We start from the raw sequence: 72089 nt of genomic DNA on the forward strand, positions 1-72089 counted from the left end.
TGATGTAAAATACCAAAATAACCCCACTCCGACAACATGGACCCACTGCCTACAGTATATTTGTACAATTAACTGCCACGAACAGTAAAACTGTTGTACTTTTTTTTACTTTAACTGACGTGAACAGTAATTAAATTGTACCTTTTTATTTTTTAATTAAAAATACAAATTTACAACCGGTTACCTAACCTAGAATAACCGGTTGCCAACTTAAATAAATAATTAAAAATTATAACTATTCTAACGTGGGACCTACCTGCCGTACACGGATTCCATTCCGTGTTTTGCACATTTGGGCACAAAATCGGCTGCCTATATTCTTAATGCTTTTGTCAATTTTTTTACACTATTAGTTTTAAGTGGTTTTATAATTATTGGAAAAATAAATAATTGTTAATTAATTTTACTCAAATTTTTATACATATATATTTTAGTTTTAATATTAAAAATATATTTGATGAGAATATATCTTATTTATATTTGTAGTACTTTTTTAGAATGTAAAAAGGAAAAATATATATTAAAGAAATATTTATTTATTCATGATAATTAACTAATTAATTAAGCACTTACAAATAGATGCTTTATAATTGATTTTTTTTTTAAAAAAAAAATACATAAAAATGAAAACACACAATACGTCATATGCTAGCTTGATCTAAATTATTTCTTCATCATTTTAAAGCTCTTTTTAAACAAATTATACTATTTATATTGTTCTTTAACTTTTATATATAAGGATAATATTATATACTTTTGAGTAAATTAGTAATATATTTTTAAATAATAATTAAACATATTGAAAATTAAAATGAAAAAGAGGTGAGATTTTGAAGATGTATTTTAAAGAAGTTGATGTGTGTGTATGATGTAATATAAAAATTTAAAGTACAATGGAAAATAAAAATAAAATAAAAAGTGAATTATTTGTGATGTATTTTTGAAGGATAGAAAAAAGAAGTTATTAAGAAAGCTCTATTTTATTAATTATTATTAATTATAATTGTGTGCAGGGATAGCCAGGCTTGTGTCCAGGCTTTCGGACGGAAAGATTGTATACCGAAACAATCCCCTCCGACACCTAAACAGCGTGAAGGTCCAAATCCATAAAAATGGTAGATACTTTAGAGAGTGTACGAGAGCACTCTCCAATGACTATACATATATAGTGACTATATATGGATAGTCATTATTTATAGAGTAAATATTATTTTGAATTCTTGTGTTTTGTAAAAATTATTAATTGAACTTATTTCTATTTTGTTAAATAATAAAATAGACTTTATATATTTTCAAAAATTATAAAAATAAGACCTTCAGCTCAATTTTCAACAATTTTATTTTTTAATATAACTAATTTTAAGATAATTTCTAATACAAACATGTATAGAAAATGTAACCAGTTTTGATATCTCTAGATCGAATTATTATTAAGTTTTATTTTGATGAAAAAAATCAATTTAGGTCTTACTTTTACAATTTTAAAAAATACAGGGTTTATTTTATCATTTAAGAAAATAGAGTGTCTAATTAATAACTTTTACAAAATACAAGATCCAAAATAGTATTTACTTATATCTATTCTATATAAAGTGTGCCTATATAACTGAAATTCTTGGTTTATGAGAAATTCATGGGTGACTTTTTATTTTTATTTAATAAAATAATAAAATATTATTTATATATAATAAAATAATAATAAAACAAATCCTGTTAATATTTGAACTGATATTTAGCATATTTCAACTCTATATATAATCACAACTATAACTCTAGAAATTAAAAATATATATATAAAAAATAATCGTCCATGAATTTACACTCACAGAATTACAATTTACAACATGATCACCAATTGTTTTTATTCAGATAAAACAGTAACGAGTAACACCACACTAAATATAGACTTTAAAGCCAAAAAAGACCCAACCATTTATGGAATGGGATAAATGACAACCTTTCCAGTGGCTCTAGAAGTCTCAAGATAAGCAAAAGCCTCCATAGTATTGGCAAAAGAGAATAAGCTTTTGGGATCAATCACTGCCTTAACCTTACCATTCTCCAAGTAAGGTTCCAATTTCTCCAAAGTAATACCACTTGAACTCAAACCATAAAATATTGCTCCAACTGCTGGCTTAGATATTGACACAACCTTCCCACCTTCTTTCACTACTTTTAAACCTTGTTCAACTTATCCTGTTTTTTATTCAATAGATTTTTAGCTTTGAAACTTAAACAAAACTTCAGAAAAACTTAATAAACTTACCAACTGTATCATACACTACATCAAATTTCTCTTGAATTTCCTCAACATTCTCCTTTGTGTAATCAATAATCCAATCAACTCCCAACCTTTTCAACAACTCAAGCTTAGCTGTGCTTGCGGTTGCAGCCACTTTCGACGCCCCGAAAACATGCTTTGCTAGCTGCCTCAGATCAAAAAAGGGTAGTTTTTTAAGAACTAGAGAAGAGTCATTAAAAGCAAAGAAAAGAGATATATGATATTGTGTGTGTACTTGAATGATTTGTGTTCCAACTCCACCAGAGCCTCCTAGACGACAAGCAAATTCTTATTGCCGTCTAGATGGATGAGTGAATCTGCAAAAAATGGAGGATTTGACACAAATTCGCTGTGAGAAATTCAAAAAAATCGTCCCCCAATTTCAGGTTCTGATCCAATTAGGTCTTCTTTTTATTCGTAAATCATCCCCCAATTTTTAAGATTAATTTTTCATTTTCTAACATTTTGGGATTTTTGTCTCCTTATTGAATCTTTTCAAATCTGCATTGTTTCTATCAAAATTAATGAGCTCACATCGTTGTTGTGTTATACAGAGACTAAACTATGATATTTGTTATGTTTAACCTTCACATCAAAAAACATGTTGTTATATTCTATATTTGGATTATGTTAAAAATTTGATCATATGAAGAATACGTTTAATTAGCTTAATGTGTTTTACTATGCAGTATTCATATACAATCCTTTTTCTTTTCTATCTTCGAAAGGATAGTTAATAAATATAATATATAGCTTTTTTTTACTCTCTCTAATATGAAATAACTAAAAAAAAAAACTGAATTATCCATGCGCGTTGGGTCCACATGAGTCAAAAAAATCATAAAATTATCCTTTACAAAAATATACACTGATATTTTTTAAAATTTATTTTTATGATCTTAAAAAATATTATAAAAATAATATCAAAACAAAAAAAATTACTTACCCTAATTTCGTTTTATCTTAAGAAAAAACAAAATTAAATTTTCTAATTATTTTTTTTTCACAGGAAAAAATATTTTCGTGTACTGGTGTCCAATTAATGGATTATACTGTAGAGGTGTAGTTTTAAAGAAATAAAATAACTTTACTTGTCTTTCATAAGTAAATTTTTTTAATTAAATTAACTATGCACACCATGTCTAATCATCTTAAATGAAAATAAATAACTATTTGCAGGAACACCGTCGCTTTGTCGACACTACCATATTCGATTTATACACAAAAAAATGGACAATCCAGTTATATGCAGACTCAGTTAGAATGAAAAGTGCAAAATAAAAAATTATACTATTGTCTCTGTCGAAACAAATGTTATCTTCAATTATCAACAATTTAGAGATTAATTTTTATTTTTTTTTTATCTTACACACATTGTGTTTCTTTTTAATTTTTAATTTTCTTTTTATTCATGGGTCACTTTTCATTTATATATAATAAAATAAATAAAATAAATCTCATTAAATTCAAAAAAAATACGATTGGGTTTTTGCTGTTGTACATCTACGATTAGGTTTTCTTTAATTATTTGTTGTATTCCTTTTTCTATTACAATTTGGACATTCTCATGGGATCACACATAATATTCCAATCCGCACTTTTCTTTTTTCTTCTTCACAACTTAATAACAAAATACATAAGTAATAATAATAAAAAAAAAAAGAAGAAGAAGCGTGACTTTTATCAAAGTTCACAAAACCAAGCATCAATGGCGAAAAAAATCCAACAAAGTTTACAGCTAATAAATGATTCTAAGTGCTCGGCATATGCATTAGTTTCCAGGAGAAAAGTTTTTTAAAGTTACGTAATAATTTACATATATGTTGCAAACACAATATACAAAAAATAAAGAAAAATATGGAAGAAAGAAGAGACCATTATTCACATCTAGAAAGGCAGTGGAGATAATAATAGAAACTTTTCATTTTTTTTTCTTTTTTTTATCAATTTTTTTTTCTTTTTGAGTAAAGATAAATATGAAATTTTAATCATATTGAGTTTTATTTTAATAAAATATAGTATTTTAAAATAATTTAATAGTATTTTGTTATAGAATGTTATCACTTTTTGTTAAACATGATTTTCACTTTTCGTCGACACTACCATATTCAATTTATCAACGAAAAAATGGACAATCCAGATATATGCGGACCCGGCTAGAATGAAAAGTGCAAAATACAAAAATAACACTATTGTCTCTATCGAAGCAAATGAAGATTGAAATCCACCAATGACTATCATTAGTTTTCTTATCTACAATTTTTAGACAAATACTATCTTCAATTATCAATAATTTAGAGATTGATTTTTAATTTTCTTTTTATCTTACACCCATTTAAGTAATGTTTCTTTAAGTATTGGAACATCAATTTTTAATTTATTTTTGGATTAACTTAAGAACATATTTAAATCATCAAGCTTTATTAAACACTAATATATTGCATTCGGTATTCACTTTTAATTGACAACATTATAAAATATAATATTTAGATACACATAATAATAATCTCACCTAATAATTAATAATATTTTTTCTTTAATTTTTAATTGTATTACTTTCAAATAACATAGAAAAAAACTAGCATAAATTTAGTATACGTGCTTCGCACGTAGTTTTTTGCTAATATTTATATATATATAAGTTTTTTGCTAGTATATATATATGCAACCATAATAAAAAATTATATATATTGCCTATTAATTAATGATAAGAACGTACGTATTATTTGATTTTCCTTGTTTCTATATTTTTCACATTTTTATTTTACTATTTCAGCCATGCATGTATGATGTTTCAAATTGGAAATTCTATCATTAATGATCACAACTAAAACAAAAAAACAAAAAGTAAATAATTAATATATTGAAATTTTGTGTTGCTTAGAAGTTTTATTTTATTATGTCATATTATCGATAATTACTTGCTTTTGATTAATTAAAAGAATAAAAATGTTCATTTTCTAACTTCTTGAATTATATGATTTATGTAGAGATTTGTTGTCTAACTGTTTTTTTTTTTTTTTTGTAAAAATAAAATTCCTTCAAACTATATATATAGCAACTTTTCAAATTTATCTTTTGATCGCATTTTATTCATTTTTCTAATTCTATATATTGATGCAGTACTAATGAAACACTAGCACAATTCAAGAATTTTGATAAAAAAAAAATACATACATGAATAACTATCTAATAAAAAAAATAACTATCCAATAAAATTATATATATATATACATTTATTTTTAAAGCACATAATTATATGTTGATGTGATTTTATTAAAAGAAAAACTTGTATGTATGATTGTTTCACATTATTCGTGTATCAGTAATTAGTAGTGTTTATATTATACTTACTAGTTACTAAACTTTAATTCTATGATATATAAGATTTTAGTAATTAGATAAATACTATGTTTGGTATCATTTATAAAAAAAAAAACAACAAATTTAATTCTGGCCATCTTAAATAAGTTGAATAGACTCTTTGTACTACAATGTTTGTTATATGAATCGATTTTATAACTACTATCCAAGAGAATGGATTGTAACATGTAGAGAGACTAATCTTCAAGTCATTTACAAGTGAAACTATAAGAAAATTAATAATCACAATATAAAATCAAGCTGGAAAATCAAGAAGGAGAAAATTTAAGTCTTTAACTTCCCCTTGTTCTTTTATAAGGAACTTTCATCATCTTCATTTCAATATTTGTTCTAACTGCTAGTCTAGGGTTTTCAATTATTCACAAGAAAATTTAACCTACTAAAACACCAAACTATCATTTGACACGAGAAGCTTTGTCAAATGAACATATATATGAAATTTCTAATGTAAAATTAAAATATTTAGCAATAAATAACTTCTTATACAATTAAAAATTTATTATAATTTACTTGTAATGGTTAAGTGTTAAATTTGATTAAATAAAAAGCACATTACACCGTTAATATATATTTTTTTTTTGGTGATTAAGATCGATATATATTGCACAAAACTCTTAATTACAGCATTGTATCCCCAATTATTTACAAGTTCTGATAACTCACCAGTACCCCTGTCCACCAATACTCCCTATACTAATATCAATCTAAAAGAAAAGATTTACAAACTTCTTAAAAATCTTTGTCTAACCTAGAAGTTTTACATGGTAAGACCTCTGTTAATCTAGCTTTACAATCCATTTGAATCCTTTTAACAATCACTACAAAAAATCTTACTTTTAGTCACAACAAAACTTGTGAATAAAAGTGAAGAAAATTGTGACTAATTATAAATTATTATTCTTATGTTGTGGCTAAAAGGTCCGTGACTAAATGTATTAGTCACAAAAATTACAATTTGTTGTGATTAAATGTATTTTTAGTCACAATACTTGTTATAATTAAAACTAAATTAGTGGCAACTTGTAACTAAATACTATGTTTTAGTCACAATTACATTTTGTTGTGACTAAAAGTCACATTTAATCACAAAAAAATTATGTTGTGACTAAAAAGTTGTCACCAGTGAATATGTTTAACCTGTCAAATTTTATTCTCCCACAAGGCATATCATTCCTAACTCGCCATATATAATACACAGTGGCAGCTAGGATAGAGAGAAACATACTCTTGCGAATGTTTGTGAAAATTTTAGCTCGATATCGTCCATCTTAAAAGCTTTGCAAAGTCTTCACCTTCAAGTTGAGCCACTCTTTGACAGTTTTTAAACATTTCTTGCTGTATGAACAAGCAAAGAAGAGATGTTCAATGGTTTCATTACCTTCCCCACACAATAAACATTGTTGATTTATATTGTAGTTACATTTTGCGATTCAGACCTTTGTGTTTAGTCTCTCCCACATAACTAACCACATAATGAATCTATGCCTTGGAGTAATAACTAGTCTTTCCCATACAAAATTACACCAAGGAACTTTTTCTTCTTGAGCAACCATCATCTTCAGACCTAATTTTATACTATAGTTCTGTGATAAGAAGGCTTCTTGGCTGTTTTGAGTTTTGAACCTGTTTTTCACATCAACTATTCTCTTCTAGTACCAATAGAATTTTCATAATCCCACCAATTTTGTTCCAACAAGTACACACTATTTATCCAATATTTGACAAATATATTATCTTTCTTTTTTGCAATGGCCATACATATTTGCCCATATAGCAGCCAAATTCTACTCTTTTAAATTCCTAAATCTCAAGTCACTTGCTGCTTTGGATAAACAAACATTTTCCCAAGCAATTAGGAGCATGAGATCTCGAGACTCCTTTCCACAAAAAATCCCTGCAAATTGCTTCAACATCTTTAAGTAATTTCTTCACAAAATCATAATTTGAGACCAGTATGAATGTATGAAATTTAACACTGAGTTAATCAATATTACTCTCTCCATATAGGATATGTTCCTAGAGCTCCATACCCGAATTCTGCTTCATTTTTTCTAAGATACTTTTACATTCAGTAGATAAAAATTCTTAGAACAGACTGGGATTCTGAGGTACCTAAAAGGGAGATGGCTGCGAGCAAACTTAGACACTTCAAGAACTCGATTCACTTTAGTATCCAACAGTAAACAATCATTTTTGCAGCATTGGAAACAACCCCAAGGTCGATGAAAAATTTTCAAGCCTTTCAATAAGAGAAAAATTGAGATGACATCCCCATTGCAAAAAAATAGCAAATCATCAGCGAAACACAAATAGTTCAGCTTCAAAAACGAGCATCTATCATGATATTTAAAGCTTAGCCAAGTTCCCACCCTCATCACAATTTGAGATAATTATTCCATATCTAGGACAAACAACAAGAGAGACATAGGATCCCCTTGTCTAAGCCCTCTCTTGTCTTCAAAGAAACCATGCATAGATCCATTAATGAGCAAGGAAAACTTAGGAGTTCTTATACAGTCCTAATCAAGTCTTTGAACCTTTGAGAAAAACAAAGAGCTTTAAGCATCTCTTCAATGAAATTCTAGTACTCTAAAGTGTAATAAGTTTTTCGCAAATCTATTTTGATCATGCAGCTAGACTTGTAATCTTTCCATCATACTTACTTAAAAATTAATTTAGTTCAATAATTATTTATTAAAATTAGTTCAAAACTTCTAAAACTTAAACAAACAAAACCCTATTAATCGCAAATCTAGTTTTGGGGCTGTTTTACGAGTGTGACAGACAGTAGTCCTGTGATCCGTAAGGGGAAATACCGGGTAAGCTGTGCAATCCCACATCACCTGGGGGAGGTCAAGTGGGATGATTCTGAGACTGTGTAGGTATGGGACTACACAGTTGAAGAGAGCTTAAATGGATTGATTGGTACTACCTATATCAACAAGGTGCATCTTGTTTTTCGGTAGTCCATCTCGAAAGAACTCCACAGTTAAGCATGTTTGGCCTGAAGCAATTTCAAGGATGAGTGACATCTTGGGAAGTTTTCCCAGGATGCGTGTGAGTGAGGACAAAGCATGCTGAAAACACTCGTGTTGGTCTGTAGGGTCAGTCATCAATCCAGGAAGCATCCAGAGTGGCGTACTCGTGTATAAGGGCCATTATTCCGTGGTGTAAGGGCCCAATGAAGGCTTGAAGCGGGGACGTTACAACGAGATACTAAAGGACAAGTTATTGTTGCAATGTCAAAACCTAATCCTGGCTGTTTTAAACCAGAAGTGATGAAAGCACTAGCTCTTAATTAGTCTGTAATGGCTTAAAGATTTGAACATATCTATTCACTACATTGAAACGGATTCTCTTTTGGTGGTCAAAAGATTACAAGCTACACAGTTATTGTTTCTGATTTGCATAGTTTGTTAGCAAATATTTCTATTCTCATGTCTAATTTTTCAGAAGTACGTACAGATCTCTCATGTGTTTAGATATGCAAATACAGTAGAACCTCTATCCAAGAATGCACTTGGGACCAAGCCAATTATATCCTAATTAGGAGGTTATAACTAAATAGAGTTACACTAGAAAAAAAAATAAAAAACTAAAAAAATATCAATGTAACAATAATAACAATAAATAATCATTAATACTATATCATAATAGAAATATTAGAGTAAATATAATTTCATACATGTATTATAATTTAAAATAAAATTATTAATTTACATAAATAAATTTACAAAATACATGTATATGTTTTATTAAAATGTAATTATTCTTCTATAGAGGTATTTTGTTAATACGGGACTTAGAAAATGTATAACTAATTACAATTTAGAGGTTATTCTTATTTATAACTGGCCGAAATCGGGACTTGATTTTTTTATAACAAATTAGAGGTTATTCTTTAATAAAGTATTCTTAAATAGAGGTTCTACTGTATTATTATTCTAAAATATACTCTTTCGATAGACAAAGAATGTAAGAATTACCACCTCCTCTAATGTAATGACTGTTGTATTATAAATCTTTTAATATAATAGCATTTTAACTTAAAAAAAAACATAATAATCATGACATACTAAAGAATTGGTTTATTTTCTCATTATATACATTATTAATTATCTTTTGATTGATTATAGGTCTATTTAACTTTTATGGCGATAATGAACATCGTAAATAGTTTGATAAATTTAAGTTGGTAATTTTAAATTAATTAGTTTTACATATTATAAAAACAAAACTTTCAGTATTATTATAATTAACTGCATGCAAATAAAATATATACATGCATGCATTGCACGTACATGCAACTAAATATTTAATTTTATTTCTGGACTATATATTATTCATAATATATTTAGAAAATATAACGACTATTACAATTATAATATATATATACGTTGTCATATTAGAAAATCAAGTGATAATTACTTCTCTATATATCTAGAAAATAGAAATCATCCATGTGACAAGATTACAAGTAATGACCCTAATTAAATTTGTAAAATTAATTGGTGTTAGAGATATACAATATATATGGAGACTTATTAAACAAGAAATTGTTGTTAGGGTTTCTTTTCTTTTTATCGTAAATGATTTGATTTGCTATTATTGTTAATTTTGCTCCACGAACTCTTCATGTAATCGATTAACCTATTAATAAATATTTCCATTTTCTCCTTCTCTTTAAAAATAAAAAAAAATAATAAAAAGTCTTTAATCATATAATTGAACCATATATACTATTCTTTATTTAATATAATATAATTAAAAGAAATTGAGAGGAAATTGCTTGTGGGTGGCGTGTATATATATATGCAACTTAATTAATTATAGTCAACTAATAATATTTAACTATATTAATTTATTAATTAAGTTTCATGACTTTTCTCTTTATCCTAGCCAACTCCTATAATTTACAAATGACACATAAATTAATTATATATATATGGTTCTACTCTCTATAATTTCCTATAAAAACTGGTTATTAGAACATTTTGATTAGTAAGAGTTAGATCATATAATAATGAAGGTGTGTAGTTTGGGTTTGAGGTTCTTCTGCATTATTGCTCTACTAATTTTCTATCCTTCTATTGGAGATGCTCGACCATATCATTCATTCCAAAGGTCAGATTCGTAATTTTATATTCATAATTAACAAATTAATTAAGTTTAATTAATAATAATCAATTAACTAATTAAATATGCTATGTCTTAATTAAACTTGAAAATTAGAGCATATTAATTGGTTATTAACTGCATATTGTATGTATGTTATATGTAAGGAAATATTATTTTCCAATCTTTTATTATTTTGAATTTATTACTATATAACTTCTCTATACAAAGAAGATGTCTCAAATTAAATAATTATGTGCAGGGATTTGAATAGATATTGTCCGAGTAGGAGTAGGAGTAGTAGAGGACGTAAAGATTGTACGCCTCCGCCAGCCACTCGCCCCATTATTTCCCCTAAAGGTCCAATTCCATAACATCACCGTGTCTATACATAGGCAGAGATCGATGATATTTTGTACTTAACCAAACAGTCGATCATTGTATTAAATTTATAATAAAAAGATATAACGAATATACATAAGTACAAGTGTGTAACATGGACATATTTATGACTTTGATAAAAAAATATATTTTGATTTCATAAATATGTTTAAGTGACAAATTTTTCTGATCTTATTTTGTTACATCTTCTTATACATTTAATATAATTAATTGTACCATATAATTAATTATTTTATTGCAATAGTATATGTTAAAATTGTGATTTGTGATTTGTGTGTAATGCAATATTAATTAATTGTTTAACACATATGATATGATGGCGCGCGGTTTTTAATGGGAACCGTCGAGAGTGGACTCTATCAGAGCGGACACACGAAACCACTCAGATAGTCCAATTTTCTGTTAGACAAATATGATGTAATATTAATTGTAATATATGTTAATATTGTGATTATCATAACTCTGTGTATTGAGATATAATTAAAGAATTGATCTCAACTCTATTGTACTCTTTCTTACTCAATCAATAAAAGAGTAAAGAGATTCGATGGTGTTCCAAAATTGGAGTACTAAAGCCATAAATCACATTGATCTATAGGACTTGAACGATATATATCTTTGTGTTGATTTTATTGTCTTATTGTTTAATTAATCGTTTCTAGTTTTGAGTACTCTATTGATCCTTGTTTCATCTTTGATTGTTGTGTGTCATTTGTTAATTTTATCATTGTTAATTGTTTGTTGATTAAAGTTTTAGTTATTTGATTCTGCACTTAAGTTGTAATTTTTCTACACCCACATTGTGCGTTTAGAAGAAACTGTAATTACTATAAGTAGTGTAATTATTAAGGTAGTAATTACACATTATAATAATAATTACACTATATAATTAAGTAAAAAAGTGTGTTTTTTGATATAAGGTGATAATTATTTATGAATTCTTAATATTTTATTTAGAAACCTAATTAATAATTACACAAAAAATAATACATTTTAGTAATTACATAGAACTTAATATTTAAAAATATAAAGTTTTGAGTAATTACACAGTTTACTTACACCCAATTCTCGTAGGGACATGAGAATTAGAAAGTGTAATTGAGATCTCTCAACTACCTCTATTACGCTATTATATAATATAATTACGTGGTCAAATAAACAAAATTGTGTAATATTACATTCAATTCGTATTTTCTCTTGACTTTCCAAACACGCCTAATAAAATATAATCACTACTCCAGTAATTACACAGTTGGTTGTTTGAAACACCTTAGAAAACAAATCTTATCCTTTAACCACATTCAAATTTACCTAAAACTATCTCGTAACCTAGAATCCAAATTTGACCAAACACTGATTTCATTCAAATCACACTCTAGTAAATATAAAGAAATTACATTTTATATTCACTTTTTATTTTTTATTTTAATTTTAATTTTTTTTTATTACTCTTAAATTTATATCCAGTTTTATAGGTCATATTCTTATTATATATGTTAGTGATTTTAATTTTAATAAGTTATATGAAGTTATATTTAATACTTTAATTATAAAAAATATTATTAATGATAATTATCAAATTATTCCAATAAATATCTACAATATATTAAAAAAAACTTAATCTGTTAAAATTTTATGAATTCGAATTTCGGCCCAAGCCTTATACAGAATTCGAAGTGGGCCTTATCACCAATTGTAAATCATTCTCCAATAATGTCATACTTCTTTGTAATTTGCAAAAATACCATACTATACTTACACTTGGAAAAATATCAGGCACATGCAATCATCTCTTTTTCACTAAACTAAACACATAAATATAAATAGATTAGATCTGGTGTTATAGTTTTTTAAGTCAGCTTTTAATACTATAAATTATTTAAAATTTTACAAAAATTGGTGTGATGTTTAAAATAACTATAATGTAGACCGATAAATAAAAATATTTATATTATAATTTATTGAGGAAATTGCACCCCATACCCACTTTTCATTATCTCCTTTTATTTTTACCTTTCTTTATATATTATTTAATTTATACCTACTATTATAAGTAAAATTCCCATTTTACCCTTACCTGTTCATTTGATTATATATATGAAGAGAGATAGAATACATTTGAACAAATACTTAGAAGACATTTCATTTTAGATATACTTTTATATATAAAATTTAAACAGTGAAATAAAAGAGACCCCATTACATAAAAAAGTAATGATTTATTAAAAAAAGAAACTCATAAAAAATACAAAAATAATGTGATGGTGAACTCTCAGTGGGGGAGAAATTGAGGATTTAATAAGAGATTAAATCTTAAGGGTATTTTAGGCATATTACACTTAAAATTAGGTATGTTTCAATTAAATTTTAATGTGGAGTTATTTTTGATTAGTTATTAAAGAAAAGAGGTAATCCTCAATTTCTCTCTAATTTATTCATGTGTTAAAAGACGCACTCATTGGTAGGAGACTATGAGCAAAAAGAACACACATATCGTCAGATTACCCATGTAAAAATAATTATTTTAAACTCTATTTTCAATAATATAAATTATACATATATTATATCTGTGTGAGATTAATTATTTTAAAAATTATTTTTGATATTTTAAATTATTTGGAATTTTACAAAATTTTGTGAGAAATTTTAAGTACACTGTACATCATTATAAAAAAATAATAAATATTATTTTGGACTATGTATTTTGCGAAAGTTACCATCTGTTTTGTTAAATGATAAATTGGACCTTGTATTTTTTAAAATGACACAAAATAGTGTCCTGAATTGATTTTTAATCCAAATAAAAATTCATAATAACTCGATTTAGAGTTGTTATGACAAAACTGAGTACATTTTTTTACATCTGTTCATGCTAGAAATTATCTTAAAACTAGTTATATTAAAAAAAAAATTATTGAAAATTGAGCTTAGGGTACTATTTTGTATAATTTTCAAAAATACAAGGTCTAATTTATCATTTTAGAAAACAGATAGTCTAATCAATAACTTTTGCAAAACTCAAGATCCAAAATAGTATTAATCCTTATAAAAACAAACACGTCTATTGGTGAAACCAATTGGCTTACCCTACTACAAAGTTTCTGCAATATATTATACGATAATAATTTTAAAAAGATTCTACACTATGGAGTAGACACCACTTTGGTTTATATCAGTATAAGCAATTCTATTTTCAGCGCTTAGAGAAATTATAACTCAAATTAATAATTTATTATATCAAAAATTACTTACATGCCTGTTTGTATTTTATATTCATGCAATTAACTATTTTAATCATAAGTTATTTAAAAAATATGAAAACAAATAAAATACTATTTTAACTATTATAATGGTTTATAATTATACAATTAATTATATCTTCAGCGCTTATATCACTTTGGTTTATATCAGTATAAATAAACAATTCTATTTTCAGCGCTTAGAGAAATTATAACTAAAATTAATAAATATTTAAAAAAATTAAAAATTAGATTTTTTTCTTATACTTTTTTTAATTTAAATAAAAATAAAAAATTAATTTTGTTTTACTTTTTTTTTCTTTTTCTTCCTCTTCTTCTTTCTTCTTTCTTCTTCTTTTTCCTGCAGAATTGGAGCACGATTCTTTAGCCTATTGATTCGAATTCGAGGGTGGGAGGGTTTCTTTCACACACTTGCAAACTAGGGTTTCTCTCCCTTCCCCTAAATATCCAATCCCCAACAATGGCAGAAAGAGGAGGTGAGCGAGGTGGCTTCGGACGCGGTTTTGGTGGAGACCGTGGCCGCGGTGGACGAGGTGGAGACCGCGGCCGTCGTCGCTGACGTGCTGGTCGACGTGAGGAAGAGGAGAAATGGGTACCAGTCATCAAGCTAGGTCGTCTCGTCAAGGAAGGTAAGATCGCTTCCCTAGAACAGATCTACCTCCATTCTCTTCCAATCAAGTGAACGAAGGTAATGGTGGTGCTAAAGGTCGAGGGATGTAAAGACCGCTTAGTTTAATTTGGAAATTAGCAGTTAATCACGTTTAATTATGAAATTATTTATAGCTATTTAAATAATTTTTTAAACTGTTATTATTGAATTCAGAGATGTATTTTTATGTCATTTAGTAGTTTTCATAATTTTGCATTTCCGGTGCCCGGTATCATGGAACTCGGTGTTTGGCTCAGTAAAATCACAACTTAGTATGTTAGTGGTTTGGGACGGTTTATTAGACATTGGGAATGTCGGGAATGGTCGGGAATTTAGAATTTCCTAAAAATACCCCTTTAGTGTTATTTATGTGATTTTAGTGTGAAGGGACAAAATGGTCATTTTGCCCCATTGTTAGTTTGTCCTTTAGTGGACTTAGAAAATAAATTTATTAAGTGTTTTATTATGTTTTGTTGGCTGAAATAAAGGATATGTTTTTGGCATGTTTCTCATTTATTCAAAGTTAGAAAAAATTACAAATTTCTCAAAAAACACTCTCTCTTTTCCTCTCTCTTTTTCGGCCCCTTGAGCAGCAAGAAAAGAGGATTTCCTCTTGGATTTCAAGCTGATTTTTAGCATTGATTTTGACCTCTTGTTGTTGGTATGTTTCCTCTAGCTTCTCTTTTAAATTTTCTTGATGAATTTTGATGAAAATGATGTGTTGCATGCTTAGTTTTAGGTCATTGTTGCTGCTGTGTTTATGGATTGTTTTCAGAGGTTTAATCTTGCTTAATTGAGTGGAATGAAACTGTTTTGATGCATGTTGGGTTGGTTTGAAACTAATTTAGAGTTTTGGTTCAAAAACTATGCTTTTCAAAGTGAAATAATGAAATCTGTTGCTGCAGTGGTTGTTGATGCTTGCTGTTGTTTTCTGAAGTTATTATATGCATGTTTAGGAAGATTTGAGCTAGTTTGGATGCATGTTATTTAGGTTTAACCAAGTTTGAGTTTTGAACTCAAAGCTTGGAGCTTTAATGGTGATTTTCGATTCTGTGTTTTCTGGGCTGTGTAGATACTTTAGAAATGTTCTTTGGGGTATTTAGAACAGGTCTGGAAGTTTTGGTGTGGTTTGGGATTGATTTGAGCAAAGTGTGAATTTTTGAATGTTTTGTGCGAGGAACCGGAATTCCGGTTGTGCATCCAGAATTCCGGATGGGGTTCTGAAAATTCCCAGAACCGGAATTCCGGTTGGGCAACCGGTCTGCCGGTTGGGTGATTTTCAGAAACCCTAGTTTTCCTCAATTTTATGTTATTTGGGGTATTGCCATGTTTTTTATCGATAGGGAAACTTTTAGTTCCTAGTTTAAGTCCCCGGGAAGTGATTTAGCGTATCACTTATAGTGTTGTGATTTTTATGGTTTAGGAGCCTGTAATCCGCCGCGCAGATAGTTCCAGTCAGGTTGACCGGCACACCTGAATTCGGAATCCAGGTAAGATTAGTATAACCGTATGCATATGTAGATTACATGTTTAGCGTGCATGTAGGAAGCCTGTTAGATTACATTAGATATGTATGTTGGCTTCGAACCATCCAACTGTGTCACGTCGGTACAAGCTGGAGTATGACCAGCAGCCGGAGTATGACCGGTTCGACCGATTAGGCTGATACTTAGGTTGGAGGTTCCGTACTATTTGACGTATCACGTCGGTACAGGCTGGAGTATGACCAGCAGCCGGAGTATGACCGGTTCGACCGATTAGGCTGATACTGTAACACGTCGGTACAGGCTAGAGTATGACCAACAGCCGGAGTATGACCGGATCGACCGATTAGGCTGTTACTTGTCAATAGTACCGTCCCTATGAACGTTCAGAACTCAGTACCGTGTTGGACACGGCAGTTAGGGGGACTCAGTATCGTGTTGGACACGGCAGTTAGGATTATGATCAGGGGTATGGGCGTCTGATCATGACCGGGATTTATGTATGAGTATTATTATGCTTTTCTTACTGAGTCTGTCGACTCACAGTGCTATGTTGATGTGTAGGTAAGGGCAAGGCTAGAGCTGATGGACCGTGAACGAGGCTATGAAGATTGTACATGTCGGGGCGGTTAGGCTTGGAGCGTACGATCATCGGGACAGCAAGGCTATTTTTGTAATTAGTCGCTAGGCGACAAGTGTTTTATATAGACAGTAAACTTTTGTAAATGGTTTTGTAATCGGGATCCTGAGTATTTTGTATAAATATTTTACAAGTTTAATTAAAAAGTAAAAAATTTAATTAATCACGTTTTCCATAAATCTCGTTGATTAGCAACGAGCTGCACAGTATGTTTAAAAATAACGTAATACGCCTATGCTAGTTAGGGTGTTACAATTTGGTATCAGAGCCGCCAGGTTATCTTCCGAAGATCGTCACGACATGTACAGTCATCATCAGCAGTTAGCTCGTTCTACGGTTCAGTAAGCTTTTATTGCTTTAATAGTTTATTTAATTTTTGTGAAATAAGAAAAGCCTGATAGGAAGCATGTTAGTAGCCTGATAGTAGGATAGGCGCATGTTTCGTTTTTAATTTCCAAATTAAGCGGCATTAGTAAGCTCTCCTTGAATACGACCTGATATGCCAACTCTTGGTTTCGTAGGCGGTTCCGACTAGATGGACGCCAGGCGGACTACCAGGAGCCAGGGCAATTCGGTAGGGTCGAATCAAGGTCAGGGAGCTCAGTTTCCCCCGCCAGCTAGGGGCCGAGGTAGAGGTCCCAGGGGCAGGGCTCGTGGTCGGGGTGATGAGAACCCGCCACAGGCTACCCAGGCTCCCCAAGCCGGTCAGGGAGCCCAGAATTGGGAGGTTAGGTTTGCTGAAATGCAAGCCAGAATTGAAGAGCAAGACCTCGAGATTCAGAGATTGAGGCAGCAGGGTGCTCCTGCAGTGCCTGTGCCAGTAGTTCCAGTGGCACCCGTCCCTGCTGCTCAGGCCGAAATTGTGGTGGCGGCCAACAGAATGGAACCTTTGTATGAACGGTTCCGGAAGCAAGCACCTCCGGTCTTTCTGGGAGGTCCAGATGTAATGAAGGCCGAACAGTGGCTAACAGTGATCACCAAAATTCTGAACTTTATGGGTGTCACCGGTAATGACAGAGTGGTGTGTGCCACTTTCCAGTTTCAGGAAGACGCTCTTATCTGGTGGGACATGGTGTCTCAGATCCATGACGTCACTACCATGACCTGGGAAAGGTTCCAGGAACTCTTCAACGCCAAGTATTATAACGAGGCGGTCAGAAGCGCCAAGAGGAAAGAGTTCGCTCACCTGACCCAGCGAGAGAATATGAGCGTGACAGAGTATACTACTCAGTTCGACCGGTTGGCGAGGTTAGCCTCGGGAATAGTGCCAACCGACTTCAGCAAGAAAGAGAAATACCTGGACGGGTTGAATGCAAAGATTAGACATGATTTAATGATCACCACTGACGACAAGACCACCTATGCTGAGATGGTGGAGAAGGCACTGCGAGCTGAGGGCGCAGTTGGGTGTATGTCGGAGTCAGCTACTACTCCGGCGAGTGGCGAGGCTCCTACCCCTCCTGCATCAGGCTTTAGCAGGGGGAGTAGTGGTTCGGCCATGGACCAGAAGAGGAGAGCATCCACTGCATCCGGTGGCTCGAGTCAGAACAAGAGGTTCCGGGGGAACCAGAATAGAGGTAGTCGTTCTAGTGGTGCAGAGACCCGGTTCTCCTATCCCGAGTGCCCCAGCTGCAAAAGGCACCATCGGGGTGAATGAAAAGGTCAGGGATGCTTTCACTGTGGCATGCCCAGACACTTCAAGAGGGATTGTCCCCAGCTCCGCTCAGAGGCACCGAGGGCTCCGGCGATACCCACTCCAGCTAGGGTGTTCGCCATCACTCAGGCTGATGCAGATGCCAGCCCCTCAGTTGTAACATGTCAGCTTTCTGTTAATAACTCATTTTACTACTGTTTGATAAAAGTTTTGGTCCCTGTTTCATCAGTGTTATTGGATTTACACTGATGTGATAATCAGCGATGATGTGTACTTACACTTGGAGTAAGTGTTATGTTCTTTCCAGGACATTAGTAAAGTATACTAGTTTCGAATGTATGGAGTATACATTGGACTGGACCGATATTGCAACTAAGTTAAGATATTACAAACTTACCGTTACACATATCTTTCCAAGTCAATATCAGTAGTTGATCTTAAGATTAAAAGAATCTAAATCCTGATATGCTTGGGCTCAACTCATGAGTACTATTCATGTTCTTTGATTTATTAGCTAAGCCTACTTTTGGGTCAGGGTGATACGTATATTTTGGGAACATGATAGTATGATTGAGTGGGAGTGCTGAACATAAATATGGAATCTATAGCTTCTACTGGTGTATAGAAGTCAAGTGATGATTCCCTTCGAGCTTAGAAAATAGAAGTAATTGGATGAGCTCTTGTTTAACTGACTAATTATTAGATCACTAAACACCATTTACAGGTAGCTAAGTGTTTTAAGGGGCAAAATACATTGAGGGGTGAGAACGGTAAAGAAATCCCATCTCGATGTAGATCATCTATATAGAGGATCTTTAAATCACAATAAGATTATAACAATGGTTAAATGAGATAGTATATTGATATCGTGGAACATACAATATGCTCTATATAAGTCTGAGAGTGCAATTCTAAGTTCTAAGAGTGGATTCAACGAAGAATTAATAAGTAGGAATTTACTTGGTAAATTTGGTTCACTTATTGGAAGCTCAGCATATAGATCCATGGTCCCCATTCTAGTTGAGAACATTCTGCTTGTAAGACTCATTAATTGATTCGTGATTGATCAATTATAATTCTAAAGTTAGACTATGTCTAATTTTATGAATTTTCACTAAGCAGGGGTGAAATTGTAAAGAAAAGAGTTTCTAGGTTTATTTATTTATTAATGGACTTTATATGTCTAATTAATAATTAAATTAAATGACAATATTATTTAATAATCTATTTTAGTTATTAAATAATTAGTTTTGGCATTTAAAAGGTTAGAATTGGAAAATTGGCGTTTTTGAGAAAATAGAGATAAAATTTGATAAAATTGCAAAATTAAGTGAGGCCCATTACTACACCATGGCCGGCCACTTAATGTGCTTTTTCAAATTAATATTTTCATTATTTTAATGCTAAATAATTCCTAACCTAAACCTAGTAGTTGCCTATAAATAGAAAGTGATGGCTCAGTCTCACAACACATGCATTTGACAAGTTTTCAATAACCTTTTCTGACAGAAATTTCTCTCTTCAGAAAAACTGAGCCTTCCCCACTTTCTATACCTGGCCGAAACCCTCTCTCTCTTTTCTCCTTCATCTTTTTCGACCCTAGTGAAAGAGTAAGTGCCCACACACAGCAAGCAGTAACTCAATCATAGATTGGAAGACTGTGAAGGATCAAAACTTGAAGAAGAAGGACATTCGGGCTCAGATCTTGATTATACTCTGCTACAGAAAGGATACAAGGGTTAGAGATCTGAGTGGAAGGAGACATTAATTCCGCTGCATCAATGTAAGGTTTTCTTAACTTTATATGTGTTTAATTTATCGTTTTAGAAAGTTCATATTTAGGGTGTTTAAACAACATACTTGTGAGTAGATCTAAGATCCTGGTAAAATAAATTCCAACAACACATTTCTATGTGGCAGCCAGAATCTTTAGTAAATTGGATAGACCGTATGATAGATATGAATCAGGGTTTGGAACCCTATTACCTGGCGGAGAGTTGGTTATCTCCAAAAGGTGGATTAGGTCTATGCCGATCAGGATAGATGGTAGAGAGTTAAGTGCTGACTTGATAGAGATGAGCTTAGTAGAGTTCGATAATATTTTAGGAATGGATTTCCTATCTAAATATTCGACGAGTATTGATTGCAAAAGGAAGATGGTGACCTTCCACCCGGAAAGTGAAGAACCTTTTGTGTTTCTTGGTTCGGTTCGGGGATCTCGGATCCTAGTGATTTCGGCCATGTCAACTAGAGAATTATTACATGGTGGATGCTTAGGGTTTCTGGCCGTGGTGGTGGATACCACTCGGCCAGACACCATTCGGCCTGAGGACATTAACGTGGTTCGGGAATTTTTAGATGTTTTTCCCGAAGAACTTCCAGGGTTACCACCTCAGTGGGAGATAGACTTCGTAATAGATTTGGCACCAGGGGTGGAACCGGTTTCCAAAGCCCTGTATAGGATGGCTCCAGCTGAACTTAAGGAATTAAAGATTCAGCTCCAAGAATTGCTTGACATAGGGTTTATTAGGCCTAGTGTGTCACCCTGGGGAGCCCCGGTTTTATTTGTCAAGAAGAAAGATGGAACTATGAGGATGTGCATCGATTACAGAGAGTTGAACAAGCTGACAGTGAAAAATAAATATCCATTACCTAGGATCGATGATTTGTTTGATCAGCTTCAGGGGAAGACGGTCTTTTCTAAGATTGATCTCCGCTCGGGTTATCATCAGTTGAGAATCCGAGAGGAGGACATTCCGAAGACGGCTTTCCGCACTAGGTATGGACATTACGAATTCCTGGTTATGTCATTTGGACTAACCAATGCTCCTGCAGCATTCATGGATTTGATGAATAGAGTATTCAAGGATTTCCTCGATATCTGTGTGATTGTGTTTATCGACGACATCCTCGTGTACTCTCAATCAGAAAAGGAGCATGAGTTACATCTTCAGATGGTACTGCAACGGCTTCGGGAACACAAGCTTTATGCCAAGTTCAAGAAATGTGAATTCTGGCTATCTCAGGTGTCCTTCTTAGGGTACATCGTCAGCAAAGATGGGATCAAGGTGGATCCCGGGAAGATAGAATCTGTCAGGGATTGGCCGAGACCGAAGACAGTGACAGAGGTTAGAAGCTTCTTGGGTTTAGCTGGGTACTATCGTAGGTTCGTGGAAGGGTTTTCAAAAATTTTAATGCCCCTAACCGAACTTACAAAGAAGAATCAGCGATTTGTCTGGTCAGACAAGTGCGAAGCTAGCTTTCAGGAGCTGAAACAGAGGTTGATTACCGCTCCAGTACTAGCTTTGCCTTCAGACAACGAGAAATTTGTTGTTTATTGTGATGCATCCAGACAGGATCTGGGGTGTGTGTTGATGCAAGCCGATCGGGTTATCGCTTATGCCTCCCGTCAGTTAAAGGATTACGAACAGCGATACCCGACTCATGATCTAGAGTTGGCCGCGGTAGTTTTTGCATTGAAGATTTGGCGGCATTACCTTTACGGAGAAATGTGTGAAATCTATACCGACCATAAAAGTCTCAAGTATTTCTTTACTCAGAAAGATTTGAACATGAGACAGAGACATTGGTTGGAATTAGTGAAAGATTACGACTGTGAGATTCTCTATCACCCTGGGAAGGCCAATGTAGTAGCCGATGCCCTGAGCAGGAAGGGTCCCGGGCAGGTAGCTAGCATGGTTCAGATCTCACCTCAGCTAGCAGAGGATATGGTTAGATCCAGCATTGAGTTTGTGGTAGGTCAGCTTCACAACTTAACGCTGCAATCTGATCTATTAGAAAGAATTAAAGCCGCTCAGATAACGGATGCAGAGTTAGTGAAGATCAGAGATGAGGTTTTGGCTGGTCAAGCCAGGGACTTTTCAGTGTCAGACAACGGGATGCTTCTGTATAAAGCTAGGGTTTGTGTTCCGAATAGTGTGGAACTCAGGAATGAGATCTTTGAGGAGGCTCATTCTACCCCGTATTCTCTGCATCCCGGCACCACTAAGATGTACCAAGATCTTAAACTGTACTTCTGGTGGAGCGGTATGAAGAAGAATTTGGTAGAATTTGTATCAAGGTGCCTCACTTGCCAGCAGATTAAGGCTGAACATCAGAGACCAGCAGGGCTGTTGCAGCCTCTAACCCTACCAGAATGGAAGTGGGAAGATATCACGATGGATTTTGTGGTCGGGTTACCTAGGACTACGGGTTTGTTTGATTCTATCTGGGTAGTAGTAGATCGATTCACAAAATCTGCTCATTTTCTGCCTGTTAGAACAACTTTTACAGTGGATCAGTTGGCAGAATTGTATGTCAGAGAGATTGTAAGACTTCACGGGGTACCGAAGTCCATAGTTTCGGATAGGGATCCGAAGTTCACCTCCAAATTTTGGCAGAGTTTGCAACGAGCAATGGGTACAAAATTGAAATTCAGTACAGCATTCCATCCTCAGACAGATGGTCAGTCCGAAAGGACAATTCAGATATTGGAGGACATGTTGCGAGCCTGTGTTATGGATTTTGAAGGCTCTTGGAATAAATATCTACCGTTGATAGAATTTTCTTACAAAAACAGTTATCAGAGTACGATAGGGATGGCTCCCTATGAACTGTTATACGGTAGGAAGTGTAGATCTCCCATCCACTGGGATGAGACAGGGGAGAGAAAGTGCTTAGGTCCGGAGTCAGTGCAACGGACCAATGAGGCAATAGAGAAGATAAAAGCTAGAATGCTTGCCTCACAGAGTAGACAGAAGAGTTACGCAGATCCGAAACGCAGAGATGTTGAGTTCCAAGTAGGGGACCATGTGTTTTTATGGGTATCTCCAATGAAGGGGATCAAACGTTTCGGGAAAAGAGGCAAGTTATGCCCTAGATTTACAGGACCTTTCGAGATTCTCGAGAAGATAGGTCAAGTGGCATACCGGTTAGCATTGCCTCCAGCTTTATCAGCAGTTCACAACGTATTTCATGTTTCGATGTTGAGGAAATACGTTTCAGATCCTTCTCATATACTCAGTAATGAGAGCCTTGAACTGCAGCCAGATATGTCATATGAAGAACAGCCAGTGGAAATCCTAGATAGAAAGGATAAAGTCCTTCGGAATAAGACCATAGCATTGGTCAAAGCTCTCTGGAGAAACAGCAAGGTGGAGGAAGCCACTTGGGAGCTTGAGTCAGATATGAGAGCTCAATATCCAGAGTTATTCAGGTTAGATTTCGGGGACGAAATCCTTTTAAGGGGGGAATAGTTGTAAAGACCGCTTAGTTTAATTTGGAAATTAGCAGTTAATCACGTTTAATTATGAAATTATTTATAGCTATTTAAATAATTTTTTATACTGTTATTATTGAATTCAGAGATGCATTTTTATGTCATTTAGTAGTTTTCATAATTTTGCATTTCCAGTGCCCGGTATCATGGAACTCGGTGTTTGGCTCATTAAAATCACAACTTAGTATGTTAGTGGTTTGGGACGGTTTATTAGACATTGGGAATGTCGGGAATGGTCGGGAATTTAGAATTTCCTAAAAATACCCCTTTAGTGTTATTTATGTGATTTTAGTGTGAAGGGACAAAATGGTCATTTTGCCCCATTGTTAGTTTGTCCTTTAGTGGACTTAGAAAATAAATTTATTAAGTGTTTTATTATGTTTTGTTGGCTGAAATAAAGGATATGTTTTTGGCATGTTTCTCATTTATTCAAAGTTAGAAAAAATTACAAATTTCTCAAAAAACACTCTCTCTTTTCCTCTCTCTTTTTCGGCCCCTTGAGCAGCAAGAAAAGAGGATTTCCTCTTGGATTTCAAGCTAATTTTTAGCATTGATTTTGACCTCTTGTTGTTGGTATGTTTCCTCTAGCTTCTCTTTTAAATTTTCTTGATGAATTTTGATGAAAATGATGTGTTGCATGCTTAGTTTTAGGTCATTGTTGCTGCTGTGTTTATGGATTGTTTTCAGAGGTTTAATCTTGCTTAATTGAGTGGAATGAAACTGTTTTGATGCATGTTGGGTTGGTTTGAAACTAATTTAGAGTTTTGGTTCAAAAACTATGCTTTTCAAAGTGAAATAATGAAATCATTCTTTGCGGTGGTTGTTGATGCTTGCTGTTGTTTTCTGAAGTTATTATATGCATGTTTAGGAAGATTTGAGCTAGTTTGGATGCATGTTATTTAGGTTTAACCAAGTTTGAGTTTTGAACTCAAAGCTTGGAGCTTTAATGGTGATTTTCGATTCTGTGTTTTCTGGGTTGTGTAGATACTTTAGAAATGTTCTTTGGGGTATTTAGAACAGGTCTTGAAGTTTTGGTGTGGTTTGGGATTGATTTGAGCAAAGTGTGAATTTTTGAATGTTTTCTGCGAGGAACCGAAATTCCGGTTGTGCATCCGGAATTCCGGATGGGGTTCTGAAAATTCCCAGAACCGGAATTCCGGTTGGGCAACCGGTCTGCCGGTTGGGTGATTTTCAGAAACCCTAGTTTTCATCGATTTTATGTTATTTGGGGTATTGCTATGTTTTTTATCGATAGGGAAACTTTTAGTTCCTAGTTTAAGTCCCCGGGAAGTGATTTAGCGTATCACTTATAGTGTTGTGATTTTTATGGTTTAGGAGCCTGTAATCCGCCGCGCAGATAGTTCCAGTCAGGTTGACCGGCACACCTGAATTCAGAATCCAGGTAAGATTAGTATAACAGTATGCATATGTAGATTACATGTTTAGCGTGCATGTAGGAAGCCTGTTAGATTACATTAGATATGTATGTTGGCTTCGAACCATCCAACTGTGTCACGTCGGTACAGGATGGAGTATGACCAGCAGCCGGAGTATGACCGGTTCGACCGATTAGGCTGATACTTAGGTTGGAGGTTCCGTACTATTTGACGTATCACGTCGGTACAGGCTGGAGTATGACCAGCAGCCGGAGTATGACCGGTTTGACCGATTAGGCTGATACTGTAACACGTCGGTACAGGCTGGAGTATGACCAGCAGGCGGAGTATGACCGGTTCGATCGATTAGGCTGTTACTTGTCAATAGTACCGTCCCTATGAACGTTCAGAACTCAGTACCGTGTTGGACACGGCAGTTAGGGGGACTCAGTATCGTGTTGGACACGGCAGTTAGGGTTATGATCAGGGGTATGGGCGTCTGATCATGACCGGGATTTATGTATGAGTATTATTATGCTTTTCTTACTGAGTCTGTCGACTCACGGTGCTATGTTTATGTGTAGGTAAGGGCAAGGCTAGAGCTGATGGACCGTGAACGAGCCTATGAAGATTGTACATGTCGGGGCGGTTAGGCCTGGAGCGTATGATCATCGGGACGGCAAGGCTATTTTTGTAATTAGTCGCTAGGCGACAAGTATTTTATATAGACAGTAAAGTATTTTGTATAAATATTTTACAAGTTTAATTAAAAAGCAAAAATTTTAATTAATCACGTTTTCCATAAACCTCGTTGATTAGCAACGAGCTGCACAGTATGTTTAAAAATCACGTAATACGCCTATGCTAGTTAGGGTGTTACAAGGGAGGTGGTTCGATTGCTGTTGGTGACTCGCGTGATGACCGGAGATAGAGGGTTGGGTTGATCTGGGGCTGGGCGGAGATGGAGGGTCGGGTTAAGGGGGTCGGAGAGGGCTGGGGGTTAGGGCTGGGTTTTCTGTAGAAAAACTAAGAAGAAAGAAGAAGAAAAAAAAATGAAAAAAGAAAAGAAAAGAAAAGGAAAAAGAAAAAAAAAATAAGTAAAAAAAATATTTTTAATTTTTTTTGTGATTTTTTAATTTTTTTTAAAATTTATAATTATTTTTTAAAATTAATATTACGTGGACCACTAAAAATTTGCTACGTGTACAAGTGTGTACACGTGGACAATCCACCGTGACACTTAACAGTGATTTTTAGACGGAGGTTGCAGAGTAAAACGGAACCAGGGTTTAGGTAGTTTAGTCGCCAAAAATTCAGTTTTTGTGGTTAAGTGTTACAAACCGTAAAGTTCAGGTGGTTTAGCCGCCAATATCCCTATCAAAAATTACTTACATACGTGTTTGTATTTTATACTCATGCAATTAATTATTTTAATCATAAATGACTTAAAAAAAATTGAAAACAAATAAAATACTACTTTAATTATAATGGAACATTTGTGCGAAACTCTCTTAACATTTACAATTGTTACACATATAACTCTAATAAAAAAAGTGGTGGCAAAAATATCTTATCTTACGATTTCGTTACAGTCATACCCTTTTTAGCCAGTAAGTGTCAACTTAAAAACACGTGACGACATATTATTAGAGTGTGTATTAAATAAGCTAAAAAATATGTCGCCACATGTTTTTAAGTTGATACTTAACAATTAAAAATGATATAACTGTAACAAAATTATAACATAAAGTACTTTAACTGTCACTTTTTTTTATTAAGATCATATGTGTAACAATTAAAAATATTAAAAGAATTTCACCACAAATATCCCAATTATAATTATAGAGTTCATCACCATATAACAAATTTGAATTGTAACCTTTTTCAAATTATGTCCATAATGCCCCTACCAATAGTTACTCCATAAAATTTTTAGCTAAGTAAAGGATTGAGAAGTTAAAAGCACAAATGGTGGAACAACAAAAAGAAAAGAGCCATTGAAGGCGGCTTAAGAAAAGCAAGAGAAACCTTTTTTTCTTTCTTTCTTTTTTCTTTCTTTTCCTTTTTTTGGTCACTTTCCACCCAAGTTCCTCATCACCTTTTTCTCTTTTCTTTTACTTTCTTTTAAAGGGTCCCATAAACCAAAAACAAAAGGTCATTTTCTCACCTCACTTTTTCTTTTCCTCACTTCCTTTAATTTCATGTCTCTATCTTTTTATCTTTTCTTAGCCATTAATATTACAATTAGACATCTCTTGGTTATAATTCATTTCCTCTGCTGACTTGTCTGCCACGTGGCACAACCCCATCAACCTTTCTTCTTTTGATCCCTCCAATTAAACAAATGAGAGATCAACAACGTTCAACCCAAAAAAGGAAAAAAGATAAAGACAAAAGAAAAGAAAAAAAGCAAAAAAAAAAGTGACTTTTAAAAGTTAGAAAAAAAGAGATATGGAAAAAGGCTTGTTTTTTTTTTCTTTTTGAAAAAAAAGAAGAAAATTTTGAATAATTAATTGTGTTATCAAACTTTTGATATGCTTTCACGTTGATAGTGCTTTTTTTTTTTTTGGCTTAGGATATGTATGTATGACTTTTCTTTTTGTTGAGTACTTTTATAAGTGTTGTTATAAAGAGTTTTTTCCTTTGAAACATTTATTTTTGTTTCCTATAATTTTAGTTTGGTTTTGGTTATGGGTTTTTGGAGATGTGAATTTGAGTTTTGTGTGGAAATAAATTTGGTTGTTAATTATGTCTCAAATTAAGAATATTAGTGATCAAAATTGTATTAGTAGTAAGGATCATCATCATCATCATCAAGGTATTAAGCTCTTTGGAAGAACAATTCCCTTATCACATAATCAAATTCCAACCAATCCTCAATTCAAGGTATTTGTTTTTCATATTTTTTAAAAAAATTATTTTCATTTTTTGTGTTTTTATGTGTAAATATATCATTTGTCTGAGTTCTTTGTTTTCTTTGATATATAAAACCAATGTTAAAAATAAATAATTTCATAGAAAGAAATTATTTGAATATATAATTTTGGATTGTACTTTCAATTATTTGATATGAATATTTCATAGAAAGAAAATATATATATGAAAATTTGAAGTTTTTTTCAATTGAATTTTTTCAGGATTGTAAAAGTGATCATATAACCAAATCAAAGATAGAGAGCTCTGTTGAAACAAATTCAGAAGAACAAGATCAAAAAGTGTTTAAGAAACCAGATAAGATAATTCCATGTCCAAGATGCAAAAGTATGGAGACAAAATTTTGTTACTTCAACAACTACAATGTCAATCAACCTAGACATTTTTGTAAAAATTGCCAGAGATATTGGACAGCTGGCGGCTCGATGAGGAATGTTCCTATAGGGGCAGGACGGCGAAAGAACAAACACTTAGCCTCTCAGTTTCGTCAGATAATGGCATCTGGGGAAGGCGCGCGCATCACTAGTAATAGTGATGAGCCGTCAAATGGAAAAGTCTTGACATTTTGTCATAATGGTGATGATTCATCGTTGGAAGGAAATGTGACCGAGCAACATGCTGCTCGGTCTCATCCTCCTCAACAATGTTACCCTGTTGTGTCATGGGATCCAACACAACATTCTCATCAACAATTTGTTGTGTCAAATCCCAGTGATTCAAGCCAGGTTCAATGGCTTGAAGCGCCGATTTTGTCTGTTCCAACAACTGTTCCGATCCAATTTGTACAAGCAGCCTCGTACTGGGGCTGTATGCCTATTTGGGCTGCAGCTCGGGGGAATGTTTCAGTTTTGCCTACTCTTGGCAAACACTCTAGAGAAGAATCCGAGGAGGGTGTTTTGGCCCCGAGTGAGGCTTCGAAGAATCAAATTCAAGGCGGTTTAGGGTTTGAATTTGACAAAGAAAATTCTGTTTACAAAAAATTAGCACATAGTAAAATAGAAGGAAAGGATAATGTATTATATTCTTCTTCTCCTGTCCTTGAAGCAAATCCAGCTGCAATTTCTCGCTCTCATTCATTTCAAGAGAGCACATAATTAATTAAGCTACATTATTTTACATGTTTTAATATCTATATTTATATTTATAGATATAGATACATTTGTATACAATGTTGTTATTTTAGTAAGATTAACTGTTATAGAACTTCACTACTTACATAGCTCTTTTAGTTCTAAGAAAAATTATTAAACCATGCATAATGATATTGAGACTATATTTTCCTAGGTAAAGTAATTTTACTTGAAAACTTGGTTACTCGTGAGTATGTTAACATATTAGAATTTAAGATTTGAGTAATTATATAATTTTTCAATATAATGATAATGTAAAGAAAACAGTGTCATTTTCTAAATTTGAGTTTTTTTAAGAGTCATATTCTCATTCTCATTGAACCTCTTCTTCAATTGTTCTATATTTATCAAGTTTTTCATGTGTAATTTTAAGTCTTTTTTTCTTCTTTCTTTTAATAAAAATAAAATAAAATAATGTAAATAAAGTACATGCCTTTAAACTATATTCTTTTAATTTATAATGTTTTATTTATTTCACAAACAAAATAGAAGATAAGATAAGATAAAGACTCCAGCCATAAATATAATTACTTCTTTCTATTTTCTTTTTTTGAATCATTTGAGTATACACAAATCTCAAACTCACTGCCCTTAGCCATTATTTACAACGAAAACAATAGTGAAAGAATATTAGAGGAACTAAAAGTAAAATAATCTGCTCTGGTGTGTTAATGTACTCAATAATCTTTCTTCTTTTGGTTTTTAATAATCAAGATTTCGACCAACCCCGTCTTTCGAATCTAATCGACATGGCGTACTGTACCGAGTTCATGTCAAGATCATCTGTCCAGTTTTGGTGGTGGTGGTGTGTAGCGGTCCTTCAGCTTCTTCAAGAACTCTAATGTTTCTGTGTACGAAGGATCAGAGCGGCTGACCGGTTTACAAGAATTTATATGATCTGTTGACTCCAAAACCTACTCCAAAAATGTCATAATAAATTAGAAGCAACTATAATCCAATATACAGACTTTATTATAAGTTTATTTATACTTACAACTAGTTCACCGAATCCAGGGTATGCTGATTCGATTGGTACTATTTCCATACGAAAAGCCCATCCACCGTAGCCTTCTACGATCGGAGTTACTTTGGTCTGTGAAAACATTCCGAAATACATATCAATCAAAGCTGACAAAGAAAACTGAGAAAACATGCAAGTGAGTCGCTTTAAGACTTACCTCGCAGAAGCTGAGAACTTCAAGCAGCCCCTTTTTGTGAAGATGTCGAGTAAAGTCGTTAAGCTCTACTAATTTTGCAGATCCACTTCTTAGCTCCCCAATCTGAGAAACAACAAGTACTAAATGTCATCAATTTTAGAGAAAGGGGACCATACACAACTAGTTGATGAGAACGAATACTCACACTCGGTGCGGGGCGCAAAACCAGACCCATTCTCCATGGCATATCTGCAAGTTTACTTCCGAAGTGTGGGCAGCTGTAGAATATCTGAAACCAGAGATACCATTTACATACAAAATCTTAGTAACGAAAGAATTGCAACCGAAGAAATAAGATTTTAGTGGTGATTTAGGTAAAGCTTACAACTCCAATGGTGTTATTCACAAGGTTATCGAAATTCTCTGTCTTCGCTTTATACAGCATTTGCTTGACAACTAGGCCTCCCATGCTGCAAACAGAGAACAACTCATTACCTTCTAAAATCATCTAATTTCTTGTAGACACTAAACTGAAAAAATGTTAACTGATATATAATGACCAATCAAACATTCCCTCCACAAACCGAAATAATAATTAAACACACATCAGTCAGTGCCAAGAGGAAAATCGAATACTGTTATGTGTATGAGCACCAAACAAACCTGTGAGTAACAAAAACAACAGGCCGGTCACCAATTCCTGCAGCAACAAGTTTCTCCAACAGCATGGAACTGACTTCCTGCACAACAAATTGAAATTTAATCATGAAGAAAACATTTCGCTGATAATGATAAGATGTACTTTCAGTTAACATGAACCAACTGTTAAGAAAACTGCTCTTGTTATCCACACTTTAGAAATGCCAATGAAAGCTTAATACAACCCGTAAATTATTGCATAATAGAAATAAGGCCCTTAACATTTTCTTCTTACAAAGCACACTTAAGAACTTATATGACACTTGGAGAAAATAATAATGATTATGATGATGATAATAATATGCTGCCACTTTAAGTTTGGCTCAATAGTGTGAGCAGTCTGGGGATTAAGTAATCAAAAATGTATCTTAGAAACAAAGTTTTCGTGAGCCAAAATTACAAACCTGAAGAGGCAGGCTAGCTCCAGACCATTGGGTGAGGTTTGTCTGTTCACACAGCACGTAATTAGTAAATACAGGGAACTAGCTTGCAGATCCATTACATGAAAGTCACCATTTAAAGGTACCGCCATTAACTAAAAACACATACCTTGTATTTAAGTGTGAACATGCGAGCTTGACGAAAATCAGCTGAGAGCCATTCACCTGGCCAGAATGTTCCTAGCTTTCCTGCTTCCTGATCAATCTTCTCTACTAAGCCAGACTTGGTCGATGACTTGTCCTCGGAAATGCGCCATGTCTTGTAAGGACCCCCACGGAGCCCATGGATAAAAACAACATCAAAAAGAGGTGTCTCTACTGATTCTGATTTATTAACATGTGCATCTGAACTAGACACGTCGTCATCAGTTGATGGTTTAGATACAGATTTATCATTGTTGTCAATAGCTGTAGTCTCAGAAGAAGATGACTCTTTTCGAAACCCGTCTTTATCACTGTTTTCAGGACACTTCCAATGGGGTAGTTCAGGATTGATTAAATAGATTATATCATCATAACGAGGACACGGTTTCCTTCTTTTTGCAGTATCCGATTTGGAGATACCATCATTTGCAGATTCTTCATGACAAAATATATTTAACAGTGTTGCCCTAGCATAACTTTGTATTTTAAGATCACTGCAGCCCGATATCTTCCCATTTGCACAACTCTCAAGCCATGAACACCAAGCTTCATCTGCTACCATGATTTTTTGGACCTTTGGAAGAAGTGAAAGGATAGTCAACAGCCTAGCTGCATGCCTTCGAATGTGAGCAGTAGGTGGAACTCGGACACTAGATGGATCGTTATTACCTGATTCAGATGACTTATTAGGGACATTTCCATTTCGTTCCTGTGGCTCATGGATCTTGGAAGCATCGTATGCTGTTATTGCAGCCAGTTTCTCATAGTCATCAGATAATAAAAGGCGTTTCAATAAACATAAGACCCCATAATCAGTTATCTTTTCCTGGCAAGAAAAGTCATCAGAACAAAGTTCAGCCAGTGCTTTGATCCCCTTCAGGGTTGCCACAGCAGAATCTGCCACATCAAACTTGGGGACAGTATCCTTCTTTAAATTTTTAGATGGCCCCACGAGAGGTTCCATGGAAAAAAGATCTGCTAGTGGAAATGCATCTATGGATTCAGTGGTTGTTAACAGCTGATTTCCTGCTAGACTAACAACAGCACCTGCTAACTGGTTTACAGCTTGTGCAGCAGAAACAATGTTCGATTGATCAATTTGCGTCTGCAAAAGAGTATATAATATATATTTTTAGTATACTTGCAATGTTAAACTTGAAATAATAGTATATATCCAGATATGCTTTTAGAAAATTATTTCATCATAATTTGAAAATAATGATAATTGACTCAAAGTAAAGTAGGCCCGAACAAATATCATAGCAGAAATTAATAATGAAAAGAATCAGACCTTCACTTTGTCATTTTTAGGCTGAAAATTTCCTTTAGCTGATGCTGCCTTACTAGCAGCCAGAACTTCAGAAAGCAGAATAGCCAACCACCCTTGGGACATTGGTATAGAATATGGTCCATGGTCTTCAAGAATGCATGTAAGAATTTTTATTGCTGAAGAACGTAAGGAATCTGAGGAATTTTTTTCAAAAACCCATGAAAGCAATATGCCAGACCACTTTTGGCTCTCTTCAAGAGAAAAATGCATGTGCCCAGAACACACCAACTCTAAGGCTTTAGCCAATGCTTCTTGCACATTTTTATTCTTTCTTGTCCTTTTAGCAGTGTCTCTCAATAAATGAAGACCCTTCTCCATCACTTTCTTTTGTGCTCTTTCACTTCTTTCAATAGAAACCGAGAATGCTGACAAAGCCACCTGAGCCAGAGGAATATCCTCATTTTTACTTGCCTGATGAATGGTAGAAAGAAGAGTAGAACTCCAATCAGAAACATAATCATTTAGGGGTAGATTATGATCCACTAAGAGTAACCGAGCAACCAAACTCCCATGCCATTTCACAGATCTCTCAGGGGCCATTAAAGCAGTCATGACAGCATTCCCATCTTGATCCAGCTCTTCTATTAGAGATCTATTACCAGCCGATGCCATTGCCCAATTAGCTAGTGCCCATGCAGCAAAAGGAACAGCAACATGTTCGGAATGCAAATCATCCCACAACCCAGGAACAACAGCAGAATTCAGGTTGGTTTGAGCAAGGGAATTCTCGTGCTTATGTTGCAAAACTACATTCTTCCTAGTACTTTCTAATTCCATTTGTCTAGGAATAGTATTTCTCAACTCCAAAAGTTCATTTGTTCTTGAAAGGCCTAAAACTGTTGTACCCCCGAGAACTTTAATGCCTATCCCCTTCATTCCCCCTCCACCATCTCCATCATCTTCATGTTCAACTGACTCATCCAGAAACATTCCGCCTTCTTCAATAACTTGAATGGCAGCTGCAATATCCCTTGTTGCAGCATTTCCAGGCAACGAAGGCTTAAAAACAATATTTTCCGAACTATCACAATTGGATGTGACAATATCCATAATGGCAGCCACGAGCATGCTCCTGCCTTTCAAAGAATCAGAAACATCAAGTGAACTACGCCTTGACTGCTGCTCCCACAGAAACGCTTGATATTAATGGTAAAACACTATGAAAAGCATCTACAAGATCAAGAATGAAGCTTTTATAACCTTAACCCCAAATCTTTAATCCATGAAATTGGTAGTGTCTATTACTGCAGCTTAACCAATAAAATGATGACACGATTATGTTATGTGACATCTACATATTAAACCACATTGAATTTAATGCTTCAATAAAGTACCAATATCGTGCAGCCCATCATAAGCATGGAACCTTAGCACGATCACAGGCCTAATGCAGAGTTTACATAAAATATAAATACACTATTACATCTCCCTTCAAGACACCAAACATCATTTCCTAATTCGAAGTTCCTACGAAGTTAAAGATACATTCTAAACGAAAGATTTGTAGGAAATAAACTTAATAAGGGTATGAATCGAGACAAAATATATGCTATTTCAAAGTTTTCAAATTAGAAACATACTTTTTCAATTCATCCCTTATCAAACACATTTCCTCAAACTTTCAGTCTCAAGTGCCTCATGAATTGTGTATAAAACAGAGAGCTTCTAAAACGTTGGTTGGTACTAATTGACATAAACATTTCAATGTCAAAAGTTCACTAAAACTTGTTCTCTCAATTCAAATTTAAGCATACCTAGTATTACTATTAACCCATTAATTCTAGAGTTTTGATAATTGTGACTCAGTTAACAAATAATAATCAAGAAATTGAATAAAAATCTCACCTTTTTCGACCTCTGAGGTTGGCACGAGAAAATGAACCTCAACAGTTTGGGAACAGCACCAGGCCTCCCAAGCACAGCCTCTGAAACATTAGGATCAGAAATTAAGTACGCAAGTGCTCTGGCCGACTCGGCCTGAGTACCACCGGACCCATCTCTTTGAACAGCAACCGACTCAAGCAACCAATCAACAACAGCACCACCACTACCAGCCCCAACAATAGCAGCCCTACGACTCTCATTAGCAGAAACAATATCGGCCAAAAGAGACGCAACCCTTAGCTCGAACCCCGAACGTACCTCGTGATTAGCCGAAGACAACACCGACCTAAGCGATTGCCAGAGAACCGAAGCAGCAACACCGGTTTGCTTAATGTGAACGAAAACGTTATTGATCGAATCACCGTATTTGCGAATTCCGTGTTCGATTGCGGCCTTATGATCACGATCATCATCGGAGGAGAGAAAAACGTATGCGACAGCGGCAGCAGCGGTGGCGAGAGAGGAGAAGGTGAGAATGTTATTTCGCGAGAGACCGGAGGAAGGAGTGGCGGTGGACGGTGGTTGGAATTGGCGGGAAATTTGGAGATTGTTTTGGGTTGATTGGATTGGGATTTCGGAGGAAGATGAAGATGAAGAAGAAGAAGAAGAAGAGAAGAGACGAGGAGGAAGGTGTCGAAAATGGTGGTGATAACAATGGCGACGAGCTCTTCTGATACAGAGACGAAGCATCATCTTCTCTCTTCCTCTTTCTCTCTGAGAAGAAGGAAAATTTTGCCAAAGTCAAAGAAAGATGATACAGTTTGGTTTCTTTGTTCGTGGGCTTGGGTTTTAACTTTGGGCCTCTTGTAATAATGGGCTTGGTTTTAATCTTGGGCCTTAATGGGTTTGGTTTCCAAAATAAGAAAAGGACTATTAAATATGGAAAAAAAAATTGATATATGTACAAAATATGGTATTTTTTTAAAAAAAATCAAAATATGAGAATTTATCGTAGATAAAAAGGACCATAAAAAACTTAACACTTCTTATATAAATTTTACTTCTATATTATCAAAACCAATTTCTTGATGAAGAAATTAATTCTTCATGAAAGATGTTTGGTGAAGAAAATATATTGACGGAAAGTGAATTATTTTTTAAAATAAAAAATAATATTTTGTTCTTAAAATTTTTTATTTTTTGTAACTTTATTTTTTGAAAACTGTTAACAAGTTTAATTATTTTCAAAAAACAATTTCTATTTTTAAAAATAAGAAACAAATTTTTAGTCATAATACCAAACAAGCACTAAGTTTCTCTAAGCAATTCTAAACATAAATTTAGGGGTGTAAATTTTAAACTTATGAAAAATGAGGCCCCTATATACTTATAGGAAAGATTTGAGAGATATTTACAATGAAAATAATAAATATTTAAAATGACATATTCTTTTTTTTTTTTTTTGAAGAAATTAATCAACTTTATTAATTGCAATCACTCGAGATTACATGAAGCAATTCAGTAGATACATCATTGCTTGTAAGAGTACAATTAGCAACAAAATAGGATGCCCTCGCAAAGGAGTGAGCAACACTATTAGCAGACCGTCTAATGAAATTAACAGAAACATCACCAATTTGTTCTAAAAACAGTTTGCAATCCGAAATAACACTGCCAAAATAGGATAACAAAGGAAAATTACTACGAATTGCTTGAATTACGGAGAGACAATCAGATTCCACCACTACACCATGCCACGCCTTTTTCTTCACCCAACTTAAAGCGTCCCGAACCCCCATGGCTTCGGCCAAAGTCGGTTGAACTGTACCTGCCCGACAGCATGTGAGAGCCTCCATCAAACACCCATTTTCATCTCTTGCTACACAAACAAAAGAGTAAGTTCCATAGCTGTCAAAAGTTGCAGCGTCTACATTTATTTTCATATTTGTAGCAGCTGGTTTCATCCATTTCTCTAGTCCATCAGCATCTGTTAAATAAGCTGGTGTGGGCACACAGCTTCGGTCTTGAGCTCGAGACCAGTTGGAAAGGGTAGTATGCGCAAGGACCGTTACATTCTCAGCCGTGGTGTTTTTCTCAGACCAGACCAGATCGTTCCTGGTCTTCCAAATCGCCCAGCAGGTGGATGCAACCAGTTCTTTTGTAGCTGTGTTTTCTCTCTTAAATATGGCTTCCAACCAACTAGCAAAGGTTATAACCCCCTGAATATTAGTCCTTATTCCACCAGAATCCCAACAAAGAGAAGCAAAAGGACAAGTTACTAAACAATGTAATGGTGTCTCAGGATGATCAATACACCTAGGACATTGATTAGCAATCGGCACATGTCGAGATTGCAGCCTTGTTTTCGTGGGAAGACAATTCGAGGTTGCACGCCATAACAGATCCTTTATTTTTGGAGGAACACGCAGCTTCCAAATAGACTTCCACGCTTCCAAATCATTCAAAATCACCCCAGCCTCCTTCTTCAATTGCAGAAATTTATATGTTGATTTCACAGAAAAATGCCAGTATTTTCCAAATGCCAATACCATGAATCACAAACCTGACTTGAAGATAAGGGAATGCTAAGTATTAAACTAGCGTCCCTGTTATTAAACAAATCTCGCACCAAGTCAACATCCCAGGCTATTTCTCCAGTAACCATCAACACAGAAACATTTTGATTCACCAAAGCCGGATGAATAGAAGTTACCTTTGGATTGGTTGAATCGGGCAGCCACGGATCCCGGAGGATACTCACCAAAGTACCATTTCCAATTCTACTTCTAACTCCTTCCCGAACCACTTCTTGAGTTTCGTAAATGCTCCGCCAAACAAAACTCGGATTACCACCTAATTCCGCCGAAAGAAAGTTGCCATTCTTGTAGTAACGGGCTTTAAAAATCCTGCCTACCAACGAATCCGGATTACTTAAGAGACGCCATCCTTGTTTACACAATAAACTCAGATTAAAATCTCGTAAGTTTCTAAACCCCATACCTCCTTTGGATTTATGAATTGTCAACTTATCCCAGCTCTTCCAATGTATGCCTTTATTATTCTTTGTAGAGGATTGCCACCAAAATTTGCACATTAGTTGTTCCATTTCCTGACAAGTCTCTACAGGAAGCAAAAAGACATTCATTGCATAGCTTGGAAGTGATTGGGCAACAGTTTTGATGAGCAATTCTTTTCCAGCCTTAGATAAAAATCTCCCTTCCCAACTTTGAATTTTCTTCCTCATTCTATCCTTCAAAAAACCCAAAAGAACTGTTTTGTTTCGGCCTAGTGTATTCGGCAACCCCAAGTAGAGGCTATTCTCACTTGCCTCATTAATACCCATCATTGCACAAATCCTAATCTTCTCATCATAGTGAATATTCGGGCTGAAAAAAAGAGAAGATTTCTGGCGGTTCACTTGTTGACCCGAAGCTTCCTGAAAACACTCTAGTAAGTTGATCACATTTCGGGCACCTTCCTCCGAGGCTTGACAATAGATGTAACTATCATCTGCAAATAGCATATGAGAAACCAAAGGAGCTCCCCTAGCCACTTTACATCCCCGAATCTTTCCTCTTTTCTCATAATCTTGAAGCAAAGCAGAAAATCCTTCAGCACATAATAGAAAGAGGTAAGGTGATAACGGATCACCTTGCCTTAAACCTCGTGTAGGAATAATAGGGCCAACCTCATGCTCTCCAACTACAAACTTATATGCAACCGAACTCACACACTTCAAAATAAGCCGAATGCATTGCTCATGGAAACCTAACTTCCTCATCATTGCTTCCAAAAAGCCCCATTCAACTCTGTCATACGCCTTGCTCATGTCTAGTTTGATTGCCATGAAACCCTGTTTGCCCTTTTGTTTTCGTTTAAGATAATGCATTATCTCATACGAAATCAGAATATTATCTGTGATAAGTCGTCCAGGCTAGAAAGCGCTTTGGGTTTCTTAAATAACCTTTGTGAGAATTCCTTTGAGTCTGTTAGCCAAGACTTTGGATAAAATTTTGTAAATAACATTACACAAGGCAATTGGCCGCAACTCATTCATACTTTCAGGGTGGGATTTTTTCGGAATAAGCACAATATTAGTATTGGAAAGATAATCAGGAAATTCACCACAAGAAAAGAAACGTTGTACCAGACTTGTGACATCTTTGCCTACTATATCCCAATGTTTCTGATAGAACCCAGGATTGAAGCCATCTGGCCCAGGGGATTTATCAGGATGCATCTGAAACAGCGCCCTCCGAACTTCTTCCTCCTCAACTGCTAGTAGTAAGTCACGGTTATGATCATTAGAGACTCTGGTGGCCACACAATCAATAACAGCTTGCCAATTCGAACAAGAAGAGGTAAACAACTCTGTATAGTAATTGTTCATGACCTCTGAAAGGCCATTTTCCAAGTCAACCCATTCTCCATCCGCATTCTTCAGCCTAACAATCTGATTGTTTCTTTTTCGACTACTAGCACAAGCATGAAAGTACTTAGTGTTCTGATCTCCGACTTGTAACCACAGTTGTTTTGAGCGTTGTCTCCAAAAAATTTCTTTCTTAGACAGAACTTTAAATAGCTGAGCTTGAACTTCCTTATATCTCGAAACAGACACTTGATCTCTTCTCCCTTCCAACAGCTTCAGAGTCTTATTACAATGCCTTATTTCCTAATTAAAGTTGCCTGTGATGTCACTACCCCATTCGGCCAGAGCTGAGCTACACGCTTGCAATTTCATTTGTAAGGAATCATCCAAACCACTCTCCCAACGAGCTTGTACAATCTGCCTACACATCGGTTCTTGAGACCACGCATTTTCATACCGAAATCTCTTCTTGACTTGTAATGGTTTAGACTTGGAGAGATTTATCCATATAGGACAATGATCAGACACTGTGACCTCTAAATTCTCCAAAATGGCCGACGGAAACAGAGCTTGCCAATCATAATTAACTAACGCCCTATCCAACCTTACTTCAACCCATTGGTCCGAACCCTTCCCCTTCTCCCAAGTGAAAGGATGCCCATGTAGTTCCATATCAATGAGATGACATTCCGACACAACATCTTGAAAACCAGTTAATAACCAATTAGGATACGGGCGGCCAACCCTCTTATCGCTATGGTTCAAGGTATTATTTAAATCTCCCAACAAACACCACGGTAAGGAAGACTCACCTGAAAGTTGACGTATAGCACGCCAGGAGTTAGCTCGAAGATGTCTCTGAGGTTCTCCATAGAAACCGGTTGCACGAAATGTTGGATAACCATCCATGTTGAGCTCTAAGTCGATATGGTTTGTGCTGAAGCTAATCAATTTACCCTCCTCCTCTTTCTTCCACAACATAGCTAGGCCTCCACTATGACCTCGGGCCTCCACCACAAAACTCCCTTCAAAGCCCAACGCCCTTTTCACAATATTTATTTTTTCAGTTTTGCAAATTGTCTCACGCAAAAAAACAACATTGGGTTTCTTTTGGAAAACGATTTCCTTAAGGAATTGTACAACCCTCAGGTTCCCAAGCCCTCGGCAATTCCAACTCAAAAGACTCATAATGGATGGCGAGACCCAAAATGAGTACCCGCCATTACATCGTTTTTTGAAAAAATACCATGATTAGTCTCCATACCTTCCTCTAAATCACTTTGCAAAACTCCCTCCTTATCACTAGGCCCAATCACACGGCTCTCTATTGAGTCCTTTGTATTTTCAGAAATGACATTTCCAATGGGCCCAATCTCATTCACCATGGGCCTATCCACTTCTTTTATTACCCAATTCGGACCCACCTCCTCACTATTTAACTGCTCCAACAAACTTTCCCTATTCATACGCCTTCTTTTTAAATCTGTAACAACCAGACCATCTTTGACATTATTCCCAATATTTCCTTCATTTATTCCAATTGACAATCTCCCATGATTTCCTCCCTTATTTCTTTCCAGCATTAACTTCAAACTTTCCTCATTCTTCTCTCCTGGATTCTCGCCCTTCTCTAGCCCATCAATCATAACTACCTCCCTTGATGATCGGCTCTGATTGTTCATCTCCTCCCTGTAGTTCTCCAATGACTTCTGGCCGGCAACAGCTCCCAACGACTGGCCCATATTGTCCCTAAGCCATCTTGCACCAATCTGCTTCCCCTGCCTTCTGTCCGGAGCCTTCATAAATAAACCATAAGGTTTAGCAATAGTCTCAATGGGTTCTTCAAACAATCGGTGACAGAATTTTTCTGAATGGCCTATAATGCCACATATGAAGCAAAACGTTGGCACCCTCTCATATTTGAAGTCAGCCCAGAACCACTCAGTCTTGTTCTTATAGATCTGCATTCTTCGTTTTAGTGGTTTCTCCACGTTAATCATAACACGTACTCTGAAATAATCTCGCCAAATTCCCGCAAAATTCTTCGGACAAGAGGAAACATATTTGCCAATATACGCTCCCACCCCTTGTAGTACACGGTCTGATCGAAAACCAACTTCAAGGTTATAAACTTGAACCCATATTTCCATGCTATTCAGCGTTTTAAGTCTGGGATTGTCTCCTCTTTGAACTCGCTCGATTAGTAGGAGACTCTTATTGAATGTCCAAGGAGTACCTTCAAGAACTCTCCCAATATCCACTTCATGAAAGAATTGGAATAGAAATCGATTAGTTTCCAGTTCTTTGACATACATTCCTTTCCCCGGCCGCCATAAAGACGCCATCACATTCCTTAAAGAATCGAAATCGGCAGGCCTATCCGACATCAGCTTCCCTACCAAACACCATCTTCCATCAACCTCATCGACCACCCTTTCCTCCTGATCAAACAAGAGCCCTCCTTCATCCTCATCTTCCACTTGTAAATCAGCCCACTGTTGCCCCAAATCTTCCACTACCCTACTACTAGAAGCCATAAGAATAGATCAAAAGCACAACCAAACAACGAAATACTTTTACAAACTCATACACATGTCACTAGATAAGACTTTCATTGACTATCACTAAATAATTAAACTATCACTTTCATCTTTTGTGATAGGAAATTCCCTCTTGATCTGTATTGTAATCCTTGTTAACCAAGTTTTTGCCTTTAAAGAAGAATAAAAACAGAATTAGAAAGTGCAAATGACATATTCTAATAATATTTCTTATAGGCAAATAATTAGGACACTAAATGTAATTTTTTTGTCTTGACTACTATAGACCTTCAAGGCTTGATCTCATCTGCTGATCATGTTGTTTCATGTTGAAGGGTTGACATTTGAAATTCTTGAGTTGAATATGATCGTTCATTCTGAGATTTGGTTAGAATTTAGGATAGAAGGAGTCCATTGTTATATATCAAATTATCACTTATTAGTCAAATCCATGAGTTGTGCATCATATTCCAAGGGAAAATATGATCGAGCACCAAGCTAGGTGGTGCCCATTTCTTGGGCACAACCAACTAACTACAAAAAAGTACATCAAATTCTTGTACAAAGATGCATATCATATTATTAAAATTCAAACTATTTTCTCCAATCAAAAGAAGCAAATATGATTCTTAATTGATTGGATAAGATTATTTCGAACTGAGTTATTATAGAACCGCAATTAGCAGACAAAACTAGTTGAATGGTCTAACCAAATATGGTATTTTCATCACTTATGTACTGTAACAAGAAATGTCACTTTTGTCAGTATATTTTTGTGCTGGCAAAAGTTAGTATTGTGCTAGTAAAATAGAATTTACCTATAATGTGTTGGTAAAAGGGGTTGGCAAATCAATGTTGGTATTAGAACTTTTGCCAGTATAAAATGAAAAACGCTGGCAAAAAGGACTTTTCCTAGCGCGTAAATGTACTGGTAAAAGTTAGATTTTAGCCACTGTAAATGTACGCTGGTAAAACTTTGATCTCTTTGCCAGCACAGTTTGTGAAATGTGCTGGTAAAAGTTACTTTTACTAGTGCAGTAACAAACTGTGCTGGTAAAAGTGACATTTCTTCTAGTGAATATAGGGTCAATTATAAATTGATGTTAATGATGATGAAGAGTGATGAATGAGAGGGTGTAGAATGAGACTACTCATGAGGACAAAATGTAACTGAGGAAAATTAAGCTTTATAAAAAATTTACAGTCGACCCACTTATCACCAAAATATTTATATATATATGATCAGATTCTGAGACTAGTGCATCAAAATCATGAACTTACTTATATAATTATAATTATTAACCACTTGGGGCTAGCTCAAGTGGCCATAGTTGGGTGTGTGAGTGTTGGAGGTCCTGGGTTCGAGTCCCAGGTAAGACATGATGTAATATATAAACGCTTGAATCAAAAAAAAAAAAAAAAATACTTATATAATTATTAATTACTCTATCTCACACAAACTCATGATCAAGTCGGCTTAGAAATATATATTTTAATGTCACATTTAATACAAATAACTATAATAAATTATAAATTAATATATATATGATATATAATAAATTATATTATAATTAATATACTTATTAATTATAATTGATTTATAATATTAAAATCAATACGTAGTTAATTGATAAAATATTAATCACCCAATTTTATTTTTTATTAACAATATATAATTACCCAAGATTAATTTAATAAAAGCATGATTAGAAAGTTATAGTGCAATTAAATTTGAGTATAATTAGAAGTAATTTAACATATTTAATCATATACAGATAGATATAATTTGAGAGAAAATATTTTGTAATTACTAAGTAAACAAAAATATATAAAGTGAGAAAAGTGATTGTGTTTATTTGAATAGGGCATTTGCACCTTATCACCTTCTACTGATCTATATCGATCATATATATTTTATATATAGGGTTTTATATATGAGATTCTTGAGACTACTGCATCAAAATCATGAACTCTTATTAATTATTATTTTATTATTATTAGTGACATATAAAATAAAATAAATAAATAAAAAGATTCGGTTTAGGCTGTCAATGAGTAGGCATGCAGTAGTTTTCCATTTCTGGCTAAACTCCAATAATGCCTTAATTTCAAAACCTTTTAAAACTTGACAATAGTGCCAAACCCACCAAACTATATATACACACACTCCTATAACCCATGCACACATGTATACTAATTATTATTACACTACGAAATGTCACTTTTACTAGCACAGTTCGCTACTGCACTGATAAAAGTAACTTTTACCAGCGCATTTCGTAAACTACGTGGCAAAGAGGTCAAAGTTTTGGGTGTACATTTGCAGTGGCTAAAATCTAACTTTTACCAACACATTTACGCGTTGAGAAAAGTCATTTTTGCTAGCACTTTTCATTTTATGCTGACAAAAGTTCCAATACCAACATTGATTTGCCAACTCCTTTTTGCCAACACATCACAAGTAAATTTTATTTTACCAGCGCAATACCAACTTTTGCCAGCACAAAAATATGCTGGCAAAAGTGACATTTCTTGTAGTGTTATTATTATACATATATATAGGCGGACGATCATATATATTAAACTAATTAAAATTTTTGTCGTCTAAACTTTGATATGTACCAAATTATATTCTTGAATTTTTTTTGAAAATTTTCCCTGAACTATTGAGATCGTTGAATTTAAGGATATTTTTCTAATTTCATTCACTTTTACAACTTACATGATTGTTCATGTACTAAATCATACTCCTTAGACTTAATTAATATCTATCAAATCATGCCTCTCGAACTTTGTCATGTACCAAATCAAACTCCAAAACTCATCTATATTAGATTTTCCTTACTAAAATTGAAAAAAAAAATTAAATCCAATAATATTCTCAATAGTTTAGAGGAGATTTGTAACAACCTTATAAGTTTAAGGGACAAAAATCTTAATTAGTCAGCTAATTTTATTACATTCGATTCATTCGCTAGATCGGCACTACAAACAATCTTACTTTTAGTCACAACAAAATTTGTGACTAAAGATAAAAAAAGTTGTGGCTAATTATAAATTATCATTATTGTGTTGTAATTAAAAAGTCTGTGGCTAAAAGTATTAGTCACAAAAATTACAATTTGTTGTGACTAAATGTGTTTTTAGTCACAATAAATATTGTGACTAAAACTAAATTAGTGACAACTTGTAACTAAATACTATGTTTCTAGTCATAATTAAATAACTTTTTGTTGTGGATAAAAGTCACATTTAATCACAAAAAATTTATGTTGTGATTAAAGAGTTGTCACTAAAAGTAGCTACAGATTTATAGTACATCAAACTTAATTTGATCAAAATACAAAATTTACAGTATTCCTAACAACTTTTCAACTCTATCTCTTAAAATATATTACTAAAATTCTACTTTCTTTATTAAATATATTTTTTTAAAAAATTTAATATATGTTAAATATATATATACATATTTTTATAAAAAATAATTATTTAAACTATATATTTAGAACAATAAATAATATTCTATATTTATAAAAGTAAATTAAAAAAAAAAAAACTCTTAAACGAATAAAGAGTTTATAGAACTGTATAAGTTCTTTTATTAAAAGAGATGAGTATAAGAAGATGAATTCCCTTAATATATGAAATCTTTTTGGAGATACATAATTTATATAATTATATATATGTATAGATATTTATATATGTGATGAATAAAGTTTTAGAGAAGATGAGACACCGACCAAGAACATATGTGGTTGTGCTTTTAGGGCACATGCATTGGTTGTTGCTTCTCCACTTTCAATAACCCAATACATGCTTTCTTTGACCATATATATATATATTTGCTATATATATATACTAGCAAAAATTACGTGCGAGACACGTATCTTTTAAATTTTATCTTAGTTTTTTTACATGTTATTTAAAAATGATACAATTAAAAATTAAAGAAAAAATATTATTAGTTATTAGGTGAGATTATTATTATGTGTATTTAAATATTATAGTTTATAATGTTGTCAATTAAAAGCGAATACCGAACGTAATATATTTAGTGTTTAAGAAAGCTTGATGATTTAAATATGTTCTTAAGTTAATCCAAAAATAAATTAAAAGGTGATGTTCTAATACTTAAAGAAACATTACTTAAATGGGTGTAAGATAGAAAGAAAATTAAAAATCAATCTCTAAATTGTTGATAATTGAAGATAGCATTTGTCTGAAAATTGTAGATAAGAAAACTAATGATAGTCATTGGTGGATTTCAATCTTCATTTGCTTCGATAGAGACAATAGTGTAATTTTTGTATTTTGCACTTTTCATTCTAGCCGGGTCCGCATATATCTGGATTGTCCATTTTTTCATTGATAAATTAAATATGGTAGTGTCGACAAAGCGGCGGTGTTCCTACAAATCGTGATGTATTTTCATTTAAAATGATTAGACATGGTGTGCATAGCTTATTTAATTAAAAAAATCAACTTATGAAAGGCATGTAAAACTATTTTATTTTTTTTAAAATTACACCTTTGCGGTATATTTCATTAGTTGGGCAGCAGTACATGGAAATATTTTTTCCACAATATCTGCGAACATGACAGCAGATAGGCTCTTTGTATTGTCATCAATTTCAACATATGCTATAGCACTGTAAAATGCATAATAAGATTGTTAGTATCTTTTTTTTTTATTATTATTTTAACTTAATTTCAATAACATCATATGTTTTTTGTAATATACCGTGGTGTAAGAAATCCTTCCTGGCTGCATGATGGCTTCTCACATATAATTTTTTCATTGCGATTGTATAAATCTATTTTTTTATGACATGCGTCACATAACATGTAATAAAAACTCTGGACAGTATCAATTATTTTTATTGCCGCCTCAATCCAAAAATATTTTTTCTACATCCAAATTAAATGGTGTTAATAATAGTAAGATATTGAAACAAAAGTTTTATAAAGTAAATATAAAACTTTAATTGTGCTTCTAAAGTTCTACATCAACTCTAAAATTTGGATGTTAGTCACTATTTCGCTAATATATTTAATTGTGCTTCTAATTTATGAGCACGTGATCAAAAACAATGCTGTAATGTACTCTCTGATTTGTTTTTTTTGTTTTTTTTTTTTTTTTTTTGCATCTAATGCCTCAAGTTTAATTATGATAAGTTTTGGCGGGTTTTAGTAAATGTTTTTCTTTTTCTGGTTTGCATTAATAGCTAGAACATGGAGAAATTAATAAGATTGATATTCCTTTTTGTCGCAACATGTACAAAGCAGCATAATTATAATAATGCTTCAAGTTGCTATTATTTTTATTTAACAGAAGACAAAATTATAAATTTTATGACTTCTTAGTTATACTGTATGTGCTAAAATATAACTTTTTCTTTTAGTGAGTGTTTTTATAGGAAAATGGTAATTCTAGAAGAAAAGAAGAGAAGAAGAAGAGAAAAATCATAAATGTACAACAACAAAAACTCAATCGTATTTTTTTTTTTAGATTTAATGGGATTTATTTTATTTATTTTATTATATATAAATAAAAAGTGACCCATGAATTTCTCATAAATTATTTTATTTTTAATAATAAATTATTTTATTTTTAATATAAATAAAAAGTGACCCATGAATTTCTCATAAATTATTTTATTTTTAATAGTAAATCATTTTATTTTTAATATAAATAAAAAGTCTTCCACGAATTTCTCATAAACCAAGAATTCGGTTATATAGGCATACTTTATATAGAATAGATATATATTTGCTATATATATATAGCTTGATGAGAAAGAATGTTCTTAATTTATTTTTTCCTACTTTTAGGAAGAAATTATGCTGTAATGTCCAACATTTAATTGATTAATTGTCTTAGATAAATGTATCCTAATTTATGAATTTAATTAAGCACTTTTTTCATCAAATAATATATGTAAATTATTACAACTAGCTACCAACAAATGCGGTTTACACTTTACCTTAATTGTGGGGAAAATCAATAATAATAATAATGAATTATTACCTCTTTTGATATAAATTTATTATTATTATTTTGACAAAAAACTTTTAAAATCTTTTTGTATGTTTTGAATTTGTTTTAGTTTGTACAACTATTTTATATGAAAATTTACTTCTATTCTTTGAACTTTTTGTAAAGACACAATTCAAATAAAAAGAAAATATATTCTTATATTTTACATGCAACACGTGTTTAGTTACTATATGATGAACATGTGTACTTACGTATATAATATACATAAATATGTGCATTATTAATTAATTAATAATTTCACTTTAGCCAACACAAATTAGCTAGGTTATTACAACACAAAATTAATTCAAATTAACCTAATAATTAACTAACGCTAAATATACAACGACTAAAACAATTATAATTAGTAGTAGCCGTACGTGGTTTGATCATTTATGTAATAATCATAATTAAAATCTAGCTAATTATTAATCTATAATATTTAAGGTAATTAATGAGCACATACATATTAATTTAAGGTAACTGGTCGGATATCTATACAACTATATATATTATAATAATTTATTAGATCAATTATTTGTCCCAAACATTATTAGAAAATATATAGGTTGATAAATACTAGATTTATGACCCAAAAAAATAATACTAATAATAGCAATATTTTCTAATGATTATTTTTATGTATATAAGTGGTGATATATAGATTGAATATAGTCACTATCACACCAAGATTTTCAGGAAAGAATGACAAAAAAGTTGAGTGAATTGGTTACATATAATTATGTTGTAAAGGAAGGAGAAAGATATAAATCAACTTTAATAATTATATATCTTTATAAATACAATGAAATTAATTAATATATATAATTAAGGTTATAATTAATTATTTGAATTTATAATAAGAAAAGGCATAGTGCTTAGGTACTTGGGTACAAAGCAGAAAGTGAAATAGGAAACATATATGATATATATACAAAAACCCAACAAAAACCACTAAAAACCACTAAAAACTGTGTCTCTGAATTATAAGCACATTAGTCATAGGTTTCTAGTGTTCAAACATAAATATATTCATCACTACTTTATTATTTAGATATATATGTATATTTGTAGGCTTTTTTTTTTTTTTTATATAGATCAACAAAATATGTTGGACTATATTCCCACACCATTATTTATACAATTCAATATATATATATATATAATATTCTAATAGTTATACTAAAATTATAACTATCATAACCATTTTTTACAATCTGTTATATCAAGTAAAAATTATATTTTTAAATTTAAATTAATTATAAAACTACTAATTATATAATTAAAATGAACTAATGTTTTAATTAATATATTTAAGAAGGCCTTTTTTATAATTAATATTTATAAATATTTTTATTTTTTCTAGTTATAAGAAAATAAAATAAAATCACCCGTTTGGTTGGGAGGAATGAAAATATAGGAATAGGAATGAGAATGGGAATATGAATAGGAATGGAATGGAATGAAATTTAAAATGCATAAAAAAAATTGATAAAAAAATAATTAAATTTTTTTTCTTGTTACATTGGAATGGTCATTCCTTTCTTTTTAAAATGGAATAGATATTCCACTAAAATGGTGGAAAGAGCATTCCATTGAAATGTTATTCCAATACTTTAAAATGCAACTAAACAAAAGAATGGAATGAAAATTGTTTCCTTTCCATTCCATTCCATCAAGTGTTTTTTTTTTTTTTTGATAAGTAAGTCATTGTATATTACTTTCAAGAAAAAACATTTCCAACCCTGAACAATCTTTTTTAGAAACTAATTACATTGCAAATTTTGCTTAACCAATCTCTATCTTTCCTCCCTAGCTATATTGCTATGATTTAGTCGACTTTGAATCTTATTCACTATTTTTTTTTTGGAATTATTTCACAAAAACAATAAAAAAAATTACAAAAATACAGTTTTACTAAAATTTTAGATATTTTTACGATTTTTTTTTTATTTTACTTACAAAAAATATGATCTTTTTATGTTTACTTGTTAATTTGTTGTTGATTTTTTATTATTTGTAAGTTATTTTTTGTTGTTGTTTTGATGTTATTTAGATATTATTTTTATATTACTTTTATGTAGTTTTCTTCACGTTATTTTCGTGTTAATATGAAAAAACGTAAAAAAATAAAAAATTCTTTAAACGTAAAAATATAATTTTTTTAACAAAAAATGGTGTCTCATATAATTATTCTCTTTTTTTTTCGTATTATTTACAATATTCCAAATAGTTTTAATTTCAGCCACCCGTAAGGCTCTATTCTTCTCCCTCCAAACTGAATAAACAGAGGCATTAATTAAAAACCTTAAAGACTTTACTTTTAACCTTATTGTCTTTGCAATGCCTAATAGGTACCCAAACCAATCCACTCAAGCATAAACAATTTTCTCACTACAACTAAGATAAGTGTTCATGAGTCTCTATTTAATTTGTACCCACATAATAGACACGATATGTCTATCTTTTGTTTTCAACCTTTGCCAAGCTACTAGCCATGAGATAAACCTACTAACTAATATTTTTAAATAATATTAAAATAAATATGTAATTTTGAGTTGTTATTAGGGTTTTTCTTCGCAAACAAATTAATCTTAGTTGTTTTGGCATTAATTTTTAATTGATGCTAATACTTAAATGGCGGGGACTAATTAATTAACACGTTTAATCCTAGTCTAGAAAAGGAGTCAGACAACAATGTTGATTGACGTTATAAAATAACGTACATACGTTAAAGGTAGTTTTCGACACAGGGAGATAATATTATTATGTAGTCTCATATGAATAAATAAATAATTATTTATTTTTTATTATGGTAAGTAATACAAATAAATTTTCTTATTAGTAAAATACTCTTATAAGTTTAAATTTGATGTCAAAACATTTTGTGATAGTATTTTTAAATTGACATAATTTTTTTGTGATTAAATATGACTTTTAGTCACAACAAAATGTTACTTGTGACTAAAATATAGTATTTAGTTACAAGTTGTCACTAATTTAGTTTTAGTCACAACAAGTATTGTGACTAAAAATACACTTTAGCCATGAACCTTTTAGTCACAACATAGGAATAATAATTTATAATTAGTCATAATTTTTTTCACTTTTAATTACAAGTTTTGTTGTGACTAAAAGTAAGATTTTTTGTAGTGATACATGATCCCTGAAAAGCTTCTTGTAATTAAAAATTTAATTGTCTTTTTTCATCTCTATCATTTTTCTTCATTTATTTTCTCTTTCATTAATTAATTATTTTTTTCATTTCCTTTATTTCGGCTCATCCTTTTGACTCTCTTTTCTATTTCTCTACAAATTAATTAAAAAAAATTAAAATATTTTTTGAAAAATAACATATATTAGTTTAATTATTAAGTCGATCGGTTTGAACTTCCATAAATTTTACAACCGACTAAGATAATAATGTTTCATATCTAAAAAAACACTACTAATTAAGATTGAGACACAAAATCACATAAGCTACATCTTAAGCAATCATACATATTATATATTATATAACAATAAACAATGTAATGAAAACCACATAAAAGAGAAGAACAAAAATAAAAGTGCTCGAAGTTTAAGCCAACATTTGTGGCCAAATTTGATCCTCTCATTTAATATAAAAATGTTTTAATTTGCAGTGACAGTGTAAGAGTCATGTGTTTGATTAACGTCACAAATTCACAATATATATAAATATATATACATATAGAATTGAGAGTAATTGGCAGTAAAATTTTGTTATGTTTTAATTTTTATACACGTACTTAACTCTTTATAATTTGGGACATCATTTAAATATCATTATTAAATACAATTGGATACACTACAAGACATGTCACTTTTGCCAGCACATTTTTGTGCTGACAAAAGTTGGTATTGCGCTGCTAAAATAGAATTTACTTGTGATGTGTTGACAAAAAGGGAGTTGACAAATCAATATTGGTATTAAAACTTTTACCAGCATAAAATGAAAAGTGCTGGCAAATCAATGTTAGATTTTAGCCACTGCAAATGTATGCTGGTAAAAGTTACCAGCGCAGTAGCGAACTGTGCTAGTAAAAGTGACATTTCTTGTAGTGATAATTACAACTATATATACTTGTATATACGTGAAAGTATAACTTTGAAGCTAATATAGTAATTATAATAAAAATAGTATTTAACAGTGATATCTAGCTAGTACATACTTTAAATTTATAAAAAAAAAATAAACATAAAAAAATTTTGTCACTAAAAAAATAATAAAAAATTTAATGTGTAAAATTAAAACATAAAAAAATTTTACCGCAAATAACTCAAAATAAATTAATTAATAATATCACACATAGAGTAGAGGAGCTTCTTCACCATCCATTTAATTTGGATTGTTCTTCATTTTTAATTTGCTTCTCCAAACAAAATGACCCACCTTTCCATGCATTCCTTCACATGCAACCTCTTCTTCTTACTCATCCAATTAAAAAAAACAACAAAACCCTAATAATAATGATACATTTCTATTCCATTTTCACACCACTTTTTTTTATTTATTTTTTTTAATTTTTTGTACTTTTCCTTCTCTTAACTACTTTACCCTTTTGACCCTTATTTCCTTTTTCAAGGGGTTTTCCCTATCTCTATTATATCTCATTTCTATGTACATGTTTATTTATATATAGACATACACATATCAATTAAGGCATTTAATTTACACACACAACAAAATATATCTTTACTACTTTTGTAGTGAAGAGAGGAAATGGGGAATATCGATCATAAGTAAATATTTAAGCACATTTATGTGATGTGTAATTCAATAATGAATAGAAACTCAAATGTATGTAGTGTAGTGAGAATTAGATATATGCATATCAATTAGAAGAATATATTTGTTTTTGGGATTTGTACATATGAAAGTGTTCATTCAAACTATACAATTATTCTTTTGAGTAAATAAACTTATATTTGTTATCTATAAGCATATATAAAAAATTTATATTTTACTCACAATAAAATATTACTAAAAATATAAAATTATTAATGCTCATGGTTAGTACATTTAACATCATTGTAAAATTGATGCTTATAATTAAAAATGCGGGATAATTAGTTGCATCATTGATCAAATATTTAACGTCTAAAATGTCACTCAATATGTTGATTGACGCTTATAGGTGACATGAAATAATTATATTGTAATAGTGATCATCTTACACTAAAAATGAAATAATATGACTTAATTAAGTATATGTAGTTAAAATTAAGAGTAATTTGTGGCATAAATACTTAAGTTTAATTCCAAGTTGCAAATAAATACCTAAGTTTAATTTTTGGCGGTAATAATACATAAGTTATAATTCTAGAACTTTTGTAGGTACTTGACTGTTAATTGTTAAGTAAATTGCCATGTGGCAATTTCTAATTGGTCCAAGTCATTAAATTTTTATTTTTTTAAAAAAAATAATTAAAATATACCAATAAGAAAATAACACGTGGATAATGACATAATATTTTAACGATTAGGTACCTACAGAGTTCCAAAAATATAACTTAGGTATTATTACCGCCAAAAATTAAACTTAGGTATTTATTTGCAACTGAGAGTTAAACTTAGGTATTTGTGCCGCAAATTACTCTTAAAATTAATTATCAAAGTTAGAAATAAGTGAATGTATGTGAATAAATTAAAGGAATAATTACATAAAAAATATAAATTGACATTTTATTTATAAAAATACCTCTATAAGGTAAAGTCAACATTTATACCTTTTATGTAATTTTAATTACCAAAATACCACTTACACTATCATCACTTACACAATCAGACGATGGTTGCAGAGTGGTTGCTGCGTGGTTGCGCGGTGGTTGCATCAGACGAAGGTTTCAATCAGACGATGGTTGCATAGTGGTTGCTAGGTGGTTGGCCGAAGGTTGCATCAGACGAAGGTTTCATTCAAACGAAAGTTTCTGGGTGGTTGCTGGGTGGTTGGCCGAAGGTTGCATCAAACGAAGGTTTCAATCAGACGAAATAACTGTTAGCAAAATGTTTATGCAACTGTAATGCAACTGTTGTGAAACATTAAAAATTAAAACAATATTTTCATGTACATAACCCTATCTACATGTCTTTTTATAATTTAATATGAACAAATTCACCATTAGAAATTTGGAAAACAACAAAATACACCAGGATAAACATTTTACTACAGTATTGATGTATTTTTTTTTTATTATTATACTTGAGTTGGATTGTTTGGGAACTCCAACTTTTTGAGATCTGCCTTTTATGGATCTAAAAATTGAAGTCAAGACATTAGTTTTATGCAAATTAAACTGGATTTCCAGTTGAATTTTAGTTTCGTAGTAGTTTTTCTACACTTTTTTTATGAATTTGAAACAACCTCTGTTTTGATTGATTCTGGTCGTCTTCTCAGGTGAAGTCGCCAGAATTAATGGTGGTTCTCTTTCTGATTGAATTTTCGTTTCGATTGCGTTGGGTTGCTGCGTAGTTGCACGTTGGTTGCGCGATGGTTGCGTGATAGTTGCCCAGGAAGCATAGATCCTGAGTTAAAGGTGTGTGTAAGTGGTATTTGTGTAAATTTTTTTAGTTGAGATGTATATTTGTTTATTTGGCCAACTGGAAGTATTTTTGTAATATTGTTATTTTTTTTGGTTAAAACTGAAAAAATTCCTAAATTAAATTAGAATTTTATATAAATATGTATGTGATAATATACATGGTATAGCTATTATTAGGACTTCCTACCGGAATAATTTTAAGAAATTTTTAAATAATTTACAATGTAAAAAATAAGATTCGATCATAACAACTTGTCACAAATCTTTAAAAAAAAACGTATTTCCTATTTTTAGTAATATCACATAAATTGTTCATAATTTTCTAAACTTACTGTGAAAGGCTCTAAATAACTATATATATTTATTATATATATATGTATCCATTACTAAAAACATGTGTTATCCCACAAAAAATCCAAATCCGAAGAGATTTGTGTGGATTCTTCTTCTAGTTAGCGAACAAATCATTATAAATATTGGTCATTGTAGATAGAGTTGCGATATAACACTTGAGAACACATGAACAATAACATTTAACGTTAGAATCATGAGAACACGTGACTAACGACCTTCAAAGCTAAGTCGTGAGGACACATAAGGACATGTGACCAATGACCTTCAGAGCTAGAGTCATAGAGCACATGACCAACGACCTCAGTGCTCCACGTTGGGCTGACACTCAGTGCTGGTCTATCTCTGAAGTGCAAGTAACTCATACGAATTTGAATCTACGTGAAGGTACACTTTTGTGTGCCACCAAAGCTATAGTCCAAGAATATCTACAACAACTATCGTTTTTTGAGATATTTATTTTGAAATATTATTTTATATTTTAAATTTAATTTAATTATAGTAAGGAAAAAAGATATGTCAGGTTAAATAGGTTGTGAAGTCAATTGTAAAGGGAATCTCTCACTCTTACTCTCTCACGCTATTTCACTCTAAAAAGTCACTTCAAGACTAAACTCTTGAAGAACATATAATTTTTGAGAACTCTTCGACCAGTAAATTAAAATATAAATGGACTAGTCTATTAATACTGAAAGGGCGTAAACCATTATAAAAATTCATCGTTCATCAAATTTGATCATTCCATAAACCGGTTTACTTTTGATTAATATTCATTTGTGTTCATCTTGCTCGTTTACGATTTTTTTATCTGTTAATGAAAAACTGCGTCAACAATATTCTATTAAAATTTGATTATATTCCAATCCAAAATATATTATTTTGAAGCTCATGTTATCAATACTATAAATTATTAGAAAATTTTTAAAAAATCATAACAAAGTATTTACCATACAATTACATAATATTGTATATCGTGATGTAGAAAAAATTATTATTTTCTCCTTATACTAAAACTATATAAGCCTCTATTGGTGAGGACAAAAAGGTAAATATGTCTCCCAAATTTTTTTAATACATAGTTAAATTTCTTTATTCTTCCTAGCTAGTGACTTTGCATTCCTTTTTGCTAGTTAGTTTATAAGATATAGTACACTACCCACATGAGAAATAGAGAAGAAAAATGAAAGAATAAAGTGGGAAAAGTGATTGTGTTTATTTGAATAGGGCTTTTGCACCTTATCACCTTCTACCCTTATCTATCGATCATATATATATAAAATACAAAACTATTAATTAATTTAAATCAATATATAGGGTTTTATATATAACTTATCAAAACACTATAAAAAGTAACTTTTAGTCTTAAAAGATTGAAAAAGAAAACACATGAATGGCAAAGAAGATGATATATATGATGACCAATAAGTAGCTTAGCTAGACAATAAGCCACTACTTCCCATACATCAAAAATTAGACTATATATACTTAACTACACAACTTCTTAATATATTATATATTGAAAAGGATGTTTCCTCTATAGATCAAAAAAGGAGTGTGTAAACGACAATTGTGAAACTTTTTTTAGCTTGACATTTATCGCTATGTGTGCATATAAAAATAAAAGAAGTTAATATTATTGATCATGACAATCACAAAGAATACATTATTAACCCAATTTTTATTCTCTTCAATTGAAGTGGTGTTGAAAAAAGAAAGAAAGGTACAAAACATCATTTGTGTTATTGAGTCAGCTATTCAATAAATTAAACTTAATATAATGATGACATGGTGTTAAAGGAGTAGTAATATATATATACTAATTAATCTATAGGGATTGATAGGATGTATACCATAAATAGAGATTTATTTATGTAAATGTATGTTACTAATTAGAGAGGCCTTCATCTAAAAGTTTTATTAGCATATGTACATGTGTTCAAAAAGTTAAGGTGTACATTAATTAATTGGTTATTTTCTCCAAACTTATAAGACTTAAGTATGAATGAATATCTTTTGAAAAAAAAAATAACAATGTATGACTTGTCATTAATTATTTCACAAGTTGACAAATTCTTGCCAAAAAAATCTACCCAGTTTTATTTTTGAGTGGTTTTGATACACTATGGGACACTTCAAATTCAAGTTGTACTGACATATAATAACATTCTAAAAAAACTTAATTGTTTTATTCAGATTTTCAAAAACTAAATTAAAGAAGAGCTTAACAAATTAAATAAGTAATTAAGTAGTAAAGATTCATTTAAAAAAAAAAAAGTAATAGAGATGGATATTTTCACGTGGTTCGGATATTAATTAACCCTAGTTCACAAGTTAATGTATTGGTCGAAAGGTTTTAATGTATTACAATGAGGTCTTATAAGTTAAAAAACCCTAGATTCTTACTATTTTTCCTTAGTTTTTCTAGCTTAGAGAAGAAGAAACCCTAAAAATCTGTTTAATGAATCTGCTCCCTACGTGAATGTATAATAGGGTATTTATAGGTTAATGATTCGGACCCGGGCATACTCATAACCCGCTAGCTAGGGATACTGTGCAAACTAGCTCACTATTAGGATAAATACATAAAATACTTGACTTTAAGGCCCACTGCAGGATTCTAGCTTATGGGACGAAGGTGTACGTACAGATGGGCCCCACACGGTTTGGACACGTGTCAAGTGCGAGCACTACTACAGCAGACAAGGATGTTAGATAAGCATCCTTGGACAAAGATGATATATTTCTTTTGGTGGTGCGCACGACATGCTCTGACATAAGAGAGAATGTCTGATTTGGTGGGACCAGACGTCAAAGGGCTTCTGGAGGTGCCTCTTTGAGTACCTGTGTTCCAATGTTCATTTGGAGTGTTTTGCTTGTTCGATTCAAGTATGTCTCGTCCACGGAGGTGAAGCTTTTAGGCTTTGTGGAGGCTTGAACTCCCAACAAGAACCAACACAACACCAAAATAACACACAATGATCAAGAACACATTCCACATAAAACCAGCAACATTAAACCAGAAAAATAAACCAGTAAAATGACCTTAAAGAAAGCAGTAAAGAACAATAGGAACTTACTTGGTTGGGCTACATAATCAATGTGATTATGAGCTTAATCCACGGGAGAAAGCAACCTTAATCATGACTGTGGTGATGAACTTTATTGATCTGAACAGAGGTACAAAACAAGGATAAAACCCTAAAACAAAGTGGAGACTTGCTCCTTACAAAAGTGTTTCTCAAATGGCTCTCTCTCACAATCTCAAGAGAAACCAATTACAACTCTCAACAACACTCTCAATCCTTTCTTAACTCTCTGAATTTGTATCTTAACATCACACCAAATGAGAGGACTTCAAGGTGTATTTATACTGTTAGTAACTAACTAACTTACCTGTCGAAACAGTTAAGTTAGTTGGGAAGTTACTAACTGTCAAATCTGACAGTAAATCCAAACATCAAGAGATCAAACCTCAACAGGCTTCATATGGGCTTGGGCCCATCTCCCATTTGAATCGAGCCTTCTTATGTGTAAGGGCTTTGGCACACGCGATTCCTACTTAATAATTCTCTAGAAGTACTACGTACGTGTCATCTTTCTTAAAATATAGATAACATTATCTTTTTCAAAAAAAAAAATCTTTGTGTGGATAATTTTTATTTTTTTTGAAATCATTTCTTGTGGTAATTAAAACTAATTAAGATTTATACTTATCAAGAAAAGAAGTTGTGTCTTTATTACATAACATGTATTGACACATTAATTGTGTTTCACTATAGCATTCTAATAATAACACATATATGGTGGTTTCTAGATTATTATATACTACTTCTTCAAATCCTCTAAGTCGGTTTCTATATAGCTATCTAATAAGATATACATTTCTATATTCTATATTGAGAAGGGGCATTAAAGTAATTATAAATAAATTGACTATAATATCAACATTCTGTAATTCCTAAGTACTTCATATATAAATATATAACCATATATAGAGAGAGGCTTCACACCCCTAGACGAAGCACAATTTTCACTTATATATGTACTTTCAATATTTTCTCATTCTCCAACCTCTTCCTATATTTATATATATATTATATAATATCACTTACCTAGGTTTCATACATATATAGTGAACTTCTTGAAATCCAACAATAACAACAACAACATAGAAGAAAATGGATCAAGATCATCATCACCATCATCATCAAGGCCAACAAGAGCATCACCATCACTACTATTCCTCAAATAGTCCAAATGGGTCAGATCAAATCAGAATTAATAATAATAATAATGATGGTGGTGAACCAGCTGTGAGGTCAAGATGGACACCAAAGCCAGAACAAATCCTTATACTTGAGTCAATCTTCAATAGTGGTATGGTAAACCCTCCAAAAGATGAGACTGTTAGAATAAGAAAACTCCTTGAGAAATTTGGGGCTGTGGGAGATGCAAATGTCTTCTATTGGTTTCAAAACCGTCGTTCTAGGTCAAGACGCCGCCAGCGCCAGTTGCAAGCTCAGCTAAACAACATAGGTTCTGGCGGTGGTAATGGTAGTGGAAGCAGTGCTGTTAGCGGTGGTGGTGTAATTCAGTATGAAAGTAATAATAATAATAATATTATTACTTCGACCACCACCGCTAACAATACTGCTTCTAGTAGTAGTGGTAATAATACTCATACTACTACTACTACTGCCTCGGCCATAGCTGTGGCCGGGTTTGGTGGATGTGGGTTTCCTTATTCTTTTCTTACATCTTCTCCTTCGAATAATTCTTCTCCTTCGAATTCTACTTCTTTTGATCTTATGGGCGGCGGTTGTTCTTCTTCGAATTCTTGTGGTGGTTTTGGAGATGATCACCATGGCCGTGACGGCCATGGTGGGTTGTTTGGTCATATGAGTTTCCCTGAAATCGAGCAAAGTTCTCTTGTAACGTCTGCTTTATACCATCCAGAGAGCTCAAATATGCATTTCCAATTATCAGGTATATATATATATTTCTATATATACATATTTATATATATGCATGGCTATTTTGATAGATTTTATATATGATCATGTGACCAAATTATATTTTTAGGTATTTCTTATGATCATCCAATTTCTCCTTTTCTTGTTTCATCATTTAATTAATTTCTAAAATTCATTAAGTTTTCCATTATTGGTTTTCTAGGAAAACTAGTAAATAATGTTTCAATTTTTTTCTTTTTAAGAAATTATTAACTAATTTCTTGTTGCTTAATTTCTTGTTTTCTTTTTTTTGTTTACCTTATTAATTATTATCCAATTTTCTTATTAATTTTTGTTTTTTGAAAGGGAATTACATGAATTTCTTAAAATCTCTATATACTTATGAATGAGAACATTTTTCTCTTTTGAATGTACTTAATTAGGTACCTAGTTTTGGGCTGAAATTGAGTGAAGACTGATATAGAATAATAATTAATAAAGTTAGTAACTTTTTGATAATGTTACAGTTTCTTTGTATATATAATTTGAATAATAATATTAATAATAATAATAATATTAGTAGTAATTAAGAAAAAGTTGAACTTTTTCCCCTGAAAACATGACGATTCTGTTCTATATCAGACATAAATTGTCATTTTATTTTTTTTATAATAATAATTACTTTTTTTTTATGCAAAAAATATTTCACATGAAAACCTAACTCTTCTTCTTGGAAAAGCAAAGTGTATTTTGTCTTCTCTTTATGGATCATAAACCAAAAAACTAGTTTAGAATATATGATTAATAATTAATTAATTAAATAGAAAAATTAATGATACATAAAAAATAAATTAAAATAAAAAGATTCAAACGACTAATTAATCAATAATTTTTATAGAATTAGTTTTCATTGAATATTCAAAATATAAAAAAGAATATTCTCTATTTAAGATTAATGATATCATGAGTATATACTAAATTATTTCTTCAATTGTGCTTAGATTCAGGCTGCTTTTTGCCTTTATTTATTTTTTATTTTATTAATATTCTTTTACATATAAAATATGTATGCAAATCGGCTGTGTTTGCCGATCCATTGAATTGAACTATTTATAAGTATTAATTAACAATATATATATTCCTTGATTATTATTTATGTATTAATATTAATTAATTAATGTTGTTTACATGCAATTAATATTAATAAATTAATTAATATAATTATTAATTTGATGATCAGATGAAGATATGATGACAGTGTTTATAAATGGGGTAGCAACAGAAGTGGCAAAAGGTCCAATTGATTTGAAAGCAATGTTTGGTGATGATGCAATTTTGGTTCACTCTTCAGGTGTTGCTGTTCCAATCAATGATTTTGGTATTTTACTACACAGTTTGCAACCTCATCAAAGCTATTTCTTGGTAATTGTTTCTTTAATTCATATCTAATTGAATTCGTTAGTAATTAAAGATTTTCACACGCGTCGATAGTTTTAGGGCTCGTTTGTATTATATTGAATTAAATTATACATATCATATTTTTTATATAAAACTATGTTAAACTTTAATTTATACTAAAATATTATATATTTAGGTGTCCATAAAAGTTAATACAATACAACTGCGTTTCAAACGAGCTCTTAAAGTTGTTTGAATTCTCATTTCGACATACTAAATTATATACTAATATTATAAGTTATTCTATGTTAGTGGAAACCTTAAATAAATTATGCTAATTATTCCTAACTGCCCTTGATTAAATATGTCATGATAATATTAATTATAGAATTTATATATATATATATATATATATATAAGAAAATTATAAACAATTTAACCTAGCTATCGAAATCAGAATTCAAACTGATTTTTACTGAGTGTTTATTTCAATTTTTTTAAAATCTGTTTGAATCCTTATATATTTTGACGTATTAAATTTTTAGAATTTTTTAAAATTATTTATGCGAGAATATTTTGTATGAAAAATAGAGTTACAACTTATTTATGTACTGAAAATATCATAATTTAATTAAGCTATTATATATGCTAATTATATTGGCACTATTGATTAAACATGTCATGAGAACATTAATTATAATTTATAAATATGTTTTATGTATATATATAGGTGATTAAAATGTAGTTAATTATATATAAACTTTTTGTTACAGGTTCCAAGATCATCATTAGGTAATAACTAAAGCGGCGTCTACCTTATATCAATGGAAGCTTCCCTTATATAATAATTTCAATTTCAATTAATATTTCTTTTTCTTTAATTATATATTAATTCTCACCTTCCTTTTGTGGTTATTTTGATATTAAGAATTTTATTATGTTTGGTCTTATATATAAATATATATGTGTGATAATAGGAGAGAAAGAGAGAAAGAGAGAGATGTGATATATATATATAAAAATATATGATCAAGAAGCCTCATATATAATCATGATCAAGTATATATGCATGCTGCTTGATTTGAAAATTTATAATATTCTTTGCAATTTGCATGCATGAACCAAATATTGAGTCCTTTTTTTATTTCTTTAATTTATGATCAATACTTTTATTATTGTATGGCTTTACTCTTTTCATTACTTATATTGGGCTATAAATGAAAAATAATATATAAATAAAGACACCAACTTTTATGTATATAGTTCATTGTATGTGCATAAGTATTAATTAAAAATATGTGACAATATAGTTGCTGTTTAAGTCATGAGTTAGAGTAGATTATTAATCTTTATGATGATATCTCTCTTTTCATCATATATATATAAATAAATATATTTGTAATTATCCTTTGCAATATATGTTAATCTCTTGTATACTTAATTAATACATATTTCTAGCTTCTTAATCATATATATATATATATATAAATTATGCTAGCTATATGATAATTGATCATGTAACAACTATACTATTTTGTTGTTAATTAGGGCATTGTGCATTTTTCTTAAAAAAAAAAAAGAGTTTAAATAATTTCTTATACGCACATATAATCACAAACAAATAATACTTGGAACTTTGATTTTCATATAATCTAAATAATTCATAAAAAAAAATTGAAATAATTTTTTCATTTTTAAGTATTGTCAATAATTAGCTTTAATTTCTATATGTACAATAAAGAAACTTAAATAATATATATAGTTTAATTTTTACACTGTATCTATACACATATTTATTTATACTACATAATCCTCACTATAGGGTAGTAATAATTAAGATGGGCATTTTCAAAAAAAAAAAAATTAAGATGGGAAAAATTTATAGATGTAGCTAGCTTGATTTGTTTTCTCATTTATTTTTTATGTGTATAATATATAAATATAAATATATATCCCATTAAAAAAAATTCAAAGGATTCATTTGAATTAATATTTTCTTTCCACAAATTTTGCTTATTATCTGAACTCATTAATTTTCACAGCATTATAATATAGTTTAATTAAATTGATTTTGTCAATTACGTACGTACCCATTAATTAATTAATTATCACAAAATACACATTTAACTAAACAAAAATTTGTTGGCCTAATTTATAATTTTTGGGTACGTATATCATGCATGTATTGATTTCAAAATGTTTGCTATAAAATTCTGGCAAAACTATTTTTTAAGAAAAAAAGAATACAAATGGTAAGATTACTAATTAGTGATGATAACATTGAAAACACGACCTGAATTAACATTAGATAAGCGATTTATTTCTAAATCGTTTAACAAAATTTAAAAAAAAAAAAATACTCGATTAAATAAGCGAGCGGTGTAATTTTTTGTTTCACAATCAGATACTAACTGCCTGTTTGCTAGAATTATATTTATTTTTTCTAAATAATAATAAATTAATTAATAATTAGTAATTTTATTAAAATTATTAATTAGTAATTTATTAAAATTTTAACATTCTAAAATACAAATTAAGAGCTTGTATATCAGTTTAAATATTATGCTTGAAAATGTTATTACCATCAGAGAAAAATTGAGAATATCTAATAATAATATATACTATATACTTAATTTGTTGATTATCTAACATATAGCATTGTGTAAAGAGGAAAATAAAAGTTGACAATCAGATATCAAATGTTGCTTTGCTAGAATTGCTTTGACAATTATAGCAAGATTGGTAAAAATATATTAAGTGTTGTGTAGTGTAGTGGTAAGAATTATATTTATTGGCATTTTCTTATTTGAGTCAAGGATTCGAAACTTACTTTAGCTTTTCTTGAAAGAGATTAAATAAAGGCTCGGTTCTTATTAGAGATGGTGACATTTGTGTAATGAGAATCTTTGAGGTGACTATCGATGACCCAATTAAGATAGTCTGAAGTATAAAATCTCACAAAAATTATCAGAATAACTGAAGGAGTAGAGAAAGGATGTGGGTGATTTTTTTTCACATCAAAAGAAAAATTACAAAATAATTGGTATTTTCAATTAATATTCTAAGAACCAACAGAATATCTTGATGTTTTAATATCTTGTTGGTACATTAATTTGAGCATAAATAGAATTAGTTGGTTTTCACAAATTAACCTAAGTAATAATAAAAAAAATTACTTACCCTTTTAACTATTCTTGTAGTACGTAATCACACATATAATAATAATATATAATAATAGCATCACCTTGATTTATTTATTTATTTATTTTTAAGAAAAATAGAGATATTTAATTAATAATAATAATAGAAAAAAACTTGGAAATTGATGAAGAATTTAAAGTAGTGCATGTCGAGTACGTGGTTAATAAAAAGCCTCAAAAACAAAAATATATAAAGCAAGTTGGCTTATAAACCGACCAATATAACCAATAATAAATAGACGAATGTTTTCTTATTAATTATTATTATTATTATTATTAATTTTATTTATTTATTTATTTTTATTTTTACATCAAAAACATTTTGGGCACACTAACTGAGAAATACCATGTGATCATATATCTATAAATTTATATATATAACCAATGTTTTATTGGCTGTCAAATTTTATTTTATTCTTTATATATATATTAGATTCTCTCTATATATATTTAATATAATAAACTTAATTATTCTTATTATCTATATATCTCATGCTTATTTTTTGGTACGAATATGTATAGATTTTGTTTGACCAAGAAAAACAGCTCAGTCAACCCTAGAGTTTTGAGGAATCCAATGTGTGAAAATTTTAACAAAAATTATTATATAATTTATTATTAATGTGTGCTCATGATCATTTTGACGAAGCTAATAATAATAATAAAAAAATTAGTTTAAAATTTTCTCGAGAATCAAGCAAATTTTTTCTAGGATTATGTGTAGGGTTACGTGGATACAACTCTCATGGTATTTGATCTCTCTCTATATATATACAACTGGTTTTTACAGTTTGTAGTGATTTTTTTTTTTAAAAAAAAATATTATATATATATTGATATATTAGTGTTTACACATATAATATACATGTTCTCTCTTGGAGAATTTTTACCATTTCTGTGTATAGATTGTTTGAATAATTTATCTAAAAAAAGTAAGTAAAAAAATTCCAAATAATAAATTAATGAGAGAGAATCATGATGATCATGAAATTCGGTTATATTATAGTAATAATAAAAATATAATAAGCTTACGTACTATAAAAAACTGTACATAGAAATCTATATATAAAAAAAAAAAAAAATTGATCGAATTCCAACAAGAATTTGGTTTAAATTTTAGCTCATACATATAAAGTACAAATATTACTAAATTGATCAAAAAATATTAATGGTGATAATAATTTGAATAATAATACTTATCTTTGAAATAAAGGACATAATGATGACTATGTGTTATAGATTAATGAATAAAAATGAGGCTATACTATATATATAGTGTTTGCCTTAAAATTTTGAACTTGGATATTTGATTGTCTATTTCAAATGTAGATAAATAATAATAAAAAAAAATGGAAGAATTAATTTAGCCAATGAGTCTTTGTAAAGATCTACAAAACTGTTTCAAAATGGGTTGTTAATAATACTTTATTCGTTCAAATAGTTATAATAAATTTCAAATAATTAAAGTGCATGCTTTAATTTGTGAAGAGTTGATATTTAGTTAAACTCGATGTGGCTAATTAAGGCTGATCGATGTTAAGAATATTTGTTTCAGAGTCAAATTAAGTGGGTTAATTATAACAAAGTATATAATTAATCAATGGAGAGAGTTAGAAAGGGAAAATCATGCCTCAAAGGGTCCTAAACAAGGAAATCCAATCACTACTATATATATTATATATCCTCTTTCATTTTATTATTTTGTGTTTAATCTTTTTCTAGCCTTATTCGGGTAATTAATTACAATTAGATGAGTGATACCGTAAATCTCTTTATCAATGTATTTTCGTGTTTTTTAATTTTTTTTAATGATAATATGATTTATTATAGTTACAATATTATCTAAAAGAGTAAATCTTGGGGATCTCCCAAGTGGATAAACTAACTTCATCATCAATCAAATGTAATATGACACATATTATAAATCAAGTTCTTTTTTCAAAAAAGATAATAAGCTTTTTATTGATCACATAAACTTTGTAAACCAATATTTTCATTATAGACATTCCAATTCCCATCACAAGGACTTACAACCCTCTAAACCAAATTTAATCTATTACACTAATTTCCTATGTATAAATCTCTGCTTTGAGTTTTGGTATATACACTTTTTATTTTATCTTTTTGACTATACTATCTGTGTGAACTTGTTGTTGATTCTATATGCTATTGTTATTAGCTTTCCATAAATAATACATCGTTGTATTTAAGTAGCAACATTTACATTTTTTGAAAGAACTTTAATTTCTTACATTTTCTGATCCAATCCAACAATTCCTTCACTGTATCTTCCCTCATAGAAGACACTTATTTTATACTCTATTTTTTGAAACTCTTCATCAAACAAGTTTTTAAGGTGATTTTTTTCTTTCACAATATGATCTTCCAGTACCAGCTGGAATCCGTGGGAGCTTCATACTCCCACCATTTCTCTTTTTATATATATATACATTAAGTATATTCACCGAATTCACAAGTTATCTTGCTTAGAAGTTATAGCGCATGCATATTTTCCTATAACAACTCTATTAATCCATTCTTGAATATTATTTCTAAACACCTACATACTTGATCAACTCTATTAATCCATTCTTGAATACTCGTTAACACTGAATTGATTAAACTAATAAGATTAGGGTGGGGCTAAGAGGGAAACTCTTAGGGTAGGTTCCTATGGCCAATTTATTGTGTCACCCAAGTGGAATATCAGGCCATGAAGCGAATGATGAAAGAGTAGAAAACACGAAACGAGTGGTAACAACAAATGATGCAAATTTAGAATCAAAACCTGAGCACGTTTCAAAAACAAATGATGCATCTAGCCAGCGTCGTTCCAGGATTCAATATGTCCCCGATGGCTCCGGTTCTACCGATTCGACCTTCTGGCACTGGGTCTTCTTCACAGGCTTCTCCTCCCACTCAAGACGATGATGACAATAGCAGCGAGGACACTATTGTTGACTTGTAGTTTTATTTTTTAGTTAACAGTTTCCAGTGTAAATAATACTAATTTTTATAAACTAACGATATATTTATTTAGTTTTAAAATTTTATTTATTTTTGTAATTATAATATAAATTTTAGTTTTATAATATAATTTGGATTATATTTATATCTTATTATTTTTTAAAAAAAATTGGTTTTAGTTATAATTTAATTTTATTATATATAAATATAAAATTTTTTAAAAAACATTATACTGGCAATTTACTTCACCAGCAAAAAAAAATAAATTGTTTTTAGAAAGTTTAGCCGACGAAGTAAGATATGCCGACAGAACTTTTGGGGGGAAAAAAATTTGGCGCGAAAGTTTTGCCAGCAACATTTTGCTGGCAAAACCTCGTCGGGCAACCCTCAGTCAACAAGTTAATATCGGTGATTCCACTTATGTCGGCCAAAAACATCGTCAGCATAAAGAATTTTTCCAATGAAGTAATGTGTTTTGCCAGCAAAATACCTTATGTCGACCAAGCATCCACAGTAGCATATTTTCTGGTGCATAAGCTTGTCGGCAAAACAATCTCGGCGACTTATGCCTAGTTTTGCCAGCGAGAAAACTCACCGACAGAGGGTGTGTTTTTCTTATAGTGATTGTTGTTGAATGTAGAGATACATTATTCAATAGAAATAGTAGAGTTAAATGTGTCCAGGTTATTGTACGGTCAATATAGGCCTGAATTATGTATGCAATGACCATGATATGAAAAATGGCATGATATGATTGTGATGCTTATTTCATAATGTCATGGTTATTCTATGAGTATGATATAAGAGTTATGATCTCTACATATGATGTTATGGTTTTGGATTAGCATGGGCGTTTATGATATATGTGTAGAATTATTTATTTATTCTTATTAGTTAAACTATGATATTGAAATAGTTAATATATTAAGAATATGATAGTATTGTATATAGTTATATTGTTGTGAATTTAAGAAATGTAGTGTATTGAATGTTAATGTAACGCCCGTATTTTATAATAATAAATCCGAAATCTAATTTTAATAATTAATATATTAATAATCATATGGATCGGGATCCCGAGTATCAAAATACGAGTTAAAAGTATTTTACTAATATGTACATATTATTATTTTTTTTTTTTTAGTTTAGCAGACAAGCATCCTCAAAATACAGACTCCAAAATACTAGCAAACCGAAACCCTCCAGGTTGCACTGCCGCGATATGTACAATCATGCCGAGTTCCGCCTCACTGTTCCTCCAGCTTTGCTTTTCCTTTACCTACACAAGGTAGCAAACTGATGAGTCAACAGACTCAGTAAGATATGCAAGAAATATACAAAAGTAACACGCTGCCAGCTTTATGATTAAGCTGCCCTGAGCTTAACAACGAAGCTCACCAAATGATTAAGAACGTTCTTAAGGGTAGTACGACTACTATACCAAATGCACTAAAGTACCAACTCTGTACTTGTGTTGGTAGAGCCCTAATTGTACTCGCGGGAATTACTAAGTGTTGTACCACGAACACGACGTACCCTGGGTACTCGTGTTGGTAACACCGTAACCACATTAACATGCAATACTATACTAACACTTGAATAATCATTTTACATTAGTGCTAGTAGTATAACATTCAAAACAAGCATATTCACTCATATATATATATTCTTACGCTATCTTACCTCGTTCCGTGCTCAAGTGTGCCGGTCAGCCTGAGTGGAAGTGCAGCTCGACGTTTTTACAGGGCCCTAAACCAATATGTTCAAAAACCGATGAGAGACTCGCTAAAACACTTATCAGGGATTTAAAATACAAACTAAGCTTAACCCTATCGATAAAAAGGATGCCAATACTCTAAATTACTTAAAAACGGGAAAAACTAAGGCTCGGGAAAAAGCCCCAAGGCCGAGACGGCTTCCCAACCTAAGTCCGGTTCTCGGGACCAACCGGTCGGCCAGGTTGCAACAGGCCTTCAGAACCGGAATTCCGGTTCTGAGCTGGGAACCCAAAAATTCTTCCCCTTTACTCAAAACAATCCCAAATCTTTTCAAAACTTCCAGAATACCTGTACACATTATTTTAAACCAATCCCAAGCAGCAAAACACAACAATTCACACCAATTCTCAAATCACCATTAGAGACCTAACTTAGGTTTTCTAAACTCCAACTTGCATAACTCACAACCTAAGGCTTAAATCCAACTCAAAACAATAGGGATAACTAGAATTCAACTTCAGCAAACAAAATCAAACTGAACATACATATGCAGCTCTCAATTCAAACCTATAATCACCTAATTCAATCCAAAACTCAACTAAAACTCAAATAAAAAGGTTATGAGGATTTACCTTGATTCAAAGGGTTCCAAATCAGCTAGAGATTGGAGAAATTCAGCAAAGAAAAAAAATCTTCTCCTTGCTGGGTTGAAGATTCGAAAGAGAAAGAGAGAGAAAGAATGAGGAGATGACCCTTTTCCTCTAAATTCCTTCAAGCTCAAGATAAGAGTCCAATTTCCCTTTTCTTTCTTTTTTTTTTAAAACTTATATTCAGCTTAAAGAATAAACTCAAGTAAAACAAAATAGAACTTGCCAAAAGACCTATTTGCCCCCTAGCTAAATAAACTAGTTACTAACACCCAAGGGCAATTTGGTCATTACTAAACCCGACAATTCAATACTTAACACAAAACCCCGAGCAAATAACATAGATTAATATATACAATATGACTCTCTAAAGCCCCAACGCCGCTTTCCACAGCTTCCGAACACAATCACAGAAAATTGAGAAATTTACATAAATAGCATAATAAATATATACGAACTCAAATAAATTCACATAATTGTATTATTATCAATAATAATAAAATCTCATACATAAACCCTAATTATTTAATAATTCAAGGTATTAACCATATGCGGTCTTTACAGTTAATGTGTGATCAAAATAAAAATAATAATAATAATAATAATAATAATAATAATAATATATTTTTATTCTCCTTCTCATATTTTCTTTATTTAATATTACTTATTATTCCTAGTTCTAAAGTTCTTTTTTTTTTTTTTTTTGTATGGTCCATAATTGTAAAGTTAACTAACCTACAATAATTTGTCCAAAAAAGAGTATATATTTACATTAACACAAAATTCTAAATTATTTATATATTTTGCACATAAATTTTTTATTATATCATAAATATATTGTATTGATGTATGGTAATTAAGAAAAAAATTATTAGCTAATGGTTGCTGCTTCATTTTACCAGTGTGAGTTTAATGTAGTTGGGCCTAAGATTGATTTTTGAAAATGTTGCAACTAAGCCCAAATGGTTTTTTTGGTAACCCATTATAGCCCAATGATTTTTTTCTTTTTGAAATAGATAGCCCATTGATTTAATATAAGGGAATCGATCAGTTTTTTTGTTTTCTTTCAAATTTTATGGTATTAATGAAATTTCACTATGTGTAATTAGTATGTGTCATAATTAATGTTTGATTAATTAAAAATGTAACAAATAATCAAAATTGTGACAAATAAGTATTGTGAATATATAGTTATCAAAAAAAAAAAAAAAATTGTAAATATAAACACATATTATTTGTTACTCCTATAAGGAATCCTCAAAATTAACAATGTTGATGTAACTAGTTACATATATTGATTTTGTTAGAGATGTTGTTTTAACAGCCATTAATGGTAATTATAAACCGTTTGAAAAGGGTTTTGGGGAGTTTTGGCGTAAAATGACCAAAGCTTATAAGTTTTCCAGTACAAAACACCGAAGCGACGTGTAACGCCCATATTTCATAACATTAAACTTGGAAATTAATTTCTATAATTTATATATTTGTAACCATATGGATCGGGATCCCGAGTATCAAAATTTAGGTTAAAAGTACTTTACTATTACATATATTTATTTTTTTTTTTTAAAAGTTTAGCGGACATGCATTTCCAAAATACAGATTCAAAATAATATAAGATCGAAACCCTCCGGGTTGCACTGCCGCGATATGTACAATCATGCCGAGTTCCACCTCACTGTTCCTCCAGCTTTGCTTTTCCTTTACCTACACAAGGTAGCAAACTGATGAGTCAACAGACTCAGTAAGATATGCAAGAATTAAATAAAAGTAACACGTGACCAGCTTTATGGTTAAGCTGCCCTGAGCTTAACAACGAAGCTCACCAAATGATTAAGAACGTTCTTAAGGGTAGTACGACTACTATACCAAATGCACTAAAGTACCAACTCCGTACTTGTGTTGGTAGAGCCCTGATTGTACTCCCGAGAATTACTAAGTGTTGTACCACGAACACGACGTACCCTGGGTACTCGTGTTGGTAACACCGTACTTATAATAACATCCAAAACAAGCATAAACATTCGTATATATATTCTTATGCTATCTTACCTCGTTCTTTGCTCAAGTGTGCCGGTCAGCCTGAGTGGAAGTGCAGCTCGACGTTTGACAGGGCCCTAAACCATAATATTCAAAATTCGGTGAGAGACTCGCTAAAATACTTA

The 72089-nt window shown here is 31.6% G+C and overlaps 4 protein-coding genes and 1 long non-coding RNA gene across 7 annotated transcripts; 3 read left to right on the forward strand and 2 right to left on the reverse strand.

Moving 5' to 3' along the window:
- Window positions 1-1933: 1933 nt before the first annotated feature.
- Window positions 1934-2884, reverse strand: LOC133031556 (2-methylene-furan-3-one reductase-like). The gene is made up of 3 exons (XM_061105087.1): window positions 2867-2884; window positions 2267-2426; window positions 1934-2181 (listed from the first exon to the last, which is right to left on the reverse strand). Exons 1-3 carry the CDS (start codon window positions 2882-2884, stop codon window positions 1934-1936), a joined length of 426 nt encoding a protein of 141 aa, XP_060961070.1.
- Window positions 2885-10615: 7731 nt separating this feature from the next.
- Window positions 10616-11354, forward strand: LOC133030829 (uncharacterized). Its single transcript, XR_009684370.1, has 2 exons — window positions 10616-10789; window positions 11043-11354. It is a non-coding gene; the product is annotated as an uncharacterized LOC133030829 (long non-coding RNA).
- Window positions 11355-28124: 16770 nt separating this feature from the next.
- Window positions 28125-29674, forward strand: LOC115721898 (cyclic dof factor 1). Its single transcript, XM_030651001.2, has 2 exons — window positions 28125-28409; window positions 28661-29674. The coding sequence occupies exons 1-2, from the start codon at window positions 28272-28274 to the stop codon at window positions 29549-29551; spliced, it is 1029 nt and encodes a 342-aa protein (XP_030506861.2). The 5' UTR covers window positions 28125-28271; the 3' UTR covers window positions 29552-29674.
- A 431-nt stretch (window positions 29675-30105) lies between these two features.
- On the reverse strand, window positions 30106-36005 carry LOC115722781 (uncharacterized). 3 transcript variants are annotated; one of them, XM_030652093.2, is made up of 10 exons: window positions 35203-36005; window positions 33319-34473; window positions 31993-33132; window positions 31848-31889; window positions 31408-31484; window positions 31130-31214; window positions 30950-31033; window positions 30766-30867; window positions 30582-30680; window positions 30106-30501 (listed from the first exon to the last, which is right to left on the reverse strand). In XM_030652093.2, the coding sequence occupies exons 1-10, from the start codon at window positions 35932-35934 to the stop codon at window positions 30367-30369; spliced, it is 3651 nt and encodes a 1216-aa protein (XP_030507953.2). In that variant the 5' UTR covers window positions 35935-36005; the 3' UTR covers window positions 30106-30366. The 3 variants fall into 3 exon arrangements, with proteins under 3 accessions (XP_030507953.2, XP_030507952.2, XP_030507955.2); XM_030652092.2 differs by having other exon boundaries at window positions 33319-34476; XM_030652095.2 differs by having other exon boundaries at window positions 33319-34601; window positions 35203-35344.
- A 23008-nt stretch (window positions 36006-59013) lies between these two features.
- Window positions 59014-62584, forward strand: LOC115724016 (WUSCHEL-related homeobox 11-like). The gene is made up of 3 exons (XM_030653472.2): window positions 59014-60028; window positions 61235-61416; window positions 62166-62584. Exons 1-3 carry the CDS (start codon window positions 59221-59223, stop codon window positions 62193-62195), a joined length of 1020 nt encoding a protein of 339 aa, XP_030509332.2. The 5' UTR covers window positions 59014-59220; the 3' UTR covers window positions 62196-62584.
- The last annotated feature ends 9505 nt before the right edge of the window (window positions 62585-72089 follow it).

The sequence above is a fragment of the Cannabis sativa genome, chromosome 9, assembly GCF_029168945.1.
Source record: "Cannabis sativa cultivar Pink pepper isolate KNU-18-1 chromosome 9, ASM2916894v1, whole genome shotgun sequence".
In the NCBI taxonomy this organism is placed as follows: Eukaryota; Viridiplantae; Streptophyta; class Magnoliopsida; order Rosales; family Cannabaceae; genus Cannabis; species Cannabis sativa.

What these genes read in the sequence shown, in the direction of transcription:
- LOC133031556 (XM_061105087.1), bottom strand. An exon ending in TGTAGTGTATGATACAGTTG is followed by an intron (nt 2,182 to 2,266) that starts GTAAGTTTATTA and finishes AAGTTGAACAAG; the next exon opens with GTTTAAAAGTAGTGAAAGAA.
- LOC115724016 (XM_030653472.2), top strand. Translation starts at nt 59,221, where the DNA reads ATGGATCAAGATCATCATCACCATCATCATCAAGGCCAACAAGAGCAT. An exon ending in TATGCATTTCCAATTATCAG is followed by an intron (nt 60,029 to 61,234) that starts GTATATATATAT and finishes TTTGATGATCAG; the next exon opens with ATGAAGATATGATGACAGTG. An exon ending in CTCATCAAAGCTATTTCTTG is followed by an intron (nt 61,417 to 62,165) that starts GTAATTGTTTCT and finishes TTTTTGTTACAG; the next exon opens with GTTCCAAGATCATCATTAGG.
- LOC115721898 (XM_030651001.2), top strand. Translation starts at nt 28,272, where the DNA reads ATGTCTCAAATTAAGAATATTAGTGATCAAAATTGTATTAGTAGTAAG. An exon ending in CAACCAATCCTCAATTCAAG is followed by an intron (nt 28,410 to 28,660) that starts GTATTTGTTTTT and finishes GAATTTTTTCAG; the next exon opens with GATTGTAAAAGTGATCATAT.
- LOC115722781 (XM_030652092.2), bottom strand. Translation starts at nt 35,934, where the DNA reads ATGATGCTTCGTCTCTGTATCAGAAGAGCTCGTCGCCATTGTTATCAC. An exon ending in GTTGTTTTTGTTACTCACAG is followed by an intron (nt 31,215 to 31,407) that starts GTTTGTTTGGTG and finishes CTCTGTTTGCAG; the next exon opens with CATGGGAGGCCTAGTTGTCA. An exon ending in CTGGATTCGGTGAACTAGTT is followed by an intron (nt 30,502 to 30,581) that starts GTAAGTATAAAT and finishes TTTTTGGAGTAG; the next exon opens with GTTTTGGAGTCAACAGATCA.